The sequence below is a fragment of the Haliotis asinina genome, chromosome 15, assembly GCF_037392515.1.
Source record: "Haliotis asinina isolate JCU_RB_2024 chromosome 15, JCU_Hal_asi_v2, whole genome shotgun sequence".
Taxonomy (NCBI): Eukaryota; Metazoa; Mollusca; class Gastropoda; order Lepetellida; family Haliotidae; genus Haliotis; species Haliotis asinina.
The window spans coordinates 11227343-11284609 of NC_090294.1; the positions used below are offsets into that span (position 1 = coordinate 11227343).

Genomic DNA, 57267 nt, shown 5'->3' on the forward strand with positions numbered 1-57267 from the left:
GAAGAGGGGCCATGGAGAAGAGCACCAGTCTGAAACAACGGCTCTTCTTAAAATACAGGAAGAACAGTGACCTAAACGATTTAATTTGATAATGGCATTTAGTTTGTAAACTGGTTATAGTACGAAAAGTACCTGATATGCTCTGTTTGATTTTCTTACCTTTGTAGTAGCGGCAGCGATCGGAGCTTGGGTATGAAACAATATAGCTTCATCTATAGTATGACGTTTTAACATATCACGTTCAACACTCATCTTGATATGACTGATAATTTGGAATGGTTTGAGGCACGGGTGCAAAACTTCTTGTAGGGAATAGCTAGATTTTGCAGACAAGAAATGCAGTTTCAGAGTTATCTCCTTTCCATCGCTTTGCATTCGCAAAATATCGGTGATTCATACGTGATTCAATGTTATTCAAGATAAAGAGTTACTACCGCAAAAGTATCAAATGAGTTCGGCATTCCCAGCAGGTACATACAAAATGTTACTCGCTTGAGAGCTTGTATGAAGCAAGATAAGTATGTATGTACGTACAAAGTACATACATACACACATATCTACACACACATACATACACACACATTCACACACACACACACACACACACACAGAGAGAGAGAGAGAGAGAGAGAGAGAGAGAGAGAGAGAGAGAGAGAGAGAGATGCTTTCTGTTTGAAAGTAAGCAAAAACAGCTACTCACCGGTTTAGCTGTAGTAGTCGTGCTTGTTGCGGACGCCTGAAACATTGTACATTCATGTTCTGTCACACGTTTCCGAAGATGTAGGGAATTTTGATGATACCTGTAGCTCAGTCCTCGTAAGGATAGGCATGGTCAATGACATTCATATGGATGAGGTTTTGCTTGGCACTCGTTTCCTATGAAGCTACGACTTATGTGCAGATCTATACATCATAAAGTATGCGATATATTATTTTTCTTCTGAAATCGAAATATGACATTTCGGAGATTCATGACTGCACTGAGAAGAATCTAAAAGATGAAACAGTTTTCTGTGTTAAATAAAAGCATCTCCAAAAACAAATGCATCTACGCAGGCGGGATACTCTGGCGCATATATATCAACAAGCAGAACTGAATATATCAACATGCAGAACTGAAGCAGTGCCAAGAATATCTCAACACAAATCTGAACATGCATGCATGCATACACATACATACATACATGCATGCATGCATGCATGCATACATACATACATACATACATACATACATACATACATACATACATACATACATACATACATACATACATACATACATACATACATACATACATACATGCATGAAAAATCAGCTTTAGAGTTTGTCATCCCCAATAAATAAATCTTCCTTCGTTGTCATCACGTTATGCGTTCCCGACATGGGGAGTATGATGACGACACCAGTGATGACGCAATTCTGCACATTGCATTGCAGCGCAGAATACAACTGGAGCAATGTGCTTCAGACGGGAAGCAAAGGGTTTCACCTTTCACAAGCTTCACTAAGATCGGGTACGTAAAACGTAAAATATGAATGGAGAAAGCAAAGACTCGTCACATCTTTGAAGCCTCTATTCAACGACATGGATACTTACAGTCTGGACAACTGAAAAACAAAAGGGTTTAAATATAGAATGATCAAGTATGACTTGATTGTGACATATACTATATTATATTTTATACAACGACAGATAGATACATCTCTGACTATACGAAAGGTATGAAGGTTCTGTAATCAGCAATATATTGGTTTCATCTTAATACTTGTTGAGGCACTGTAGAGCAATGTTTGCAATACTTTAATTTGCCAGCTGGCCATTGGGACCTGCTGTCGTCTACAGGCTTTGAAACCTACAGGTCCTGAATGAAATCTGCAGGCCCAGTGTGTTACATTAAACCAACAAAACAAAATAGACCACACTGTATACAGTTTCACGCTGTTTCCACTCAGAGGGACGTTTATTGTGTTAAAGACTGGTTTTGACATTGTTACGCGCAAAGCGCAGAAACAGCAGGAAGTGAAAGTGTCAGCTATCGTAACACGATGGATCATGGTTGATTCCCAAACGTTAAAAAAAGAAAAATGAAGAAAACAATTATGGGAAAAGATTCCAGAACGAAAAAAGACGTTAATTTACTGAAGGCCACAAGGACCTGCACAAACTGCCGGCAGGATACAATATCAACCGGCGCTGGGCCTCCGGGCCGGCGGTTATTTCGAACGCTGCTGTAGAGTAGAGGTTTGCAGTGGTAGGTCTTCACATTAATACCCAAGATGGATTCCACACACTGATAGGATATACCCATTCCCAGTGTCCTCAACAACGACACTGATATTAAACTGCGGCGTAAAACAGTTCCTATCAATGTTCGCGTTCGTTAATATTCTCTAGAGGAGGTAATGACATAAGGAGCCACTGAAGATATCTTACCCATCTCAGTCAAAAGGAGGCTGCAAACAAGGATGCAGATGGACCAGGTCTTCATCTTGAAAATACAGAACGGTTGAAAGCGTAGAGGTGTCTGTCTGAATGAAGAACATCAATATACTGTACAAATCTAGAAACCTCGCACTTGGCTAAACGAATTGTATTGAAAATCGGTAGTAGAACGTACTTAATATGGAAAATACCATAATGGTCAGATCTAACCTGACGCGTCCTTCTATTTCTGCCGCTCGTTGTGCATGCAGCGCAATCTTTTGTGAAAACACGACCATTGAAATAAGAACCCGTGTTTCGGGGTTGATGGGTGATGGATGGATGGCCTGTAAATAATCGAGTCTGGGGCAGACAATCCGGTGATCACCAGCATGAGCATATATTCACGCAAATGGCATGAAACTTCTGGTTTAGACAGGGTATTGAAATGGCTGGATATTGAGATCACGGTGTACAGATTGTACATTATGTACATTTTGATTCTAAAGAACAGCTGAACAATGTTTTAAAATACATCATAATTTACCAACAAGGAATGGTGCTAGGATACAAGCTTACCCTGGACCGGCAGCAGTCAAATGTGAAACGGAACGCTGACTTCCCTTTTATACACTAGCACCTGGCTGTTGAGCAACAGTCGTTTGTTACAAGTGAATAGGGTCAACACCATGCACACGTTCAACAGGTAAGGTCATGGTTATATTTTTTAATGTTAGTTACAGCTAATACAGATTGCCTCTGCTATGACTGGTCTGCTATTGCCTTCGATAGCGGTGTTTACGTCCCTGTTCCTTGGCACAGCCATAGTGGCAGAGATTATAGGCAAAGCGGACACCTGCTTATACAATGTTTATGGAAACAAACGTTCCTTTAGAGAACGCCAAACCATGATATCAATATCTTATATGATCAATGGTTGTTTTATTTAACTGTGCATTATGTTTTTATTCAATTACGTGTACTTAATGCAGATGTAATCCGTAAGTTTCTTGTGTGCCCACACCACATGAAGGAACAGTATTTCACAATATTAAATATGTTACAAAATATGCTTACCAACGTTTGGAATGTGGGTATCGTGAGGCTGACAAATTTGCATTGGCCAGTAGGATCATAAAAAGGGCATTTGAGAGACTTTGAACGAATCGGACAGTTGTGTGTAAATCGTTTTCAGATATTTATAACATGTGAAATAATGGTAAATGTTCAGTGTTACACCAGTTTAGATACCCTTGAACTCACGTATGACGAGATATATCTGTTATGTTTACACATAAAGCTAAGAAATACAAGTTTGCTGAGTCCGAATTTATGTTTGTATTGGACACTCACTGTCATTCACAATATGCTGGAACTGAATAAGTCGAATAATAGGAATACTGCAGATGCCGGGTCTATCAAAGGCCAAGTGCGGTCCACACTTTCTGGATAATATCCGAGTTAGATATTGGTCTTTTGCACCCCATGCTTGTCTTTTTCAGCCCGTGCGTGTCGTAAGAGGCGACTAACGGGATCGGGTGGTCCGGCTCGATGATTTGGTCCACACATATCATCGTGTCAACCAGTGCGTACATTGATGTACGTTGGACCCGTGAAGGTCCCGGGGTAGAATAGGCCTTCAGCAACCATAATTGCCATAAAAGGCGACTTTGTTTGTCGTGAAAGGCGACTAACGGGATCGGTTGGTCAGGCTCGCTGATTTGGTTGACACATGTCATTGGTTCCCAGTTGCGCAGATCGATGCTCATGCTGTTGATCACTGGATTGTCTGGTCCAGACGCGATTATTTACAGACAGCTGCCATATACCTGAAATATTGCTGGGTGCGGCGTAAAACTAAACTCACTCACTCAGAAAAAGTTGACCTCTGGTCTGGTGCAGACTCGATTATTTACAAACAGCCGCATATAGCTAGAATATTACGATAGTGCGGCGTTAAACACCATACAAACAAAATATGGTAACTGCTGTTTAAAAAGTTTGAAGTTCTCTGAATTGAATGAAACCAAACTCCTGCAATAAACTCAAACATTCTGTCGATATTTGCCTTCTGACACAGGCCTCGTCGCACTGCTCTGTGTGTGACCACCCAACATTCTTCATGAGTTCAAGCCTCATATGTAGAGGATACTAGAATGTCCCGTGAAATACCATATTTATGAAACGAGAGAATGGTGTGGTACGAGTTTCATAAGTATTGTATAACACGGGACATAATTTAGTATGTTAGATATTACTCACCCTACATTAGCAAAATAATATCTCTGACTTCACCTTACAAAACTAGCGCATTATGCCGTCACTACTGGGGTTATGATTATAAATACACTTGATTTATGGTTGTCAGTATTAGTTATTATAATCTGATTTTTTAATACACAAGACGGTCAGAAAAGGGGACCAAATGACTTCAACAAATATCTTTTTTAACAAATGCTCTTACACGCAACCGAGAAAAGAACACTTGAAAGTTCTTTCCTAAGAATTCAACGAGTGCCGACATTTTGTTTTCATCATGTTTCTTTGGTCATGTGCCCACTGCCCCTGATTCCATAAAATGTGTAGCGGCTACGATGCCGCCTCGCTATAACGCATCTGCGTAACGTCCATCCACCTTATATTGAGACTAACTGGTGTGATGTAATATTTGGCACTACGTTCTCAAAATATACATGGTGTATAGTTCGTGGAAAGGCGGAACGATGTAAATGCATTGCATACGTCTCCAGAACGTCCATATGCATGTGTAAACTAATCATTTGCTTAAACTATATTTGTAAACAGACATAACTCTGAAATTTACAGATGTTTCCCCCACCAAGGGAAATGCCCATATTTCAAACCCAAGTAAATTTTAAAAAGACTCTGAAATTTCAACATTTATTACAACTGTAAGAACAGTTTTGGAAATGCTATTTTATCACGTTTACTGAGGTATCGACCTTTTAATTCAATCTTGAAATGTCTGCAAATCCCGATATAGCATACTTGGAACAGGCTAGGTGTTTGGGCATCTGGTAATATACGAAAAGGTTTCGTATGAAATAAGCGATAGGCATTACTGGGAATATAGAACAAAACAAATCTTGAAGAATTTCAATTTGCTTGAACTTGGAGTAAGAGAAGATGTTATCATTTCAAACTTGAACGGTGTGGTGGAAAGTGTTTCCTATTACAAATATCTCGGACTAACGTTTCATGCCGGAACCTGTTTTCAAGAGCTTGTGAGGTTCTGTGTAAACAAGAACAAGGCGTTATATCCCATCTAACAATTATATATGCCGATTTAAACCATAAACCAACATAAACTATAGAAATACGATGTTATTAAGTTAAATTAAAAGTAAGAATCATTTGTAAATACAATTTTCTTATGAAACAAGGAAGTGGAATTTGGTGTAACCATACTTGTTTGTGATTTATGTTTTCACTTTCTCATGTTAAAACTAGGTCATTATGAAAGTAGGTCATTATCTGAATAGGTTAATAAGACTCAAGTTTCGATTTGACAAGATACTTTATGGCAAAATACAACCAATCTTGCTCTATGCATCAGAAGGTTGAGGTTCAATGTGTCGTCATAACGTTGAAAACGTCCACTCAAGGTTTTGCAAATTTGTCCTAGGAGATGGCTACCGCTCCTCTGAAAAAGCTGTTTTATAAAACAAGATTAATTTAAGACTGGCTAGCACTACTCACATGTGCAGCTCAGTAGATCTCTCATAAAATCTAGATGTGGCATCAGTAAACTAAATATTCTAACCTTTAGAAGATCCAAAGACGACGACAACAGCTCTGTCATGTGCGCCCATTGCATCAATATTGTCCAGGACGAAAACCATGTTCTATTACAATGCCCTGTTACGCATCAAATATATACCCCAATTTCATTGTGTAAATTCCAGCATACAGAAGTTTGTGAATTTACTTAATATTTAAAATGCAAATGTTATTCTACGCATATTTGTATACAAGATCCACAACCGTTCCAGCGCTTTATTGACAATTATATAAAAGTCACCGTACTTTTGGCTTCATGGTCACTCTGCGAAATAAATGTCTGTCTGTATATCAGACTTGAACTGTGGGTTATTGGCTCACTGAAGACTCGTGTTTGATCCCCTACAAGGCTACTATTTCTGTTGTCCGCCGTCGTGATATTGCTGGGATATTGCTGAATTGACTTAAGACTAATCTTGCCCACTCACTCATTATCTTTACAAGGTTGAGTGAAATGATGGATACATAGATCCTGGGTACAGATCACTCATCAATGACATGCTCATTAATACAAACAACTTACTCTCCTATGCTTGTTGTGTCGTCAGCTAATCTGACATCACACGTGATCTAAGAGGATAAATCTGATTACCAGCTTCAAAGCCCTTTAATGATCGTTGAGAAAATTGTTCAAGCTGATTTATGAGCTGTTTTTCAATGACCGTTGAAATACTGATCACATCAGCTGAAGGTGACCTCTTGTACTTTTTTATATTTCCGCGGTTAATACCCGCCAAAACGAATGCAATCACGCTGGTTAAGAGATGGTTACCTTCTTCAATTACTTATAGGTAATGGGTCCAAACATGTGTAGCAGTACAACACTGACTCATTGCGTAAGATATGCTTTTCTTGGAACCTGGTTAAGAAATAGTTCAATTGTTTACTGGTTTATAGGTAATAGGTCCAAGCAAGGAAATCAATTACACATACCACTGACGCATTGCACATACACTAAACACCAAAGGAAACGTTATTGTCATTCCCGACCACGGAGGTACCTATCTCAAGCTATAGTTGTCACGCGTGGACCTCACTTCTTGGTTTGTCCTCGGTGAGCCCAGTCTCTTTGTACCGGAAAATAAGTCTTATAACCGTGATACGATGGCATCCGAGGGAGTTGGCAACAGCATTGTATGACGAACCTGTCTTGCAACATCCCAGTGGCCCCTTCTCTCTCTTCAACATGTACTCGTGACATATCTCTCGAACTCGTGTGCCATAGCATCTGCGTATGAAAGTCTCATAACTTTCAGACAGACCTCAGGGGTGGTTCGATGTAAAACGTGCCAGCCCTTGCCAAAACTTACCTGCCCGCAAATAATACAGGTTTGAGAAGCGACCTTGTTTATCATCCAGTTGGAATTCATCATTTATGTTTACGGGTGAATTAATGATTTATTGCCCTGAAATTTGATGAATATTTCCATATACATGTCTAAATTTTAATCCGACCATGGGGCAGGTGAATTTGAGAATCTGGCAGTCCGTATTGAAAATATGCCGTCTCGGGCTGTCTGGCAGGCAGTTATTTCGAACGCTGATATGCTTTCTAGTCTCTCTTTAGACGGTATAGAATCATTCTACAATTGAAATGGACGCCAGTACTGCTATGTTTCGGCGATTCATATTGCTACAGTGGGGGATCCGGGAGTGTGTGGGGGGTTGGTGTGGGTGGGTATGTGGGGTTGCAGACCCCCACCCCCACCCCCTTTTTCAAAAGGCTGGATCCGCCCGTGACCCCCCTCCCAACACACACATACACACTGAAGATAAAAGTGACAAAACACGTTTTCACAAAATGAAAGATACGCTTTATATGTTTTCACTAATGCAACTTACAAGATAATGTTGTAAAAGACTAAAATCATAGGAATGATTCTTTAACAATTTTAGTCACTCGACAATTGTGTCTTGTTTTGATTTTATTAATGGTCCATATTTGTCTCAAAGCAGAATTTCATTTCAGCCTTTCATTTGGTCATTAATATCAGTGTTACTGGTTTATTTCGACATACTCGAAAAAAGGACGATTAAATTCTTCTTAAAAAGGGTGCATTCCACCTAATTTTGAGATTTTTTACTCCTGATTTGCATAAAGCTGTCTTTCACAGTTTTTTAGGAGGAGGGCAAAGTTTCTTTAATGGCATACAGATAATAGATCCAAACAAGAAAGTCAGTCGTTAATGGTATACAACCCTTATAACACTGCTGTATGGCTCGGCAGAGCCTTGGAGCTGGAATGGAATATCAACACGTATGATTGATCCATTGTATATATGCTCTTCTTGTAACTACTATAATTTATACATGGAGGATAATTATTTGTTCATTTCAAATTGTAGACTATCCGCATGTGTCTGAAACATATTTTATACAAGTATACGGTTCTTCCATTTTCTGTAGCAATATTATGAAAAGCCAACCTGGGTCTTTATTCATTTGAGAAATTGCAGTAATGTAGAATTCCTAGATATTATTGGCTTGCATAAGCTGAAATGGGTATATTCAGGGCCAGCAGGACTGACTGCCCGAGTAACACATATTTCTCTCATCGAGTGATCTGAACAGCCGTTCCTGTTTAAACTTGGTAGACGTTAGTTCTGATACAGGTTAAAACACGTACACATTAGCACGTCGATGAATGAAAGTAGTCAGGTAGTCAGTTGATTTATACTGAAGTTGATAGATGCAAACAATCGCAGTGCGCAAGTTCTACCAGGAAGCGATGATATCATTGTTCCACACTAGTCACATGTACATGAGTTTTAAAACATAACAGACCACTGACCTTTACTGTTGTAACCACAGAGACATCACCCAATCCATCCGTAAAATCAGATTCCTGCAACATCTCCCAATCCACCCGTAACATCACATTCCTGCAACATCACCCGCTCATTCATCTGTAACATCACCCAATCCACCCGTAACATCCGATTACTAGAGCATCTACCGCAACTCCATGCATCTGTAACATCAGATTCCTTCAACATCACCCAATCCACCCGTAACATCAGATTCGTGCAACATCACCCAATCCACCCGTAACATCAGATTACTGCAACATCCCCCAATCCTCCCATAACATCAGATTCGTGCAACATCACCCAAACCCCCCGTAACATCAGATTCCTGCAACATCACCTAGTCCACCCGTAACATCAGATTCCTGCAACATCACCCGCTCCTACATCTGTAACATCACCCAATCCACCCGTAACATCAGATTACTGGAGCATCACCAACAACCCCATGCATCTATAACATCAGATTCCTTCAACATCACCCAATCCACCCGTAAAATCAGATAACTATAACATCACCCACTCCACCTGTGACGTGAGACTACTGCAACATCGCCTTCCTCGCCTGCAACATCAAGCTATTGCAACATCATACACTCGACATGTAGCATCAGATTATTATAACATCACATGTTTCATCTCTATGTGCAGTTGGCGGTAGGCGTTGGGCGCTGTTCACGATTCTGAGCACTATTGGCGGTGGTAAAGTTCTATTGACCGTCGTGAAGTGCTGTCGGTGGTTTGCACCTCTATAATTGTACTGTATGCATTGGTGCAGCACCACTGGTGTAGGAGCAGCTCACTTAGTGCCGCCCATGTGGCGTCAATGTATGGATATATAGTACTGCAATTAAAGTGCTAATGAGAGTGGTATTACAACTGCATTCCATGTGGCGTCTATGCATGGATAGTGTTGGTGATAAAGTGCCACTGAAAGCGGTATAACGAGGCAAATCCACGTGACGTCTATGCATGGATAGTGCTGCAGGTTGAGTGACAGTGAGAGCGGTATAATGAGGTGCAGGTCGTATGACGTCTATGCATGGATAGTGCTGCAGGTAACGTGCTAATAAGAGAGGTGTAACGAGGTACAGGCCATGGGGCGTCTATGTATGGAAAACACTGCAAGTAAAGTGCTAGTGAGAGCGGTGTAACGAGATGCAGTCCATGTGACGTACGTCGACGTATATGTATATATTGTTCTGCATCTGAAAGGCGAAAGAGAGAGATATAACGAGGTACAGTCCACGTGACATCTATGCATTCACAGTACTGCAAGTAAAGTGCCACTGAGAGTGGAATAACGAGGTGCAGTCCATGTGACGCTTTTGGATGGATAGTGATTGTGAGAGCGGTAAAACGAGGTGCAGTCCATATGACGTCTATGGATGGATAGTGTTTGTGAGAGCGGTATAACGAGGTGCAGTCCATATGACGTCTATGGATGGATAGTGTTTGTGAGAGCGGTATAACGAGGTGAAGTCCATGTGACATCTATGCATTCACAGTACTGCAAGTAAAGTACCACTGAGAGTGGAATAACGAGGTGCAGTCCATGTGACGCTTTTGGATGGATAGTGATTGTGAGAGCGGTAAAACGAGGTGCAGTCTATATGACGTCTATGGATGGATAGTGTTTGTGAGAGCTGTATAACGAGGTGCAGTCCATGTGACGTCTATGGATGGATAGTGTTTGTGAGAGCTGTATAACGAGGTGAAGTCCATGTGACGTCTATGGATGGATAGTGTTTGTGAGAGCTGTATAACGAGGTGAAGTCCATGTGACGTCCATGCATGGATAGTGTTTGTGAGAGCGATATAACGAGGTGAAGTCCATGTGACGTCTGTGCATGGATAACACTAGACGAAAAGTGCCAGTGAGAAAGGTATAACGAGATGCAGTCCTTGTGATGATTATGCATGGATAGTATTGGTGGGAAAGTGCCACTGAGAGCGATATATTAAGTCCATGCCTATGCATGGATAATACTGCGGGTTAAGTGCCAGTGAGAGCGCGATAACGAAGTGCTTTCCAGTGTGGACGGTATATAATGGGGAGCAGCACTGATATCGGCGGTGGAGGGGGTTGCAGCCTTAATATTGGCGGTATAGAGAGGTGTGCTAATATTGGCTACGGTATTTGGGGATTGAAGGTCCTTCACACAGATTCTACGAAATCCTTACCAAAATAAAGATAACACACTTGATTAGAGATTAACTATACTAAACGTGTTCCCAGTTTCCGAACATAGCGATTTGGTGATATATTGTTTGTTTGTTGTTGTTTGTTTTGTTTTTTTATTTAATCTATGTGTGGACTATTCGTTGTCTTTATCAATCAACTGTGTTTTCACTCTGTATGGAATAGTCAGTGATGGACGACTGCCTTTTTTCGGTAAATATAAGCCATTATATCCCTCCAGATAAACGCATTACAATGGATTCAAACCCGGGTCTTCGGCGTGACGAGAGAGCGCTTTAACCATTTGACTAGTCCTCGGCCGAACATATGCATATAAATCTAAAACGTCTAAACTACACCATGGCTAAATGCCGAGATAAGTATGCATCAAATTCATCAAACTAGTATCTGGGTAAAGGTGGGATCCGCCAAAATGACATTTAAATTTCAGTTGTGAACAAAGAAGTCTCTCATGTATTTGTGACCGCGTTCGTGGTGTTGTGGTTAGTGTCCGCCCCAAGAGCCGAAGGTCGCGGGTTCTATTCCCGTCATACCGAAAGACTTTGAAAAATGCTAATTGCTGGTCGCTGCCTGGCGCCCTGGTTATTGGGTATAAGGTGGACTGAGCGGTACGAAGTCAGTATAATTTGGAGTATTCAAGCTTGCCTGCGGCATGGTATCTCAGTGGGCTGGTACTATAAAACCAGCTTAAATCGGGTTAGTAAAAGCAGCCCCTCATACCCACGCATGCACGTCGTCATACGAGCGAAATATTCTTAAATACGACGATAAATCCCTTTTCACCTTACCTCACGTATTTGTTCAATCAATGCGTGACTCTGAACAGAACCGAATTAGAAAAAGAGATGATATTGTATGAGTGCTTCAACGGAATAAAATGAGAAATATTCAAAATATGAGCAAAACCACATTAAGGAGTGTCTTGAAACCATTTCTCTCAGTTGCGATTGCTAAAGTAAACAAATTTCAGATTTCATGATTTTCTTATTAACAATAAGAAATATACTTTGCAAAATTATTCTGGAAAGCACATGTTCCTATTTATAATGAAAAGATTGCACCTTGGAACATCACAAAGCATAGTTGACATCTTGTCTTGAATGTTGTGAGCGTCAAACAACTTCTGAGCAAGAAACGCCTGACATCAAAACAATCTCTATTACTCCTTGTGAAATATTAACACCAAATGCTTTGGAATATTGCTTTGACTGATGGTGAGCTGAAATTCCTATCTTCATAGTCTTACCTCCCTGGATCTTTAAGTATATATCTAAATGTGAAATAGCACCTGCTATTTCAAGCCCATACATGTAACTCAAAGAACCCGGTTATTTTTTGGTTATCGAGCGATATCGATGTGCCTGAAGCTAAATTAAACGTCTTACATTGTTATCTAGTCTTGATTTTGCCAACCTAACACATATTCATATTTTTACGGAAACCGATCCTATCAGATACCTACCCGATGTCATAAATTAAGCAATACCCGGCATGACCTCCTAAATTGTCTCAGGTCATATTAAGTTTTGTAAAAGCTGCTAGCTATATTCTTTCACACACATGGTTAGGCTGCGTTGGACACAGAACTCTTGTGGTCTAACTGTCCATTCGCCTCACCTTGAGAGCTGATAACTAAACAGACTAGCAAAGGAAAGTACACAGGTTGTGTTTCTTCCAGTGAATAACAAAACATTTGATGAAATGGAAAATAAATACATATGTTGAAGCACACTGCAATTGTTTTACCAGCAAACAATGATGTAGTGGTGAGGGCACTGCAGACGGTACGTACGATGCTAGAAGGTCAAGGCCATTCAACACCGCCGTCGGTTGGCCCACATGCCAACAGCACGAAGCCGTCTGGTCACTGTGAATCGGTTCACGCGACGACCCAATGATGTGAAAGCTAATGACTTCACTGTTAACATCCGGTTGCGTAGGTGAATAACCCGCGGATAGCTCCTCTCATAGGGCGTTGTGACTGTGGGAAGTCCACTTCGGGTCGATCACATGTCTGACCTGTCATACTGACACGGTTAAACAGCCGAACTATGGCTTGTCTTGTGCAACCCAATGTCCTTGCAATATGGCTGCTGGAAGTACACATTTGTAACACTCCTGTGGTCCATTCTCGTGGCGCCGACGTCAATATTGGAATTTTCTCGTGAGATTTTTGTGAAGTGATTGTTCAGTCTTCACGACAAACATGCATCATACCCTCTGTACAAAAATTGCTCGTGCATGGAACAATAACCACAAGTTTGCAAAGCACGTTCAGATGTTTTGGGTTGAATTTTGACAAACGAAACATGATGTTTGCGTTCTATACAATCAATGTTCTTCAGTAATTTACTAGTTAGAACGCATATTTGGGATCGCAGCAACAATTACACCTGTGTACGTTCATTTGCTCGTGAGTTTATAAACATCCACATAAATGCATCCTCGATAGCTGGTACTAGTGGAGACTTTTCGGAACGTATAATCTAAAGATTATCGAGGATGACAAATCGTTAAGCTGTGCTGGAAACTTAAGTCTTCTGGTCCAGCTATTCGTACCAACATTTTAAGAGAACCTGGGTGCTATCGAGAAAACAGAGAAAGCTCAGTTGTATCAAAGTAGGCGTAGTATAATTGCTAAAAGTTTGAATTTTTTGGCACAAAAATATCATATACCCTGTCTTATAAAATAATTCGTCCCACCTGAACCAGTAATAATCTGTCGTAATATTTAAATAGGGCAGAACAGTTGTAAAAATGTTCGTTACGAAATCAGTTTTCTAACTAGTACAAACATTTTGAACAACAAACAGCAATACATTGAGGCTGGACATATGTGTAAAACGGTGTACTGTCACCACAATAAGGTACGTATTACGGTGCAAAGCCCTCGGTTCGATCCTTTTCGGTATATGAGTTATGATCCTAATGCAGAAACTTGACAGGAATCAAACCTTACATTGGTTAATAACATAGAAAATAAATAACCACAACATTTGTTATTTGCAATGAACACTTTATGAGAAGCTAGAAATGAGGGTACGAAAACTGATAATACCGAAGTTTTGGATTGCATTACCGTTCAACGAACCGCAGGCAATGTGTAGCGCAAAATGGGTTACGCAGCAGAACGAAACTGACCAGTCTTCGTATATGCTTCGTATATGCTCGCACATGGTCAGTTTCGTTCTGCTGCGCAACCCATTTTGCGCTACATTTTGCCTGCGAACGAACCCAGGGCGAAATGCGGCGGTTGTACTGATATCGCAGTATACCGTTTCCCCTCTAGCTGGGGGACTGATGCCCCTGGGCCATGTAAAACTTCTAACTCAAGCAATACACGGGTAATACTCAAGTAAAACAGACGAATTTCATTATTTGTGTTATTAATCGAGGCTTCAAGAAATATATGATAATCTATATTGAAAGTAGACACTGTCGAATCTAAGCGCCACTCATGCATTTCCAAATGAAGATATTTAATGCACTGGAGGTTTCTAACAGAGAATTATCGGGTCACTAGGCTCGCTGCATCCCAGATGCTTAGATCGATCTTCATGCTGTTGATCACTGGATTGTCTGGTCTAAACTCCATTATTTACAAACCGCCGCCTTATAGCTGGAATATTGGCGAATGCTTGATTGTAGTAATATATACAGAATACAAACACGACCTACTTATGTGCATGTATGCATATAAATTTATTGAATTATTGATTCACTGTCGTTTTTATGTCTACTTATGTATCGTATGGATACATAAGTATACCACCACGCTGTTTGAAAGAAGAAATACTAGTAAATGATTGGAGGATCTGAGAATCTTACGACGCGACCAAATTGATCGTGTAGCCGACACTCGCTGACAATATCGTTCTATGGACTGTCTGGTTTCGAATCCATTATTCCCAGGCAGTCGTCATGTTGCCGAACTATTGTTGTGTGCGTTAAACACAAACACATTTAGAATATTATCGGACGCAAGTGCTGCATCATGAATTGCAATTTCTACAATGAACAGCCTTTAATGCAATGTTCGACATGACACCAAAGCCCAGTACGTCCGCAGGGGAGTCCAAGATTCAACTAAATGTAAATATACCATGAGTCAATGGTCACACCAGGGAACACCCAACTCAGGCGGGGAACAGTGATGACATCAAAAGAAGCATCAAATGCCACAAATCTTCCCCGGCGTAAGTAATCCCCCAAATCCCTTTACTTATTGAAACTGGCAAGTACTCTACACGGCTATCAGTATTTTCTGTGCAATATTCCAGTCAAAATAGTAATGATGACATATTATTGCATAACAATATCATGTGTCACCTGCTGTACATTATAATGCATGTTGTATGCGCCTAGTGCTATTATTTGCACATCGTAACTAAAACAACCTCACTTAAAATACCAGAGTGCCATCTTACCATGCTCCACGGGCGCTGTTATGTACACACTCCGCACTTTGTTATACATGAAAATGGGAAATAAATGACTTACATTTAAAAAAATGATGTCATTTTTGTCACATTTTACATGGGAACTAAACACACCATTAGATACATTGCGAATACTAAACTCCGTCTCATGTAATAACATATATATGGAACGAGTGAATGGTTAACACGGGTAACTCCCGAAAACGAGTTAGATGCAGCAACCAATTCAGGGACATAGTTTAGGATTTCATCTATTATACTCATCCAACATTGACAAAGTAAATAGGCGTAAAGAGGCGTAAAACCATACTCACACACTCACTCACCCACTAACGGAGCATATATCATTCATTAATGCACACTATTGAGAACGAAATGAATTAGCCTGTCTTGTTGGTTATGGGTGCATTTAACAATATCACAAAATAACTTTCGTTATGGTTAAATTCATTTCCACTCGCTTGATGTAGGTATCCGGAGTCATGCTACGAAACAAAAGCGAAAGTACCTTGGAAAATCTACTTTCGTTTTGAAAATCATAATGGCGCTCATCTGGTGAAAATGTCGTCTCTAGAAGTGCTAGCATCGCGATCTGTGTTAATCACAGGCCTCCCTGATAATGTTGTTGTCTCGGACTTTGTGAAGGGTTACTTAACTCAGAATGGTATTAAGAAGTCGGCGGAAGCTGTAGACTCTGTCGGTGAATCTGATGTGACCAAGGGCAAGCCCGGATTTGTGGTGTTGCTTAAATCGACGATCGGTGAGTAGACTGAGACAGGGTTGTACTATACTAGAGTCGTTGTTGCGTCAGTGTACATATACTACATATGTAGGACACACTCCGTCTTTCAGTACTTAATGTCGAGGTTCGGGCATACCTTAACCATGAAATCACAGACTACCCCCTGCATGATGCATCACAGTGCATCTGGCTCACTGGTTAAACCTGTTCTGTGTTTTTGCGCTTATTCAGCGCATTTCTGTAACGCGGTTGATGAGGTTGATGTAATATCAGCTCTGTACAAGTGCTTAGACTTATCAAATCATACTGATTAATATTTATGCATCACTATGCATCATTATGTTGATCACTGGATTTTCTGGTCCAGACTCAATTATTTACAGACCGCCGCGGTAGAGCTGTAATATAACTGAGTGCGGCATAAAACTAAACTCACTTACGCATTATGTAATATAACATGTATTCCACTTTGGGTATTACATTTTTTTCACGAATCCGGAACAATTGTAATCCACAATACAGAAAATGAAACCAGTATGTCCACTAAACTGAGAGACCATCTTTCCTAAGAGACCCAGTTTACAATTAACTTTTCCTTTCCATGAAAAGAAAGTTATTGTCTGTCACATGTATCTGAGCTTCCTGGTAGCTGATGATTCATGTGGTATGCAACCCGGTTGCTATATTCGCTGTAGCTATTGATAGACACAGTGACTCAGTGACTTAGCGACGTTTACACATATGTAAACTCAAACATGTTTTAGGGTTGCACGCACATTGTTTCTGGAATGTTTTAGAAGATCATGCTTTGCCAAACGCAACCAAGAATGATTGTGAACGGTTTTATCAATCAGGAACGTCATGATGTGCGTGGATGTTGAAGAGTGTATATATGACTCGGTCAAGTTCTCTACGCAGGCTGGTCTACGGCTACATGCGCACACTACAGTCTGCTTGGCTTCAGATGAGAACGACGAATGATTAAATATCTCGAAGTAGGGATACGTGCACGAAACAGTGAGTGAGTTTAGTTTTCCGCCGGACCCAGCAATATTCCAGCTATATGGCGGCGGTCTGTAAATAATCGAGTCTGGACCAGACAATCCAGTGACCAACAACGTCAGCATCGATCTGCGCAATTGGGAACCGATGACATACTACCTGTCACCCCTATCATGCGACTCTTGGATCAGTTCATTTTCAACAAAAATATAAACACACGTGTAATCTCATGTTTATTTTACATACAACACATTACACATTTATCACACATTTATCACATAGCGCATTTAATTTGTCGCATAGCCAAAATAGTCATCACTGAATGTTGCTAGGTACAGGTATATCATGTGCACAGTGTTCAGTCTAATTTCAGCAATCTTCCTGCAGCGTCCACGAACTCCAAGGGTGTCTTCTGGTTGTTCTGCAGCTGGGTCTTCAGGTTCTGCAGACGAGTGTCCAGTTGAACATACTTCCTCTTCCTGGGTGGAGGGTTGGCACCATGCATCATCTGAGCAAGCAGTCTTCTGTTTGAGGATTCCAAGGACTTGATGGTGGAGATGAAACTGAAGATGTTGGGATGACAGCGCTGCACAGTTTGGTTCAGGTGATGGTGCCAACCCTCTAGGTGGTTGTTTGTTCTCGGCCCTTCAGTGTTGTTGTGGTTCCAGACAGCAATGGGGAATCTAGCACCGAAGTCCACCCAGTTGTTCACGATGTAGTCTTTAAACTGCTCGCACTTGGCATGACCAATAGGGCCGTCATTCATGCAGTCCACCCACACATCTTGGACATTCCCTGCAGGCAACAGTGCCAGTGCAGCAGCCAAACGTCCTGGACAAGAATAGAAAGTGCCATCCATATACAGAATGTTCGCTTGTTGGGCCATCTCAAGTGTTTCATCCGTCGCAAATACAAGAATCTTGTCTTCTCTGCCACTGTTAACTGCCAGGAATCGGCGACCGTCTTTGGTGTTAGCCCAGGAACCCTCTATGTTGACCGATGCTAGGTCCTTTGGAAGTGCAGGCGTTGTCTTGCGTCGGTGACGATACAGTCCAGACTTCACAGAGCACAGGGGCGGGACAGTGGCGGCAGCTTCTACAGGGATGTTGTTGATTTCGTCGTTGTAGATTTGTTGAATTGCAGTCGTTTCTTCACGGGAGCGCTTGCGGAGGTTGCTGATCAACTTCATTGATGTCTCATCTTCTGGTGGGTGGTTGTGTGCTCCTGTAACAGTACGAATGAATTCGCCAACTGTAGAGATGTTTCCTTTGCATCCAGTCTGAGCACATCTCCAGTAGACTGCAGTATCTCCAGTGCGGTTCAGCTTGTATCTATAGCTCTGATGTATAACCTGCCGGGCTCCTCTCTGTGATATCACAAACTCTGCTCTCTGAACATTCGCCATAGTTATAACATGAAATTTCCATTCCAATCTTATATAGTTAAGTTTTGAAAAACTGAGACGTTGAGACATTTAACTCTCTACTACCTCTTGCTACTAATCCTTTGTTTTGCATTGAAGCTTGTTTGTTTGTTTATACAAGAATACTTTGATCAGTTCTTTTAAGGATCATCACAAACACAACTTTAAAGATGCAATCAGATAAAACTAATGTTTGTATAAACAAATAGCTGATCAAACAAGTGAGGATTATCAATCCGTCCTGTTTCCTGGTTATTTAATTATTTTTTTTAAAATGTTATGTTCTTTACTTAACTAAGTCAGTGGAATGAGTCCATTATTATAAAGGGTGCCTAATTGAAATGAGTATTTCAACAGTAGTCGAGTTGGGAAGTAGTCCAGTTGGAGAGTAGTCGTATTGGGAGGACACCCATTTTTAACTCTGTTTTTTTAATGTGGCTACACTGGGCTATAATATATTGTTGAGTAATTACTCCAGACATAAGAAATGCTAAATAGGAACCAATACATACATGTTGTAAACTCATTAACTGCCTAACAAGGTTTTCATAGTTTTCTAGTCATGACAAAGTGGAGTTAATCTAGTAACAGATTCAAGTAAATCAAAAGTGTGTTTTTAATATCATAGGTTAACAGACATCCCATTTTTACGAGATATATTAAATATCGAGGTACAAAATCACATATTGGATCAAATCATCCGAAAATAAAGAAATGTCTACACTGCTAGAATACATTATTACTATCAGGCAAGAACTGCCGATGGTATTTTCGAACAGCGTTGTGTGAGTTCATGTGAGAAGGAGAGCTCAGCGGAGATAAGTCGCTTCGTCATATCAGAAACCATTCGTAACTACTCGTCTCTTTCCGTGACCTACTTACCCGAATGACACGAGCAGTTACGAATGATCAAGAACCGGTAATAATCCAGCTGGTATGGAATACTGTAAGGGACATTTTCGCGATATCGACCTTTGGAAACAAACTGAAAGTACCAAAGTACGATAACTCGTCCTCGCGATCTCGCACATCAATCACCACTTTTTCCGTAACCTCCGAGAGGACGCTTCCCGTATCGTTGCTTGTTTAGTGCGAATGTACGACAAACCAGTCAGAACGCAGGGAAATAGTTGAAATGCTGTGATAAACACAATTCCAAGTACTTAAAATCGGTTATGGCATAATGTCATTGTTTAAAAGAACACGCAAAATATATAGCATCATATGGAAAGTACAAAGAACGTAGCTAATAAGTATCATGCGATTGACGGTGAGATATTCAAATGCACGCACGTGCGTTTCTTTAGCAAACGACTCTCATGGGCCCAAATAAGGTTGTTTCTGACCATCTTACGGGCCTCTTTTGGAGATTGTATGCGCGCTTCCCAACATTTTAGAGGGAAATAATTATAAATCGCTAATCAAAACAATAATATTATAATAAAATCAACTTTAATCTAACATTGTCCTCATATCTCACATTTTCTGATTTGTTCTAAACCCATCATATAAGCGTATCCATTTGGATTTGCTTTTTGGTTTTGGGGTTTTTTGGGGTTTTTTTAACATCAGCTTTGTGATTTAATGTAGCTGAAAATGATACTATTTTATTTGCATATTCAATAATGAAAAAAGTACTAAACAAACTTTTATTCTCAGGGCAAAATTCTGCAAAAGGTTCACAGAGTTGGTGTAGCATGATGTTATGAATATCACCGGCCATTCATGGAGTGAGTAGAACGGACTATAAAGTACTCTTGGAAGAATCTGAACCGAAATATCTCTATGCCCCCTGACTATACCATTAGAACCAAACTGGAAAAGCGTTACCGTTCTTGTTTGAAGAAGTTCTGATGTTCACACGAAAGAAGTTCTATTGTTCATACGCCAATATGAAATCCTTTCAGAGGTCCACGAGTCGCTACTCAACTAGTTCCGGAATATCATGAGTGGATCACGAATGGATCTCGCATTCTCGTGTATATTTTATACACAGCTCTTTCTTCTTCTTTTTTTGGTCAAAAACACGACATCGCGAGAATGCGACATTTGTGCATGCCGTCAAATCTCCCTATCTCTCAATGTCGACTTGTCAAATACGGCCACAAAAATACGACATCGCCAGAAAGCGATGACATGAGATAAGTGAATCTCAAAATGACCACGCGACCAGCACGTCAGATTTGTCTGCTACAGCTTCAAGCTTCGAGTTTGGTCGCATCTGCATATGAATCAGAAGAAATCAGAATCAAATCAGGCTTCTATCTCATTATGGTGTCTCATTAAGTAAAAAGTGTATGAATGATAAGCACCATTGAGCAACCTCCTCGTGGTGGGTGCTGGGTAACGCTAATGGCACGTTTGACCCGTGGTCAAACAGGTCCACAGAATCCCATTGCTGATTGTTAGAGGGGAACAGATCTCCGCGGATTGCGTCCCTTTGTCGGCAGTGGAGGGAGTCTTGTGGCTAGGGATGAAGGAACCGGCAATAGTGCTCATTAATCCAACACACCAATTCGACCTTCAATTTGCCTAGACGGGTGGTAGAGTAGGCATGATTCTACCAGTCGGCTGGTCACGCCTTGCTCTGTGTATGCAATGTTTATACAAAATTTGGTTTTACCTAACACTTTTGGAAATGTTCAAAATGTTAACTGATTTTCTGTCATCTCTATAAATGTGTTTCTTGATCACCATTGAATAACTGTTGGGAACAAATGTGTTCTTTTTTTTCAATCTGATAGATGCACGCAAGATATTGGTTGAGCACCAGGTCTCAGAATGCAGATATGAGATGGGCGTGGCGACAATATCGGCCGCGTGGTGCCCAAAGGACCTCATACCCGCCCCGTGGCTGGAAGATCCTCCACGTTACAACACGGTAATAGTAAAGAAAGTTGGTCTTAGGAAGCATGTTTTTATCACTTTCTTTTTATTTTTATGACCCGTGAATATAAGGGGTAGTGTAGGTCTTCAGCAATATATGCTTGCCACGAAAGGTGACTGTGCTTGTCGTAAGAGGCGAGTATTGAGATCGGGTGGTCAGGCTCGCTGAGACATATGTCATCGGTTCTCACCGATGCAGGTCGATGCTCATGCTGTTGATCACTAGATTGTATGGTCCGGGCTCGTGTATTTCAGACCGTCGCCATATAGCTGGAATATTGCGGAGTGCGGCGTAAAACTAAACCCACTCCTTCACGTTTTACTGTTGTGAGTCTTCATGTAATATTTTGTGGTGTATAGTTTCTTCTGAGAGGAAGATTCCCACTTTCCAACCCACAACCACCCGTACCTGATGTTGTTCAAGCATATAATATGCTTATTTGGTTAATTTTAATTACTTTTAGTCATGCAAATGAACCGTTTTAGTTTTAATGATTTGATTATACCTGCTATATCATTATTCACATGTTTTGTTTGAATAGAACATGCACGTGTATTCAATGTGCCTTTAAGTACAGTTAATGAGTTCGCATTATAATAATATTGTCTTGTTTATGTCAAGCTGCCCCAGACAACTGGTGTCAAAGTGGAACGTCCACCTAGTGACGCAGATAGACACCCACCCCCGAAAGACACACAAACTGAAGAGCAGATGCCCCTACCAAAACCCGGCATTGTGTGCGACCCTGTTGTCCCTGAAAAGCCCCAACAGACCTTAAGTGCCGCTGAGTTGTCAGTTAATACAAGAACAGAAGACTCATTCCACAACCCACGTTCAAGTCCCAATTCCGATGTTCTAAAACACACGCCTGCTCAAACACCTGGATACCATGGACAAATACCGAAATCGCAACCACCATCTCAGATATCTTCCCTGATGCAAACCCCACAACAGAATATCCAGGAACCCAGATATCATGCACCGCAAAGAAACTTTAATGGTCCACAGAACATGGTCCACATAGGAAGTCCTGGCGGATCACCAAGACAGCAAAGTGCAACAATCACGCAGAACATTCCTCCAGGACCTGCTCCAGGAATGCCCGGTGTATGTCCGCCACAGAACTTCCTGTCAGGTCAGCCTAGGACTCAACCGTACCCCGGCGCTTGGCCTCCCTACTACCATGCTCCTAGGAATCTCCCGCCACACCCACAACTCATGCAACCACCTGTACACCCACAGTATTCTGGGAGAATCCCACAACCAGATCCTGGGAGATTTCAACATCCAAACCCAGAATATTCATCACCTTCACGCGGACCATATCCACTGCAACGACAACATCCAACACAAGGACCGCCATGTCCATTTCCAACACAACTGCCATACGCAAACCCAATGCAAGGTCCAACATTCCAATTTCAAATGCAAAGCCAGCCATACAACAATCAAACACAAGCTCAACCATTTCAACACCCTCCATTCCTACCATATGGACAAGGGCCTTATCCACCAGCTCAACACTATCCACAAGCCAACTATCCAACCCCAAGCTATCCAGAAGGACCCCCGATGCATCCACAGGGTGCCCCCTCAATCACCCAAAGATATCCTTTACCAAATCCCCAAGAACAACACTCTGAACATCTAGTTCCTGAAACAACCGGGGACCAACAGAAACAAGAACAGAAACCTAAAGGTACAGTATATCGTATTGAGGTGTTTCGAGAATTCAAAATGATGTGACTGTGCTGTACTACATACTAAAGTTAAGGATGTTGATGCCACAGACTTAAATGAACAGCATTTTCGACAATATTTATCATGACATGTGAAATGTCATGGCTCTCAAAGCCGATAGCTATGAATACAGAACGACATTTAGAAAACGGTCAAATGTAACTTACATATGTTATACTTGGTATTACACGCCCTATATTTACAATATTTATCAGAAGTGTACACATAGTCCGTGGTCTAGGCTACAGGTTGCCCGACGCTGGTATTTGTGGAAGCCGTGGTGGCTGAGTGGGCTAGATGTCTGACTTTGTGTGATATCAGTTTGGTGCCAGACAAAAAGAAAGTGGATTGAAATCGCAATGTGAATTGATGGGACGCAACCCAACCCAAGTGCTTGTATGTGTTCTTCACGGAGGAACTGTAAGCTCAAATATATGTTACATTGGAACACCTTTTGAATGACATTGTGTATTCACATTTTTTACTTTGTCGTCTAGATCTATAATTGATTTCCCTGCCTGGACATTTGACAGAAACGATCCATCTTATGACACCTACACTCATGTCATTGGTGGTCCATATGTTGCCATTCTACTTCTTTGCTTCTGTGATCAACCTGATATGTTGGAATTCGAAACACGTTCTTAAACATTGTGCAAGCATATGCTAATCTTTCCTTCACAGCCGCACCAAATGCTGGCCCCACCATCCTGGAAGTGAGGGGTATAAAGCCCTCCATGACTGAGGATAGCGTGAATCTGTATTTTGAAAACAAACGTAAAAGCGGCGGGGGAGAAGGAGAGGTGATAAAGGTGGTTATGAAGAAGAGGAAGAAAAAAGCTCTGGTTTTCTTTAACGATCCTGAAAGTAAGTAACTGTGAGACATTCCCTAGTTGGACATGCGTGAGTCATCATTAGTGAAATTTACATAGACTTACATATTAAATGACTGTTGCAAAAATAATTGTTTTAAATTTAGTAGAAGTCATTATATTTTGATATTTTGCAGACATCATGTAAATCATTTTCAGGTGCATGTACATAATTGTCTTTCATCTTCACGACACCTTAATAAGCACCAGATACATGTACAACTTTGAATGTATCCCATAGACAGCACTGTTAAACCTGATTGGTACGTCTGATATATGTTTGTTTAAATAGGTGTAAATTTCTTAATAGTCATCTGAAAATTGAATTAAAAGTATGTGTATGTAGCTGAGATGATTTTCCTGCTGGTAGATAAGTACTGGAGGTAATAAGACCGAAACTAAATTTATGAACATTATTCTTGCAAGAGTTAATTAATATGCAAGTCTGTTGAAATTTCAGTACTAATGGCTCACTTATAACAAGTATTGTATATAGACTCCCGGCAAAGTATTAAACATTGTTATCGGCTCCCTCATCCCAAACTGTTCTATTGCAGTCACGTACACATACGTTTTGGAGGTTCATGAGTGTACTGCGAGTGAGTGAGTTTTAGTTTTACACCGCTTTTAGCAAAATCAAACTAACTTTGGATTTTTTTCTTTTTTTCAAAGACAGCATTTTGGTATTACAAGTTATTGAAAATACAATTGTAACTACATCTGTATAAAACATTTAAAGTTGTTGATGAACTTATTCCATTTTCTGGCAACATTACGCAATAAGAAACAGGTGCATAATGCACTCAGAGTCAGAGTGAGTGAATGAGCAAGTTTAGTTTTACGCCGCATTCAGCAATATTCCATCTATGTGGCGGCGGTCCGTAAATATTCGAGTCTGGACCAAACAATCCAGTGATCAACAGCATGACCATCAGCTTGCACAAGTGGGAATCGATGACAAGAAGAAGTTGTCCTAAGTTGTCTGTCCATAAATGTCTTCATCCTCGGAGTCTGGATTGGAATTTTAGAAACCTAAATCTTTGTACCCAGGTCAAATGATGATTTTAATAAGGTGATTTAACAAGGTAGGTTTGCGTTGTATCTTTCTAATGTTCGAATTCCAAAATTAATTGGATTTCTATATACACTATTCGCCAAAAGAAACGTTACACACACGCGCGCGCGCGCGCACACACACACTCACTCACTCACTCACACTCACTCACTCACACACACGCACACACACACCACACACCACACACCACACACCACACACCACACACCACACACCACCCCCTTCCTTATTGACGGAGGTACGAATCTTTAGCTGGCGTTGTGATGCCAGGACCTCCACCTCTTGTTCTGTCTCCAGTGACCCCAGTCTGTCCGTACCGGCGTGATACGTTGGCTTCAGCATTGCACGTCGACCCCGCCTGATCGTTCTCTCTCTTCAGCTGTTAATCATGGCGCTTTTCCCGTACTTCTGTGTCAACTCTTGCGTTCTAGTTCTATACCCTATACAATCATTCTACACGTGAAATGGATGCAAATACTGCTTGAATATTGCTACGTTTTTGCGGTTGATACTGTTATGCGTACAGTGAAATTCGAAAAGGGTTTCTTTAAACATCATGACATATGTTACTTTGATTTCCTTTAGCTGCAGGCCGTGTCCTCAAGAAGAAGTCCCATCTGATTAACAAGCACAGTGTTGAGGTTCTGGCTTATACAGAACCCTCTGGTGGTGCTGCTGATAACGATAGTGAATCTGGGGAAGATGGCGACACAGACGAAAACTGCACTATTGAAGTTCGGAGATTCAAACCCAGTACAACTGGGGACACTCTTGAGTATTACTTTGAAAACACTACACGAAGTGGAGGCGGACCTGTAGCAAACTGTGAGAAGAAGGATGATGTCATCTTCATCACGTTTGAGTCACCAGAGGGTAAAATGTATTCCTAGAGTATTTGCAAGATAATAGATGTCTTGAGAAATCATTTACGATGTTAGGGTGAAAAAGTGTGATCTTCTTGTGTGTTTTCAACGTTATTGATATAGCAGCATCTCTGGAATGCTGGGACGGTGGGGTGGCTTAGTGGTTAAGGCGTCCGCATGTCACGCCGAAGATCCGAGTTCGATTCCCCACACAAGCACATTGTGTGAAGCCCATTTGTGGTTTCCCCGCCGTTATATTGCTGGAATATTGCTTTGCCAGTGCCAACCCCAACTTATCCTCTCACACCTTTAGGCTAGGCACCGGTAATAACCAGGCTAGCTATTCTCGAAAAGTTCGTAGTCCTACGTGCTTTTTGCAGAATTCATGTCCTAATAATAAACATTCATTTATCAAAGTAACATTAAATTATTGATACAGTTCACAGTTTGTTACCAGGGCTGGGTACAGAAAAAAACACTTTCCTGACTGTCACTTTCTCTGCACGTCATTTCACATTTATTAGTTTTCAAGTTAGACTGCAATTCATCGGTCCTCCTTTTGAGTCAGACGGACACACATTACCTTCTTGTGAAACAATTATTATTATTAACTTCAGTGGCCCAAAATGTCCTTGGAAGGAAACACGTGGTGGATAAAACAGACCTGACAGTAAAGTTACATCGTCCAACGCCTTGCTACAAGAACAGGTTCTTTGTGACTAACATAGGCAACACAACCTCCAAGGACAACGTAATGTCGTTTCTCGAAGCACGTGCACGTGTAAACGTTACTGAAGTACTGTATGGATTAGTCCCCGGGAATGCATTGGTGACATTTGAAGACGACAGCATCCCAGGTCTGTGATAACACGAAATCTTGTAGCGAAGCAGCCTGTTTTGTTCATTAGAGTCGTACTGTTCCAGATAAGGCAGTGGTCTGTAACTAATCGAGTCTGGGTCAGACAATCCAGTGATCAGCAGCATGAGCATTGATCTACACAATTACTGCTTGATAAGTATTAGATGAGCCACGACCTGACAAATGACCCCAATTTGCATATTTGGGAACGCCCTTTAGAACATTTCATTTGAAACAAAAGGGAAACAGGTTGTCGTCTAAATATTGAACAGTTCAATTTCCGCGTGCGAATCGTATCGTGATGGTGTTTTGCTGAGCTAAATCGCTGAGACACGTGTTAAACAGTAGCTGTATTGATTTCACGCCACGGTCTGCATCTATTGCACGTGCTTAATCGCCAATCTACCTGTAGCATCCGCGTGTATTCGTCTAGAATACTTGCTCCGCCTGTTTGTCACAAACGCGTTCACCACGCTGGCTCATCTAGTACTTGTCAAGCAGTAGGATCCGATGGCATGTGCTAACCAAGTCAGCGAGCCTGACCCCCATTTCCCGTCATTTTCTGTAACAACAATCAAAATACTTCAGTCTTTTCATGAAATTTAATTTCTTCTATATGTTATGGAGGGGTTTTGTGAGGTGAAGCTGCTCTGGACACAGCAAGTGTCAAAGAAACAGGTTAAAGCCAAAGCTGGAGTGCACTGTCGCTGCCACAATAGTTTTAACTGTTAGTGACAATAAGTGATGTTGAAATTGTGATTCACTTTGTAGAATACGTCATTAAGTGAAATTTCATGAAGTCACTGAATTACATTGATTGTTGTTACACAAAAGGATTTCACAACATTACTGTAACATATTCAAGAGGTAGGGACCATGAACAATATACGAGTTTTAAGACTGAACTTAAGACCTTTATGTACGAAAGGTGAATCGGAACTTGATTCACGGCAGTATAAAGGTACACAGTCTAACCTCATCAATCCGTGAACGGAGCTGAGCGGGACAGGGCACCGATCACTTGAATCTTGTTTTACGAACCAATGACAGCGGACATTTCTTAATTTGACGCACAAAACGTATTGTCGATATTATTTGCTTTTTGGACCACATGTGCCTATTTACGTTTCTCTCATTCTTCAGACTTTGAAAAATTACAACTGCAGTGCAGGAACAAACTGCTGGAAGGACGTTGCCTCCATGTTGAAAAAGTACCAATAAGTGACAGTGTGGTTGTAAGGGGACTGAAGAAAGAGTCGACGGAAGAGACTCTACAGCTTTACTTTGAAAATAAAAAGTCTGGTAACACTGATGGAACTCCGGTTACAGTCTCCACACATGATGATGGCTATTGCATTGTCAGGTTTGAGGATTATAGAGGTAAGTTAATATTCATCTGCCCAACGGTGGAGTGGATGTGTAATGCCGCTACTTTGAACAGTGTTCAAATATGTTGTGGGAAGCGCGAAGTAACGCAGCTATTCCATTCACGACCGCGTTACAGTGCTGAAGTGAGTGAGTGTGGCTTCACACATTACCTTACCTCACACATAAATGCCGTTTTCTGATTGGCTAAGCGCTCTTCTATTATTTTCAATGTACCCCGCTTACATGCGAGATACATTGTAATGTACCCCGCTGACAATGACAACTCATTCGGTATTTCGTGGTAGTACTGCTTTATCTCGAATAACATTGAATGCATGGAAATTAGCGATGTGTTTTGCGAATGCAAATCGATGGAAGAGAGATAACTCTAAATTTGATTTTTCGTGTGTCTTCCGCAAAATCTAGAGATGGCTACGAAAAGATTTGCCTCACGTTCCAATAACTACATTTTGACAAAACGTTAAAAAATGTTGAGGTGGCCTGAATATTAAAGACGGAATTACGCCGTTTGATTCACACAAGTGGGTTGAAGTGTACGGTCCGATACCCATGCTTCACACAGTTCAGAAATAACATTGAGGTGTTTGGTAAGATAAATACTTTGTTCACTGGTACCTTGCTGCTCAAAGTGGGAGAAAAGCCAAAAGTAATCATAGGTGCAGACAACTCGGCTCGTTATGTGCGCATACAGGCCCTTTAAGGCCCAAGGTCGCCCTAAAACTTTACCTACCTACCTGCCTACCTGCCTACCTGCCTACCCGCCTACCCACCTACCCACCTACCTAACGGGCTCGATAGACGACTGTGAGGATCAGTACCTTCATATTATGTAGGACAAATGTAACTGGTAACTGTAGTCAGACATGATTCCTCTTCAGCAATATGGGCAACAGCATTTTGTATATTAACAACAGCCTAAATCCTAATAATCTGTTGTGTCATCAAGTTTGTGTGGCAGGTAACTTGCACTGTGGTATCAATATTAGCAGAGGTATATAGAATACATCTTCTGGTTTCAGCCATAGATAAAATCCTTTCCAAGCAACACAGGGTAGAAGGGGCAAAACTTAGTGTGAAGCTCTACGTCGAACGTCTTGGACTGGCCACTGAGGATACCGATGGATCTTGGTACAAACAACCACAGCCATTCACTGTAGAAAATCTTGACAAACCCAAATGTAGGTTCCTGCAGTCATCACGTACGGACAAGGACAAGCTGAAACAGAGCCTGAAAGAGCGACATGCTGAAATCACATGGTTGTCTGACTATTCAGCAACGATGACATGCACGCTTAACAAGGATGCCAAAGATGCTGTGAAGCTGGCGCAGTCTTGGCACAGAGACACAGAGGAGTTTCTTAGGACTTTTGTTGATCGCTTTCAAACTGAGGAATATACAACCCTGGACCAGATCTGGGAGGAAGTGAGGAAGGATTTGAATAGAATACCTGAGTCAAAGTCTGTTCTCATGGATCTATGTGATGAAGACCATAGGGTGATAGTAGTCGGTCATTCTGCAGACGTACAAAAAGTCGGGGCGAAAGTGAAGGCGACTATAAAAGGTGTGGAGAATGAATTCCAACGAAAACAGAAGGAGATTACTGAACGGATTACAAATCTGAAACCGCGTCAGCTCAAGCTCCTTGTAATGGATGGGTATGTAGCAGATATGAAGTCGCGTTATCCCACTGATCTCAAAGTAACTGTCAATGCTGAACAAAACGAGGTGACTTTCAGAGGTCAAGTGAGCGAAATCAACGAGTGTAAAATTTCACTGTATGAGAGAATTGCGAACTACAATTCACAAACACTCACACTTTCCCAAAGATTGGTTTCGTTTCTAGATAAAAGAGACGTGAAGGATACAATTATGAACAAATTCAGAGACATGAAGATCAATGGAGTATGGGATATTGACAGTAAGACCCAAACTGCAACTGTCATGGCAACGACCAAAGAAAATACCGCTTTTCTAGGGAGAAAGTTGAAAGATATGATTGTAGAGCATCATGAGAATATTGACAGAGAAAATACCTTCCTTCTGTCTTCTGATGAGTTTGCAGCCTTCGAGAAAGCAACACTGGATAAATATGGCAGTTTGGTAGCCCTTTATACTGACAGACAAGCGTCCCATGTTGCAGTAGTAGCATTTGAAAACACAATTGATCAGATCAGAGAGGAGCTGCACAACTTCATCCAACAGAACTCGGTGTACAGGCAGATAGTGAAACTGCCTGGTCCGATCTACAGATTCCTACTCGAAAATGGATACCGTGAACTGACAAAAATTAGCCATGATCTGGCAGAAGGTCATGGCAAACTGGACGAGTCGACAGCACAACAGATAAAAGTTAGTGGGTGCCAGGAGGTTCTCACCAAAGCTGTACAGGACTTGCGGAATCTTGCGGAGAAAGTCATTCATAAGAAATACACCCTTAAGAAACCTGGAATCAGTAAGTTCATCAATTCTAAGGAGGGAAAGAGTGTTATTGGATTAACAGAGAGGGATACTCGATGCATCATTGAACTTTCATTCGATGAATCTGTCAAAGTTAGAGTCGAAACGATCGGTTCAGGGCCTTCCCCAGTGATTTCTGTGCCACACGGAAGAAGCCCAAGCGGGACAAGAGTTATTGCAACCTGTGACATAGACTCCAAACGAAGGATTCATGTTGTCATAGGTGACATCACAGCTATGGAGGTGGACGTCATCGTCAATGCCGCTAACAACAGATTAGATCACATCGGAGGACTGGCAAGAGCCATAGCAGATAAGGGTATGTACATTGTTTCATTTAATGTCTTTGCTGAATATTTACAGTACGTGAGTGGCGGCTCTCTGTAAATAATCGAAGTTTGACCAGACAGCCCAGCGATCAACAGCATGAGCAGTCTTCGCAATTTGGAACCGATGACATGTATCAGCCAAGTCAGCGAGCCTGGCCACTCGATCCCGTTGATGGCCTCTTACAACAAGAATGTGTTACCGAAGGCCATTGTTCAAACCCGGATCTTAGGTCTAAATATTTATGCCAGTATAATATATGATTAGTATAAAATATGATTAACTGAAATATTGTCAAACCGGCATCTGTCCAATCCGGCAAGTTGTCAACACCGCCATCAAATCTCAGTCCCATCCTTGGTGGGTATATTTATTATCAGCTCTACAATCCAACGCATTGTCTAAACTAGATTATCTATTCAGTCCCACTGACTGCCGATTTAGACAGTTTCCACTGCATATATCAAAGATTATTAATTTTGGTTCTGTGGTAATGAAAAGAATACAAGGCAATCGATTAATTGTGAGGATTTGATCACCTTTACATAGACCTTACTGTGATCCTCTTGTCATTAGGAGGACCGACAATCCAGAAGGAGAGCCACGATTACATAGCTAGGAACAAGACCTTGAGAGCCGGAGATGTCGTAACTACTGGTTCGGGACGTCTCCCCTGTAAAATGGTCGCCCATGCCGTTGGTCCGTGCTGGTCTGGTGGTCATCATGGGGAGGAGGGTGACCTGAAAGATGCCATCATGTTGAGCTTGGAGCACACAGACAGAAATGGATACAAATCCATTGCATTACCTGCTCTTAGTTCTGGAATATTTGGTTACCCACTGAATCTTGCAACAAGGTGAGGTAAAGTGTGAGTGAGTGAGTGAGTGAATGGGTGAGTGAGTGAGGTTTAGTTTTACACCGCTTTTAGCAATATTCCAGCAATATCACGGCGAGGGATCCCAGGAATGAGCTTGACACACTGTAACCATGTGAGGAATCGAACCCGGGTCTTCGACTTGACAACGCTTTAACCACTAGGCTACCCCGCCTCCGTCCTAGTGTCAGTGAGAGTTATGTATTTTTATGTATATCATACATGATTACAAGAGGAACTGTGTCACCGTCTAGTTAATTTAAATTGATAAAACTATTTCCCCAGTGAAGATCCGGGTGTTAAATATTGCCGATGTGACTAAATATGGTCTTCAGCAACACAGGTTTGTCGTAGGAGGCGACTAACAGGGAAGGGTGGTCAGGCTAGCTGATTTGGTTGGCACATGTCATCATATCCCAGTTGCGTTTATCGTGCTGTTGATCGACAATAACTGGATTGTCTGATCCAGACTTATATGGCATATTGCTGAGTGCTACGTTAAACAACCAACCAAATACAAACCGAAGGACTAGCTGGACACGTTGAACCGTTAGCATTACATGTTATGGTCTGTTTGCAGTGAAAACATACCGATGATTTCCACGTGAACATAAAAAGTAAATCAGATAAGGTGAAATTAAGATTGCGAATCCTCGTAATTTTAACTAGCCAATTGAACATTTTAATCTTAGAAGTTTATTCAACTGAGGAAATTTGTTTGACAAACAATCATAGTTTCAAATCGCTATTATTGGTTTGTATTACAATGGGGTAGGCGCAATAGCTGGAACAGTTAAACACATGCATGTGCGGTACGTAATAAGCGTCATCTTAGACAAACCCTACTTGTTCTCGGTGTTTCATTTAATGTGCATACCACTTGTAATCCAAACCAAATAGTGATTTGAATATATGATCGTTTGTTAAACAACTTTTATCCCAAGTTGAATAAAATTCTGAGATTTAATTCTTCTATTAACGATGTAAAATTATGATGATTCATAACAATTTCAATCCTAATTTCGCTTTATTCTATTAATATTGTTGCTTAAAGTGAAATTCATCGGTGCATTTTCACCGCAAACAGACAATAGTCTCGTAATGAAAAAACATTTCTGAAACATTTCATATTGTCAGAACCTTCTTTCTATCCGCTATTTATTACAAACAATACGTAAATACGTACATGGCCTCTGTGCTTTCATTGCAGCTGTATATGCTTAACGTTGTTGCAGAAGCATGCATTTACTTTTGAAATAGCTGATATATCAGAAATATTTTTTTCTACATGCTAAGTGTCATGTCTCATTTCAGGCACATTGTTGAGGCCATTAAGAAATTCTACACTCTGGAGAGTCCAAACAGTGACGTGACCAATGTCTACATGATTGACACGAATGAGAGAACCACCTCGCTGTTCACTGCGGCCCTACAGGAAGTGTATAGTGACCGAAGAGTGACCCTGACAGAGAGCATCAGTACAACTCACGTGCGCCCTCCTGTAGCTAAAAAACCGAAACCAGTCGCCCGTGGTGCCCGTAAGCACTTTTTAATATTCTTCTTAATCTTTTATGTTTTAGATTTGCTTGTGTGAGTGACTTTATTTTTACGCCGCACTTAGCAATGTACATACATCGTTTTGACACGAGCGTGCGTGGGCCCATTTGTACGCCGCACGTGCAGTATTCCAACTGTATGGCGGCGATCTGTAAATAATCGAGTCTGGACCAGACAAACCAGTCAACAGCTTGAGCATCGCCCTATACAGTTGTTTTCATGTGTCAACCAAGTCCGCGAGCCTGACCACCCTATCCCGTTAGTCGTCTCTTACCATAAGCATGCATTAGATCTCAATTCTAACCCGGGTCTTCATGGGTCGGAATCTGCTCGAAGTTGTGGATGTTACCAAAAGATATTTAAAAAGGCATTTGTGAGTGAGTGAGTGAGTGAGTTTAGTTTTACGCTGCACTCAGCAATATTCCAGCTATATGGCGGTGGTCTGTAAATAATCGAGTCTGGACCAGACAATCCAGTGATCACCAATCCTAATACCAGTTCGTGGATTGGATGCTATATAGCCCCCCTTGTGGTCATTATGCTCCCTCTTTTCATCTGACTTGAACACCCAGATATCCCGTTTTCATCTGACTTGAACACCCAGATATCCTATTTTCATCTGACTTGAACACCCAGATATCCTATTTTCATCTGACTTGAACACCCAGATATCCTATTTTCATCTGACTTGAACACCCAGATATCCTATTTTCATCTGACTTGAACATACAGATTTCCTATTTTCATCTGACTTGCACACCCAGATATCCTATTTTCATCTGACTTGAACACCCAGATATCCTATTTTCATCTGACTTGAACATCCAGATATCCAGTTTTCATCTGACTTGAACATCCAGATATCCAGTTTTCATAAATACAAGAATGTGTTTCCTTCTCTTTGCAAGGTGCGTTATCATCCAATAGGTCCAAAACATCTCAAAGCTGCAAAGTGACCATTGTCAGAGGCGAAATTGCTAAACGAAAAGTAAGTTCGTCAAACCTAGTGCTCGGCTGTGTAATATGATGGCCACCCGGGTTTTACGAACCACTAGCTCCTCGTGTTATATAAATTATTGTGAGCCAGTCAAGATAAGATCTGTGAACTGAAACTCTAAATGTAATCTTGACGCATCTGTATAGTGCATTCTTGATTGCAATAGGTTGATGTTCTCATAAACTCAGCATTCAGTAGCCTTGATCTGAGCAAAATCTGTAATGTTGATTCCAATAGGTTCGTACTCTCATAAATCCAGCGTTCAATAGCCTTGATCTTAGCAAAGGATTTAATGTTGATTACAATAGGTTGTTGCTCTCATAAATCCAACGTTCTATAGCCTTGATCTTAGCAAAGGATGTAATGTTGATCGCAATATGTTGGTGCTCTCATAAAGTCAACTTAAAACAGCCTTGATCTCAGGAACGGGCGTAATGTTGATTACAATAGGTTGTTACTTTCTTAAACTCAACGCCCAACAGCCTTGATCTTAGCAACGGGTGTGTTCTTGATTACAATAGGTGGATGCTCTCATAAACTCAACGTCCAACAACCTTCATCTTAACAACGGTGCTGTGTCCAGATCGATCCTTAAAGCTGCAGGGAAGACAATACAGCAAGAGTTGTTGGATAGGTACCCTCAAGGAATACAGACAGGAGATGTTGCTGTCAGTTCTGGCGGAAACCTGGGATGTCGCGTGTATCATGTCTGTCTGCCTTCAGCAAGAACCTCTGGTTCTGAGGTTAGTTCATCTTTACCTGTGAAATCGGTCTTTGGAGTCAACAATTCCCAGTCTCTTTATATCTTTTAGCTCACCTGATTGGAAGATAATTGAGCAGATATCACCTGTTTGTCCCAGTTGTGAGCATGGTCTGTTGTAAACATCTCCTCGGAAACCGCTTTAGTTTAAACAGAAATCCCAGTTTGTCTGATTTCCAATATGACCTACCTGTATTTTCGACCGACTTGAAAGAATCTATTTCGGTCTTTTATTTGACATTTTATTTCACAATGGAATGAAATTTGTTTTGTTTTGGTTTTGTTATGTTTACTGTTAGTTTTCAGTCAAAATTTATACAGTATCAATGTACTGATTACAACATGTTTCTGTTGACGGTTTAGGCGGTTTAATACATCGTGAGATTCCTAAAGGTTATACAATGAAGTAAACTGCTAGGCAATAGTGAAATGGTTGGCGATGATAGAGTAAGATAGAGCTATGAGTTTATTAATATAATGCCACTGACTGATACATTTTGCATCCTGTTTCTTTTGATCTGTCAAGGAAAGGAAATAAGTACAAATGTATTAATTTTGTACCTCAGCAGGTACTCCAGAATATCATCGTGAAGTGTTTGCAAACAGCTGCTGACGAGGGATGCAAAACCGTTGCCTTTCCAGCGCTAGGGACTGGGAACCTGGGCTATGCTGCAAACTTTGTGGCTCAAACCATGTACACAGCTGTCAATACCTTCCAGAAGAAGAACACGTCACTGGAAGAAGTTCAAGTGGTCATTTATCCCACAGAAAAAGAAGTCATCCAGGTAAAATAAAACAGGGTATTACGTCATCAAGATGATGACATGTTTGTTTAAGAATACCATATGCAACGTGTTCTGAGCCACACCATGGGAGCGTCCTTCAAAAGTCTCTTCATCGTCCTAACAGACTAGTTCTAGTGAACATACACTGATGTTCCTTGTAAGACCAGCATCGCCCAGTTTTGGAACATTGTTAAGCCGGTTTTAATTTTTTATCTCAAATTCAGTTACTTGAACACATCACCTACCATTCACAACTAACTTTCTGAAGATGTAGGATATATTTCCAAATGTTTGCAAGCAACTGCTAACGACGGAGGGTGATCCATTTCCCTCGCATTACCAGAAACCAGGAAACCAGTTGTGGTTTTGTTTAAGAAGAGAGACCCTTATACTGTAGTCGGCTGTAAAACTTGAATTGGATAGCATAATAGGTACCTTCTTGCCATTTCTTTTATCAAGTCGTGGATAACCCAGTGCTTAAAGCATTCGTTCGTCACGCTGAAGGCACGAGTTCGATTCCCCTCATTGGTACAATTTACGAAACCCATTTCTAGGGTCCCCCGCCATGATGTTACTACAATATTGCTGACGGTGACATAGACTCCTCGCCTATTCACCCACTAACTTACATCAAAACTGATTGTGGATTACCTACACAATCTGGAATACAAATTGTTATCTTGAGACACTCGATGGAGGTTCTCGAAATGCCACTTTGTGATTTTTAAAGGTTTATTTTGCATTATTAAAAAGTGTGTTATTTCCGATCCACCATGAAGGCCTTTGAAGAGTATGAAAGACGCGTGCAGACAGGGGAAATAACTGACCGGCCAGTTGTGGCATATGATCACCGCTCTTTCCAGGAAGAAGAGAGCTTTGAAGGTATGCTTAGTTGTTTTGACTAGAATGGCTGAAACATGTCTGTTAATTAAGCAAATGGTAGTTGATAAGTGTAGAGGCCTATTGAGATCCTGATACAGTGAGGCATCGTCAGGTCAGGACCCCATTACACGCAGCCAAGAACGCAATCGGGACTTTCCTCGAAAAGTGCGACGAACCCGTCAAAAGCGTTTCGGAGAATGAAAAGACACTATCGCCTTCTGCATTATCCATAAGGACTGTTTCCCAATGTCAGTCAGCAAGTGACAACTTGGTTCTTGCTATTAAAGCAGGATCCGTATTTTTCCAGAATCTTGTCAATCACATTTGTATGAACAGGTACAGAAAATTCAAGGATGTTCATAATTTCGTTTAATACGCTCACCTTTTCACGAACACCTGGTGTCAACACTATTTGTTTGTGATGCATAAGCACATACTCTGTCATCGTATCGCGGGTGAAACTCTGAGAGATTTATTATGGATGTGGAAAGGGTTTTGTCGCTTTTATTTATCAAAAAGGACAACGCCCGGGTCCGAAAACGTCTGATACTACTTTGGGCCTATTCCAAAGAAGCACATATACATCATTGTCCATGACACCCCAAACACTATGAATCTACCCCTGAACAAACCACTTTAGCATGGCGAAGTCGGTACTGAAAAGGATCGACCCCCGCTGCTGAAGATAATGTGTTTGTGCCTGGCATCCACAGACAAGGTATTGGAGTGACGTTAAGTTCTTCGTAAAATCTGCATTCCATGTTTTCAGTTTGACGCATGCGTGGTCCTGTGGTTGCAAAGAGATCGCCCTCGGTTTCACTTTTTACGCCAAACGTAGCAAAGCCTTCTTAGCTGCTTTTCTGTCCAACAAAATGCGCATAACCTCGATGCAGTGGCCTCTCAGAGAGCCTTTCCTTGTATCACCGAATCTTTCTTGCAAGGATGACACTTGTTTTCTGTACCATCGAAGAGTGCAGCGCACAGTAGCAAAACTAGTATGCAATAGTACACAATGAAGGTCTGCCATGAGGTCTTCACATAATCAAATTGCACCCAAACATCACTCATGCTGTGGGCAATATTTTATCGACGCTCTAGTTAGCAGAGAGTGGATTGGGTTTCCTGTTTCTATTTCCAATACAAGTTGGTGTATATATAAGCCACCCTCCTCCTCATTGTTATTGCTGTTGTTAATGTTGCTGTTTTCATTACTTTAGAGGTGGGAACGTGGGCATTCCTACATTGTGATCAGCCTCCCATGTAATTAATTGCATTTAAATGTCTATATACAGCCATATAAATATATGAGCACTATTCTACTTTTCCAAATGGTTACCATCTCATTCATTCAACTATTCAACTATGTTTGAATATATATTTCAACATGTATTGTAGATTCATGGATATCACAAATGAAAGATGACGGCCTCCATATTGGAAGACTGAACCTTCAAATCAAACAAGGGGACATAACCCAGGAGGACGCTGACTGTATCATAAACAGCACGAATCCTGAGCTGGATTTGAAAAGAGGTAGAATAAGTGAGTGAGTTAATATCATAGTCACATCGGCAACATTTCGGCCATATCGTGACGTGAACAATTTAGATATTAAAGATCAATAAATCTAGAACATTAAAACCTTAGACGGACAGTAAAACTACGAGAATATTACATGCATTCAGTTACAACTAGCATGTTATCAAAAAATATATCATTAAATTTACAATACAATGCGGAACCGAGCTGTAGATCGCCTGCAACGGAAGGTAGTGGGTAAGGGTAGTTTTACACGCGCTCTGCAATATTCCAGCTATATGGCGGCGAGCTGTAACACAACTAAATAATCGAATCTGGACAAGACAATCCAGTGATCAGCAGCATGAACATCAGTCTTGTGATCAGACTTGTGCCAACCAAGCCAGCGAGCATGGGTCTTAATATCTGATATATTTAGTATTGATATTATTTAGGCAGCGAAAACAGATATGGTAGGAATCGTGCAACAGACGCTGCCTCTAGATGACATTATTTATGATTATGGAAAGGATTGCGCCACAATTCGTTCCAAATTAATCGTGAATATAAGATATCTTGTATTCAAAATTTAGTTTTATGAGATGTGTGACTGTTTTTACCGAAGTCCATATTCGAGTTCATATTGTGCAGCTTTAACACAAAAACAATCGAAAGATGTTGAGCTTATTTGCAGATTTGTACACACGGCATATCTGGACCATTTTGTTTCAGGTGCTGTGTCAACAGCTATCGCTACAGCATGTGGAAAAGACATGGAGTCACAGTGCAAAATGAAACGTGAGAGCATGTGTTTGTTTGGACAATAACGTGTAGGACAGTTTGGTGAACTCATTACATCGTTTATATCAAGAATCGAACATGCAGTACTTGTGTACTAATGATTTTATCAGATGTCTGGAGCTTCATACTAAGTATTTCATAAGTGTTTACCATATAGTTATCTTTAAAGGTACTATATCACCACACTTCTCAAAAAAATTATAATGCATTTCTTTCAGTAATACTAACTATCAGCCCTGGAGGAAACTACCATACAAGTTGTTTTTCAAAAATTACGTATTTAGATTACAACATTTTGGAGCGCTGTTTGCGAATATCCTACGCACAACTTGTTACGGAAAACATTTCGGCAAACATTGCGCGACAGTTTTCGATGTACGTAGCAATTGTTTACATTGCATATACGGCAGTGAAATTTGGAATCTGTTCGCCTCGAAGTTTCAATTATCGATTTCAGGCGACTCTTAAGACATAATAAGTCTTTTATTGTAACAATGGGAAATTAAAGTAAGTGCATCTTCCCAATAATATAAAATGACCGAAAGTATACCAAAAGTCACTATTTCTCAAATTTTAAAGAATTATCTTTGCTGGTAGATTATACACTGAAACATGTCGCCCCAAAGTAGCAATTTGATGCCTGCATTGAAATTCAGGTGCATGCACTGAATAAAACGTCGAAGTGGTAAATTGTCGTAACCAAGATTTAGGGCCTCTGTCAGAGTTTGACATGCACTAAGGATATGAAAGTTCGCAGTTTGCAAAAAATTACCACAGACACGCCACGGCTATCAGCAATGGGTTCATCACACGCCATCATTGCAAGAACCTCCACCCGTGTAGCCATTATGTGACTAATGTGTGGTCAGATGCGCTACCTCCAATTCTCCATGAATAACGTGGATGCACAACTGTACATGCATGTGTCATTTCCCGGGGTACCTCCATGAATAATGTCAGTGCACAGGTGCCCATGCATGTGTCATCAGATGCGGTACCACCAATTCTCCATGAATAATGTCAGCGCACAGGTGCCCATGCATGTGTCATCAGATGCTGTACCTCCAATTCTCCATTAATAAGGTACGTAGTCAGCTGTTTATATACAGGTGTCATCGGCTGGGGTACCTCCGATTCTCCATGAATAATGTAGGTACTCAGCTCTACATACAGAAGTGATCAGCTTCGGTTCAAGTAGGTATTCCATGTAGGCCATTTTCAACCAACAACGAATGGTTTCCAGTCTGTTACGGGGACAAGGCCGTGTCCCTCTCTGTTTGAAACGTGAATGTTTTCGTGAAAAGCAGATAATTCAAAAATTACTGAATATCATTGTTATAGTTGAGGCCATGAGACAGAACGGCGTTGTCAGCACGACATCGAAGGGGCTGAAGTGTAAATACGTCCTCCATGTAGCAGGGGACCATTTTAGCAACGACTGGAAGAAGGTGGTTCTGATATGCCTGAAAGAGGCAGAGAAATTGGGTGACGCGCACTCGGTTGCTTTTCCTGTCCTTGGAACGGGTACGTACAAGGTTTACACTTTTCAGTTGGGACATTAGGCTAATTTTGAGTTCATGGCATTGAACATGTACATGTTGATATTTATATTTTTCACTAATTTTGATTCAACATTGTTTTTTTGTTTTTTATACTGTTTTCACCGTCATCAGGTACAGGTCACGTTAGCCCACGGGAAATATCCAAGATTATGGTTCAGGCGTTTGCTGAGTTTGAGCCCGAAGCTTCCAACCTGGCAGATATACGGGTAGTTGTGTTCCAGCAGCCAATGTTTCTCACAGTTTCAACAGAGATACAGAAATCGGTAAACTCAATGAATCAAGGGACCCCCAGAAGAACATCTAAAACAGGTGAGAAATATTTTCGGAATGTTGGTCAATGTTTCATGAGTTTCAGCCATTGAAATTCATGAAACGTTCGAGGGCATGTCGTGAACGATTGGCCCGACAAGGTGTCTTAACTACTGCCTTATGGGTGTTAGAAACAATTTTCCCAGATGATTTGTGATAATAACTCAGTTCGTCGTCAGTCTAGTCAAACTAGTCGACGTCTAAGCCTTGGGTTACTTCGGTATTTCTTCCCACTCCTTGAGGCAACCGAAATGTTTTTACTTAGTTTTTGTGCTTTTGTTTCAGGAAGGAGTCAGGTTTCCGAAGATCACACAGGGACCATAACTGATTCCAGTGGTGTACAGTTCGGAAATATCACCGTGACAATCAAACAGGGAGACATTACAAAGGAAGATACGGACTGCATCGTGAACAGCACCAACAGCGAACTGGACCTCAACAAAGGTACGCTATATATGAAACCATCTGACAGTGCAGTAGAAGAGTTACTTGTTATTGTTGCATTATGTTCTACCTGTGAAGATCTGGATTAGCACTGGTCTTCAGTAAGCCATGCTTGTAGCAAGAGGGGACAGGGTGGTCAGGATGCTCATGCTATTGATCAACGGTTTGTCCCCTGTATTTTGCTGCTACAATTGTGCTGCTATAACTTTAAGTGGCTACTAAATTATGCTGCTATTGTGATGCTATACATTCAAGTGGCTACTAAATTATACTGCTATTGTGCTGCTATAAATTCAGGTGGCTACTAAATTATGTTGCTTTTGTGCTGCTATAAATCTAAGTGGCTACTAAATTATGCTGCTATTGTGCTGCTATACATTCAAGTGGCTACTGAATTATGCTGCTTTCGTGCTGCTATAAATTCAAGTGGCTACTAAATTATGCTCCCATTGTGCTGCTATTATACATTCAAGTGGCGACTTCAATGTCCTGTTTTGTCCTGCTATAAATCACATGAATTCATGTCAGCAAAGTCAGAGAGACTGACCTCCCTATTCCTTTTGAGTCGCCTCTTAATTCGCCTGGGTTGCTGAAGAATGACGACAAGATTTATGGATACACAACTTCTTTCACTTTATGAAGGCGACGTTTCGATGGGCATTCTAAAGTGGTTATCGTGCAAGTCAGCTTCTATAATGCTCAAAACGCCTCTTAAGCCAGGGTTGCTGAAAAATGATGACAAGTTCTTACAACTTCTTATATTCTGTGAAGATGAAGGTGCAAGTCAACTTCTAAAGTCCCCATAAACGAAGTGGGTAACTGAAGATCAGTTCAGACCAAACAACAAACATTCCACAATGCGAGTATTGAAAGAATATGCAGGTTTTATGAGTACCAAACTACCAAGGAGTTAAAGTGACATAGCATGCCCCTCCCCACCACCCCTTCACTTATCGATGCTGCCACCTGGATTTACATGATATACACACAGAGATGTGACTGCACAATGCCATTTTTGAAAGTGGTCAAATGCAACATAATTATGTCATATTTGGGATTTCAATTTCTTAGTAAAGTACAAATTCCTGTACTTCTTTGGTTGAGTCCCATCCGGAATTCGAACCCGCACCCTCAGAGTCAGGCACCTAATCGGCAGCACATAAAGTCACACTCTTGGAAGTCGCGGTGGCTGAGCAGGATAGGCGACTGACTTTGTGTGCTGACTCTGGGGGTGCGGGTTCGAATCCCTCATGGGACTCAACCAAAAAGTACAGGAATTTGTACTTACTAAGAAAGTGAAATCCCAAATATGGCATATGTTGCATACAGAGATGCTTCATAATACTAAAGGACAGATGTGTCTTGACTATAGTGATGTTACATTACATGAGCAATGGCTTACGTGTGTTGTGTATTTTATATTTCTGAAAGGCGCAGTCTCGGGTGCTATTAAAAAAGCATGTGGGAAAGATATTGAGGTACAATGTGCAAAGAAAGGTGAGATGTATAACAGTCCCTTTAACATCTTTAATGCAAATGTTACACCCAGAGTATTAAATCCCAAATATAAAACGTCAAAATGGGCGTATAGCCAGTTTCGATTTTTAGAATAAAAAGAAAACACCGGATGCAAAAGGCAACACATTGGTGAAAACTATAAGAACGGGTAACTATGACTAAGTGTGGCCAAACTGACATTTCAGGAAGGCTTCAAGTCTGTGTCGTGGAATAGCTACATCAACCTTTGTATTATGTAGCATTCAACACTTTATATGAATCATGTTACACAAATTTTTTAAGTTTACACTATTCAGTGACTCTGTCAAAATTATTTATCCACTTCCCTATCCTTGTGGTTAACAGTTAAAGCCTTCGTACACCAAACCAAAGACTCGGGTTCGATTCCCCACATGGGTACAATGTGTGAAGACCATTTCTGGTGTCCTCCTGCCTCGATGTTTTTGGAATATTGCTGAAAGTGGCATAAACCTGAACTCACTCACTCACTAACTCACTGATGGGTCCTGGAGTCTAACCCTTGGATTCAGTTTCCAAACCAAAGTCTGGTGGTACGGATAATCTGATTCTAAAACAAGGCTACTAATAGTAACAGGGTTCACTTTCTGGGTTGGTACTACCGAGGTTTTCAAGTGAAGTGTCTCTTCGCAGCATTACATAAATGTCACAAAATTAATTAATTACTTTTCATGTGCAACAGTTGAAGACATGAGGCAGCACGGTGTTGTCAGCACGACAGCGAAGGGTCTAAAGTGCAAATATGTGCTGCATGTAGCAGGCGACCATTTCGGGAATGACTGGAAGAAAGTGGTCCTTTGTTGCCTGGACGAGGCGGAAAAACTCCCTGGTGCTCAGTCAGTCTCATTTCCTTTTCTTGGAACAGGTAAAGTGGCCAGAGAAGGGTGCAGTCAAAGTAAAAACTTTACACTCCTCTACTTAGTCTAACTAATCCTAGAAGAAGGTTGCGTCAGGTAACCTGTGAGATTGCATATGGAGCGCACTACAATACTATCAACAGTGAGTAAACAGTTGCTGAAAGCAGCGTTTTTGTGAATATTCAAGGGTGTCAGCTTGCGGAAATATTAGCCAGTAATATCTATGTCGTCAAAAAGTCCACAGCGTATATACTGCAGGTCAAGTTTCTGTGTTTCATGCGGATTTTCATTTCTTGAGGGATAAGTGCCAGTTAACGGGGAATTTTGTAAGTGCCGCCAAACACTAAACAACTGTAACTGTTGTCTGATTGGTTAAATCCGTCCGGTAGTCTCGCGTTTGATTGGACGGTCGTAGGTCGCTGAAAAGTTACCTGACTCGACCTTCTACTATGGTTTGTTAGACTTATTAAGGAGTGTAACCAATAATTAGGCTGGAGACGGGTGGCACGCGTCATGAGTGAGCTACCAGTTTTAGATTTCGTTGACAATGTTTCGTTTTGCTTTTGATCAGAATATATATGATATTACGGTTGTAAGTCAGTAAAACAAAACAAACAGTATGTGATTTTCACATTGCTTAATTTGAAGAAATGCGGCAATCATATTGACTGAGATGGGGAGAGTGTCCGGGTTTACATCCCTTCTGACAGTCGTGAGTGCAAGAGGTTGCAGTTTGGAGAGTCTTCAATTCTTTGAAAAGATTAGGCCGATGACCTGTGTCAACCAATTCAATGAGCCAGACTACCCGATCACAGGGGCTTGTATTGCTGAAAATAAAACATCCTGGGTCCAACAAGCCTACACTGGTATCCATATACATATAAAGAAGGAAAGGGATATAACGCGCACATAGTTGTCAAACACTCCACTCTCGATTATGGGCGAATAGTCGCCGTTAGTCGAATCTTACGACAAGGATGGGTTACTGAAGGCCAATAATCCAACCCGGACCTTCACGGACCACAGTAAGTTACCTGAGAGGAGGCAAGAGCCCAGAGCCGATGATTGGTCTACCCAGAATGTCTATCACCGTTTCGCCTGAACTCTTCCAGTCTAAGTAAACTTAGTCTCAGTGTATTTCGTTACACTCCACCACTGAGTCTAACAAAACCTAGTAGAAGGTCGCGTCAGGTAAACTTTGAGCGACCAATGACCGTCCAATCAACCGAGACGGTTAAATAGATTTAACCAATCAGACAACGGCTACTATTTAGGAATCGGAGGGACTTTCAAAATATTCAGGTCACTGACACAGATCTCTCCACAAACAAAAATCCACGTATAACACAATTATTTGACCTGCAGTATATAGGGTTTCGGGTTTCTGTTGACATGCTTACCATTAGCTAATGTTCCCGCAAGATGACATCCTTGAATATTGCCAAAAACACCATTTACAGCTACTGTTTACTCACCGCTGTCATGGTTACTGTGTGCATATCCTGGAAGCGAGCGTACACTAAATAGCATTCAGAATCGTTCGGGTATGAACCTTTTCGAGATAAAAAGTTCAAAAGGTATGTGCGAATGTCCACTTTCGTATTCTGATTGGTCAGTCTCAAAGGTTAGCTGACGCGACCTCCCATAAGGTTTTGTTAGACTCAGTAGTGGAGTGTAACGAAAAGTACTGAGGATAAGTTTCCTTAGACTGGAACTCTTCTTGATACACATTCTTATTTTATGAGAGTGTTTTTATGATTATAGTATGAGAAACTGAAATTGAGATGCAATACAGTACGAGTGTTACTAGTATATTTGTTCATTATGTCTATATACCACCTAATGTTCTATAAAGCAAAATTTTCTAAACAGGGATTCAAAGCATTGAACCTGAAGATATTGCCAAGATGATGTTTCAAGCATTTGCCGAATTCGGATCTCGAGCTGTAAGCGTCTGCGACGTTCGCGTAGTTGTGTTCCAGCAGGCACTGTTGAAAGCATTTGCTGGGAAGGTGAAACTGTCTGCAGACACAGGGGCAACCCCAAAGCCAACATTAACTCTTAGAAGAGGTATGTATAGTAGGCTCCAGGGATTGTGTGTGATATGTATGTGTCTTAATAAGGAAAGAGAGCCACCAAATTCTTTCTACACCTAAACGTTCCATCTCTCATCGGCCAGACCGTGAAGGCCAGGAGTAGAATTGGCCTTCAGCAACCCATGCTTTCCATAAAACTATGCTTGCCGTAAGAGGCGACTAACGGGATCGGGTGGTCAGGCTGCTGACTTAGCTGACACATGTCATCGGTTCCCAATTGCGCAGATCGATGCACTTGTTGTTGATCACTGGACTGTCTGGTCCAGACTCGATTATTTACAGACCACCGCCACGTAGCTGAAATATTGCTGCGTGCGGCGTAAAACTAAACTCATTCATTCATTCTCCCAGATCGCTTCATCTCCACAAGAACTTGTTTTATGTTACATGCTTGGAATGCCTAAATGTTGGAATTAATTTGGTACTTGTGTTTGTAACTCTTCATCTCGGATTTCTAAGTCCCGTCATTCTTGACCCACTCGTGTTATTCCGGGACTAGCTAGCGGATGTTACGGAAACGGGCGAGTGGTGACGAATGTTGTCGGTATTGGTTAACTGATTATGGAACTGTTTTGTTGCAATTATTTTCTTCATCTTTGTCATATTGTCATCACCCTACCGATAAAATTGACATGAAAACAGTGGTGTACCTGGTTTAAAAATAGCCCCTTGCCATCATTGTCATATGGATACCAATATATGAGATCATAGACACTTCTTCACTGACTACATTCAGTGGCCTGTAACTTCACTTGAAGTCTCTTCGTAACATTCACTTGTTAGGTAACTGGTTATTTTCCTTTCACATGACACCAGGCACAGCTGCTCCAGGGAGCGTGGAACTTTACTTCTTCTCAGACCATTCAGACGCCATTGCCTCAGGTATCAAGAAACTGGAAGATCGATGCCAGAAGGAATGGTCTACTAAGACGTTGGATAATGATCCAGTAATACCAAAACTGACAGATCAACAGGTTAGGATGTTCTCTTTAGAGAAACGAGTTTTTGACTGTCTGAATGTAGTGTGGCAGTAAGACAAAAATATATTGCAATGAGACAGTGAATGAGTTATGTTTTACGTCGCACTCAGCAATATTCCATCTATATGACAACGGTCTGTAAGTAATCGAGTCTGGACCATACAATCCAGTGATTAATGCCATAAGCATCGATCTGCGCAGTTGGGATGCGATGACATGTGTCCACCAAGTCAGCCAGCCTGACCACCCGATCCCGTTAGTCGTCTCTTACGACATACATGGGTCAATATTCTAATCCGGACAGTCATGGGCCACAATGAGACAACGATGAGTGAATAAGTGAATTGATGTTTCGCCCATTTTACCAATATTGCAGCAATAAATACCGTTTGGCGAAAACACGGTAGCATCAGTATTTAATATAGGGATTTTATCGACAAAATTTGCAACTGAGTTTCGAAAAAGAGACTTCCCTCATATCTGCATTTGTGTACTAGTCTCTGTTAACGCTGTCTTCACACCTTTCATTGTGGATTTCTGTTAATTAGAGGTTTAAGACCAATATTAATAATCTGAATACTCAGTCTAAGGTCAGTTTTCAGATGCTTTGGGAATGATGAAACACTGTTTGCATTGTAAGAGGAACACTACATCCTCAGATTTTAGGTAGGTTTTAAGCCCCTGGAAATTTCATACGACAGGAAATGTGCTTCCAGATTCAGAACCTGCACCAAAACTTCGATGTGGAATTAAAACTGGACAGAACCAAGGGAGTTATACAACTGACAGGTCAGAGAAGTGTGGTTGATGAAGTCTGTATTAAAGTCCTTGAATCCTTACGTAACATTGAGAAGGAAGAGAGTGAAACGGAAAGGGCAAGCCTGCTGTCCCAAACAGTACAGTGGGCTTATTTCGAGAAGGACAAGACTGTCGATAAGAAGGACTTCGATTCAAAGGAAAATGCTGCAATTGAAAAAGCGTTCAGGAACAACGAGAAGTCGTGCAAGGTAAACGTCAAGAAGACTACGATCGAAATTGACTTTTCGTCTATGGAAGGAAACGCAAAGAAGACAAAATATAGCATCATACGCAGAGACCTTATGCAGGGTAAGAAGTCAGTACTATCTTATGTAACAGTAACCGAAATTCAGCAGCGTTATACTAACGCAAGAAGGTAACTGTACTTCAAATAATGTTCAATAAGAACAGATTATATTCTGAAAGTGAACAAGTCGTCTTTCAAATATATACTCATGATTAAGTCACACCTGTACATTCCACTCATCTTTTAACAAAGAGTTCTTAAGGGTGTGGGAAGGATTTTGTCGCTTTTATTTCATGATACTGTTAGTATATTTATGAAGACTTCTCATTAAACTTAAAGATGGCATTTACAATTTGCAAGTACATGTTATTGAGCGATGTACAGTATGGATGTTAACTGCGGAATGATACTACTTTAGAGTGAACACCCACAGTGGTTCGAATCTGTGTTTGGACAATAATTTTCAAAAATGTAAATCTCGACTTTTGCAGCCGTATAATGTTTCTAGATGCTATGATTTACATATATTTCAAATTTGAAAGAAATCGGTGAGGAAATTGAATGTTTAGGAAATTCTATCGCTACACTCACATAAAATACACAAGGGTACAAGCCCAACACATCGTTTGTGTGAAAAACGTAAAGTTTGCTTGAACCGCACTTTTAAATAGTCGGGCTTTGCTATTTTCGATCAGGCGTCTAGAATTGCGAGTGTCGCCCCTTGTGTATTTTATGCAATGAGTGTAGCGGTAGAATTTAAGTGTGAGGAATATGTACCCAGTCATGGTTGTGTAGGCTTAGTGATTAATGAAATGTATTGATATCCCTTACGTTCTGCTTTCCAGAGGCTAAACAGTCAATATTTGACCCGCCTTCGCATTGGCAGTCAATGGCGGACGATGTTAATGTTCATACTTTTCCGGTCGCAGCTGACGATGCAGAGTTTAAGATTGTTGCTGGAGAGTTCATGAAAACTATCAATAACAGCAATGCCACGATTCAGAAGGTATGACATTCCTATCTGTACAAACTGCGCACAGTCGTGAAACCTGAAGTACCATCCTGTGTTTTTTTGTTGGATTCTAAAGTTCACTATACAATGCCTCATAAATACTTGACACGTTTTTATGGAAAACAACTTCTTTGTTTTTACTTTTTTTATACGACATTCTAGAGCTAATCATTCAACTTATGAACTTAGTTCTTTAACCTCGTATGGAGAATGAAAAGAAGCCATAAGAACGTGTCATATATTTATGTTCGTTCAATTTCTAAATGCTTTTAAAGAAAGGAAGGGAAAATACGAAGAACCCCTTTCAAAATACTCCCAACAATAAAGTTAAGTATCACCCCAATATTCAATATTTAAGTATTGTATGGATCATAATATGAACTATTAAATGCTTAATACTGAAAACCTGTTTAGATTATTATACACCCATGGGTATTTATTTTAGGGACCATTCATAATTTATGGGGTGATTGTAAAAGGAGTCACCCATTTTGTTCTTAAGGGGTCATCAATTTTGTACACAAATACAAGGGCGGTCAGCACGTTTGTACATAAAAATATTAATAGGTATGCTTAAAAATTATGGTAAGGGAAACTAAACGCTGACCTACTTAAATACGATTGCGTATTGAACCACATTGGTTGCATATTCATTAGGTAAATAGTCATATCCTAACGACAGTGAAAATGTTTTTGAAGGTCTCTTCCCTCTAGATGAACATAATAACTGAATTCATTAGGCAAATTTTAAATAAATTGATAAGGATCATAACAAAAAGACGAATGTTTATTGTACTATAAATATGCATCTAAAGAGAAAAATATATTTCGGGACATTTGTGAAAAAGGATCTGTTAATCAATGCACTAATAAACAACTATAAAATTAGGATCGAGGGACTTGATCTAACTTAGTTTGAACCAAGCAAATTCTATACCATTAATCTAAATTCTATTCCATGTTTTTTGTGATATTGTTTCGGATGTATTTCGTCATTAACTTCTCTTTCTGCTCATTATATAACATAAATTGTTAGGGTGGTGGGGTAGCCCTGTGATTAAAGCTTTCGCTCTTCTTGTCGAAGACCCAGGTTCGATTCCCCTCATTGATACAATGTGTGAAGCCCATTCCCAGAGTCCCCCGTCGTTATATATAGAGATCACTTGGCGGGATCTCATCACATACGAATTACACGAAACGAGTTTCAAATGTGTCTTTTATCTGACCGAGCGTTCACATCATGAAGAATGAAAATTATGAGCCAAAATAATTATCGACACAGCAAATTGTCGTTTTACTTGCACACAGTCGACATCTAGGAACCCGAGTGAAGGAGCGGGTTTAGCTGTATCCCGCACTCAACAATATTCCGCTTCCGCTATAGTCGTCTCTACGACAAGTATGGGTTAGTGAAGATCAATTCTAACCCGGATATTCACAGGTCTGTACTGACCTACATGAGATTCTTACAGAACACCTGGTATCATCACTGCATCAAAATGATTTATAAACACAAGCTTTGTCATCGTGTCACATGGTGTGAATCACTGGATTGTCTGGCGCAGACTTGATTTGTTCACAAGTAATATCGTGCAGCTGCTATACTGATGAAAGAAACATATACTCAAAATATGTAATTGTGCAATCTGCATTTGTCAGACTTGTGCAGTCGAGTATTTCTGCGGATGTGGAATGAATTAGTCGCTTCTATTTACAACATCCTCGTTATCTCCAGGGTATACGTTCCAATAAACCTCCACTATACCCCGGATATAGCTACGGCATGACGAATCTATCACATCCGTTGGCTGGCTTTTTATCCAATCAGGTGTCTACGCTTGGAGGTTGAGCGTACCAACCACAAGTCACTTCAGCTTTATTAAATATCTAAGCGATTATCCATGGCAATACAAATTATGCAGAGGTACTCTGAGTTCTTGCATATTTTCAAAAGAATGGACCTTCAAATGTGTCTGTTTGATTTCCGCAAAATTTGAGTGGCACTGCGAATGAACCTTCGCAGTTCCAAGCGCTGTCGTTGTTGATACTGGTAAGCTCAGTTGTAACGGCGGGAGGTAATAAAATTATTGGTCTGAGGCGTGGATGCATCCAGGATATAGTGGAGATTTATCGGAACGTGTACCCTGGAGATATCGAAAACGACTTACAACGACTGTGATCAAAGTTGACTATCACAGTTTATGTTACTGGGAAGTACCCGCATTTATTGTATATCTGTTACAGGTGGAGCGCATTCAGAACAGATCACTGTATCAGCAATATACAGCCAAGACGAAACAGCTGGAGAGACAGAACCCCCAAGGTACCCAGAATGAGAGTTGGCTGTGGCACGGTACCAGCACAGACGCCATTGACAGCATCAATGCTCATGGTTTCAACAGAAGCTACTGTGGAAAGAATGGTATGCGTCATGTTCACACCTAGTGCTATGTTTACGCTGTTACCGTTACCTGTGCTAAAACAGTTGTTTCTGAAGCTGTCTCTACGCCAAATGACCTCATATCTTTCCCAAACTATTTTGCTCTCAATATATTTTGACATGTACACTACCTTTATGTCTATATAGTTACTCAGATTAACCTTACATTATTATAGGGAATCTGTGATGACAGTGTTGGGAAAACAGTCACTGATTTCGAACTATTTTCCTCGTGATTAAAAGTTTAATGCCACTTATTGTAATTAGCTGAGGTAGCCTAGTGGTTAAAACATTCGGTCGTTACGCCGGATGCCCGGGTTCGATTCCCCGCATGGGCACTACGTGTGAAACCCATTTCTGGTGCCCCCCGCCATGATATTGCTGGAACATTGCTAAAAGCGGCGTAAAACTATACTCTCTCACTGGTTCTTCTTGATTTGATGGTATAATGAGTTGTCCTTCCAGATGTTACTGTTTCAACATCAGCAGTACTGTGCATATTTAATCATTGAAACGATTATATTTAAATTACACACAGATATTTTTACGTCTAGATGACAATTGGTTCCAATTTCAGCCACGGCTTACGGCCAAGGAGTGTATTTTGCCGTTGGTGCGAACTATTCCGCCCAAGACACATATTCGAGACCGGATACAAAGGGGCAAAAATACATGTACCTGGTTCGAGTGTTGACTGGCGAATATACCAAAGGAGCACACGGCATGAGAGTTCCACCCACCAAGGCAGGAAGTACGGTGCTGTTCGACTCCGTCGTGAACGACATCAACAATCCGGCGATGTATATTGTGTTCAATGATACACAAGCATATCCAGATTACCTGGTTACTTTCCATCTTTGAAACAATGGAACCCTTGATGTAAATGCACTGTCTTGTTTCTTTCGAAACCAGTAATTTTAAGAAAGTAGGCATTAGGGAAAATTAAAAGTAATAATGTAGTTGCAATTCTTACAGATTCGATCCAATCGACAGGGCATATGAAGGAGCATCTGTAAGGATGACCGTTTGATTGTACATTGTAAACCGTTGTACGTGATCCAGTCAGTCTCATTAATATACTTTCATTTTCCAAAGTTTTAGTATTACGTTTAATTTTTAAAATTAATGTACCAAAGCATATTACCTGCAATGCATTGCACAAAGTTCAGATCAGGTAACACAATACTTCTTTTTAATTCGTTAATTACATGATGTTTTCCGGGGTTTGGCGACAAACTTCTTCAACAGATATTGTTTTTGTTTCATCAGCCATTTCGAAAGAAGTTAAATTATGCTCCGGCATGACCTTTAGCCAGTATCGAGGCTTTGGTTTGAAGCCTCTGCTTTTCTTTGTACAATTTCATATTAGCCAAAATATTTTATTAGATTTCGAGAACTAAATTATTTTTTTTACTTAAGACTATGTGAAAATTCGCTCGGAAGTATGTGATATAGCTTGAAACGTTGCGCTTCCTTTACAGAGGGGCGGTGGGGTAATCTAGTGGTTAAAGCGTTCGCTCGTCCCGCCGAAGAACCAAGACCCGAGTTCGATTCCCCACATGGGTACAAAGTGTGAAGCCCATTTCTGTTGCCCCCGCCTTTATATTGCTAACAGCAGCATTAATACAATACTCACCCCTTTGCCAATTCATACAACGTACCAGTTTATATATATCGGTGCAGATCCATGTAATCAGCAGTTGATGGTAGCTTTTTGATACAATTCTGATCAGTTCTGACAGTAGCTTGTAGATTATTACAAGGTTTCATTGAAATGAGGAGAAACATCATGCTTCGCAATTTGTTCTCAAGGGCAGGTAATTTAGAAATATTTCCTTATTAAAGGCATAATTTTGACCACATATATTATATGTTACTCTTGCTTAAGGTTCTTATTAATTACTGGGCATACAAAAGAACATCATTGAACAGGACCATTCGTCACACTCGCCCCTTTCCGTAACCCCCAAGAAGACTCGTCCCCACTATCGATGCTTGTTATGTGCGGAAACGCGCGGTGGTATGATGACAACAATCACGACTACTTAAATCGTTTATGGCATTATGTTATTGTTTTTAATAAATCATGAAAAATATATATTGTCATATTGAAAGTACTACGAACGTAGCTAACAGAATTGTGCGGGCTGTCTAGAGTGATTGTTTTATACGGATCATGCGACAGAAGGTGGGAGATGCAAATTCATGAACGTGCGTCCAACTGACTGTATTTCAGACGATCTTGCGGACTTGAATGTGGTGATTGTACGTGCTTATTAAACCCTTTTCCGAAACATAATGGGAAATATATGGTGAACATATGGTAATACTGTCGTCAGAATGTGTCTTTGACAAATATGTTAATCAGCTAAATCAAACACAGCGTGTGTATACTTCGATGACGTCATTGGACTGAAACAGAAATACGAGTAGAGTTATCGATCGTTCCTGTTTGAAGCAGTTCTGATTCTCCTTCACCAATGTGAAATACTTCCAGAAGGGCACGTGTCGCTAATCGGCTTGTCCCGCAATAACACGAATTGGTCACGAGTGTGAGGTGGGCCACATAATTTGGTATAGTTGTTACTCTACTTGCTTATTGTGCTTGTAAATTACTGTGCGTACCAATGACCATCAGCGAACAACACCACGTAATTTGGCCCAGATATACTATGTTACTCTTGCTTAAAATATTTGTTACTTACTGTTTATTTACTCGGGTCATTTGTATGTCACTGCTTCACATCGAAACCATTGAGAGTTGCCATTATGTGTGAACACAGTATACTAAATCATCTATGTTTCATTGCCTTTTCAGTTTTGGATATGTCAAACGCCCTCCTCTGCCTTAACATCAACACCCTGTACAATGTGCAATTTTTTCTTGAACTTTTCCTGTATCTTCGCCAGTTCACTGTCCCGGCATGCATAACAAACCTGTCCATATTTCAGGATAGACATTTGTTCAGATGTTCAAATACTCATGAAGAAGTGAGTATATATAATCTGGATATTTTTAAAAATGTTTTTTTCCGAATGCAATAATACCAAACTTCACTTGGGTCATTATGAGGTTAGGGTCCTTAGGGGATAAGTGCAAGGTAAAACATTGCTGGACATAAATACATGAACTTAAATCTGTCTATCTGGACTGGGTCATTGTTGTGTTTCAATCTTATAATGTTCATATGTTTTTCAAGGAACATGTGTATCCTATTTGCCAGGATATGTTATTGTGAAATTGATTAAATAATTATTAAAGTGAATGGACGTTATTCTGATACTGATTTGAAACAGGTAACGTCAATCCGGAAGTGTATTATTTTATATTTAGCTACAGTACAGCCTGTGCCAAAAGTGTTGGTGAAAATTGCATGAAGACTGTGTTTTAAACACCAAACTAGACGTAATAGTCTTATGGCTTATCCCGTTAAGAAACAACCGCTGACAAATTTCAAAAGAGAACACCCCTATTAAAAAAACGGCATGCGATGACAGATTTCCAAGTGTTATCTCGATATATTCAAACATACGGTTCTTAAAGACTTAATTTACTTAATTTCAATGTTCACCTAGTGTTAATATGAAAGAAGCCAATCGCCAAACATAAAGGGCAGAGTACTCAGATTCAGATTCACGTTTATTTGAAATGTCTGCCTAATGACCTATAATACAGTAACATCAATTTCAGGGGTATGTGGACAGTGGTCATTCACATTACCTAGTTTCATTTCGTGTATAAATAGAGCAGTAGTTTTTATAACACGTGGATGTGAAGAGCTTAAAATTTTATGGAGTGAGAGTGGACCCATACCATTATACTCAATTAATAGAAAGTATAAATGAAACTCTGTGCACATGTACGTCAAACCAGAAAATCCAGACGTTGGATGTATAATTGGGAGCACTGCATGCCAACTCGAAACTATCTGTTATGTTATTTTTGACAATTTAGAGGGAATAGAGGTAAATGTGAATTTCAGAATGTATTCTTTTTTTTATCTCGATGTATTCATTGAAAGAAATACACTTTTTTTGTCAAACTACATTTCTTCTTGTGTTTTCATGGTCGTGACAAATGTGATGACAACACGACGTCAGTTATGAACACGTGGCGCCAATTATGAACACACAGCGCCAGTTATGAACACACAGCGCCAGTTATGAACACACAGTGTCAGTTATGAACACACAGCGCCAATTATGAACACACAGTGCCAGTTATGAACACACAGCGCTAGTTATGAACACACAGTGTCAATTATGAACACACAGCGCCAGTTATGAACAGTGTCAGTTATGAACTGACAGCGTCACTTATGAACACCGCACCACTTATGAACACGTGGCGCCAATTATGAACACATAGCGCAAGTTATGAACACACAGTGTGTCAGTTATAAACACACAGTGTCAGTTATGAACACACAGTGCCAATTATGAACACACAGCACAAGTTATGAACACAGTGTCAGTTATGAAAACACGGCGCCAGTAATGAACACATTGTCAATTAGGAACACAGTGCCAGCAAGGAACATACAGTGTCAATTAGGACCACAGTGCCAGTAATGAACACACGGTGCCACTTACGAACACAATGCCAGGTCTGAACACGCAATGTCAATTAGGAACACAGTGCTAGTTAGGAACAGATCTAGAGTGCCAGTTAGGAACACCTAATATGAATACACACTTCCTGTCATGAACACTCGGTGCCAATTAAAAACACACGGTGCCAGTTATGAACACGCAGTGCCAGTACTAATGACGATGTTTAAATCAGTGTTCCCCCAAAGTTTGGATGTTTGCTCAATGGTTGGTTGATCAATCACTGGACTGGATTAGTCCAAGTCTACATCTATCATTGTACCCGATAATGTATTAGTCCATCGGTTATTGTGTGTCTACTGAGTTAACCTGACCAATACCTAAACCTGTGCATCTGTTGGGCATACTACTGCAGGATGGATGCAGGTATCCCATTTCAATTTGTACATACTGTTCCCGAGGGTGCCACGCTAAATTTTGTCTGTGCATGTGTTTGTAACCTGTAAGTCACGGTACACTTTCCTTATAGCATTATCACTACTGAGTTTATGACAGAAACAAAACGTAAAATGAAAATTTAGTATTGATTTCATATGATTATATAAATGTGTTTTATGGCTTTATGTTTCAATTGAAACCGCGTCAACTGATTACGGAGTTGATGCTTTGATATAAGGAAAAGCTGACCCCATTTCTAACTGCAGATGCTTATATATCAAAGTGAAAGTTTTATTTCCGTAGAATGTTGCACAGTTGTACATGACACAAATACATGGACATATTTCTTACAATCAGCGCATGGAACCATCATGGAAACAATGTAAAAATAAATATGTGAATAGTGTATATACTGAACAGCAAAAGAAACGCTTTTTTCAAGTGTTTAAATAGAAGACATAACCAAGACATAAACATGAACGCTTTTATGCTTACTTTATACTTCCACACTTT

At 40.7% G+C, this 57267-nt stretch overlaps 1 protein-coding gene across 2 annotated transcripts; it reads left to right on the forward strand.

Moving 5' to 3' along the window:
* The first annotated feature begins 16205 nt into the window (after nucleotides 1-16205).
* LOC137265139 (protein mono-ADP-ribosyltransferase PARP14-like) lies at nucleotides 16206-52690 on the forward strand. 2 transcript variants are annotated; one of them, XM_067800453.1, is made up of 27 exons: nucleotides 16206-16433; nucleotides 21585-21721; nucleotides 22349-23426; nucleotides 24152-24334; nucleotides 26000-26287; nucleotides 26895-27134; nucleotides 28280-28516; nucleotides 29545-31302; nucleotides 31887-32166; nucleotides 33499-33722; nucleotides 34650-34729; nucleotides 35260-35481; nucleotides 36065-36283; nucleotides 37063-37165; nucleotides 38561-38698; nucleotides 39416-39481; nucleotides 40826-41008; nucleotides 41158-41355; nucleotides 41641-41799; nucleotides 43231-43296; nucleotides 44018-44200; nucleotides 46065-46262; nucleotides 47105-47262; nucleotides 47985-48375; nucleotides 49159-49319; nucleotides 51570-51747; nucleotides 52343-52690. In XM_067800453.1, exons 1-27 carry the CDS (start codon nucleotides 16235-16237, stop codon nucleotides 52624-52626), a joined length of 7611 nt encoding a protein of 2536 aa, XP_067656554.1. In that variant the 5' UTR covers nucleotides 16206-16234; the 3' UTR covers nucleotides 52627-52690. The 2 variants fall into 2 exon arrangements, with proteins under 2 accessions (XP_067656554.1, XP_067656555.1); XM_067800454.1 differs by having other exon boundaries at nucleotides 36068-36283.
* The last annotated feature ends 4577 nt before the right edge of the window (nucleotides 52691-57267 follow it).

Bases quoted from the DNA above. Each gene is read 5' to 3' on its own strand.
- LOC137265139 (XM_067800453.1), top strand. From the start codon at position 16,235: ATGTCGTCTCTAGAAGTGCTAGCATCGCGATCTGTGTTAATCACAGGC. The intron at 36,284-37,062 runs GTAAAATAAAAC...TCCACCATGAAG, and splicing joins CAGAAAAAGAAGTCATCCAG to GCCTTTGAAGAGTATGAAAG. The intron at 47,263-47,984 runs GTTAGGATGTTC...ATGTGCTTCCAG, and splicing joins CAAAACTGACAGATCAACAG to ATTCAGAACCTGCACCAAAA.